This window comes from Euwallacea similis, chromosome 1, assembly GCF_039881205.1.
Source record: "Euwallacea similis isolate ESF13 chromosome 1, ESF131.1, whole genome shotgun sequence".
Classification (NCBI taxonomy): domain Eukaryota; kingdom Metazoa; phylum Arthropoda; class Insecta; order Coleoptera; family Curculionidae; genus Euwallacea; species Euwallacea similis.
The window spans coordinates 2,666,210-2,718,028 of record NC_089609.1 but is presented as its reverse complement, the minus strand read 5'-3'; the positions used below and the strand labels follow the sequence as shown (position 1 = coordinate 2,718,028).

Below are 51,819 nucleotides of genomic sequence, written 5' to 3'. Positions count from 1 at the left end.
GGGATTTTACTAGTTACTCTACGGAATTGGGTAGTCACACGGAGTTTTCAGATGTATTTGTTGGATTAGAATACAAGGAGATTGATGGTTTTAGAACTGGAAAGAGATCTTGCATGTAGAGAAGCAGCTGGAAGTTAAAACTAAAATATGCCTTAATTAATTGTGTGTCTACGAATTAATTTACAGAAAAAATGAGAATTCTTGATAGCATGGCGAAAGTAATTCGAACAATTTTGAAAGCTCTAGATTCTCGACAATATGATGAATGGTGTACTGGCCAACAAAACTGGTTGTTTCGTGAAGAAAATTTACTGGAAAATAATTCTGCCGTGGTGGTTGATTGACACTTACATATATTCGTAATTCAAGAACGAATAAAGTAAAAAATTCGTCTTGACTTTTATAGGACGGAGGTCAGTAACCTTTAGAGCAGCTGGAAATGAATTAATCTTAGAAGAGAGAAAAAGATGTCGCCTCTCGGACATATAAATATAAACTGACCGTTTCGCCAGGGGCCGAAAGTTTCTTTAACCTTTCACCGATCGTAAATGAAACAAACAACTGAAAGAAAAAGTTCATGGACCGAATATACAATTACCTTACTGATTAAATTGAGAAGATGGAAGTTGCTGGGTTGATAGAAATTCTTCATTGATGTTCAGTTTATATTGAAAAGAAGCGTCCCTATAATCAACCTAATGACTAACAAACATTACTAAAATTCGCAGCGCATAGTCAGCAAATTTTATATGTCCCCAGGGGCACAATTAATGACCTAATAAAGTGGTGTAATATTGGCTGTTTCTTGGGGTGATTAATCTATTATGGCGCGTGGGGTGACTGGATAAAGGGCGTACAACATATGCATAATGATAAGCGAGCAGAACGAGCTAGTTATAAATGCTGATTTGGTTGGATGGCTGAAAAGAGAGTTTGCTTTTAGTAAGGTCAAATATGACCTGAAAGGATAGTTAGTTCATGTCTCTGCTTATTTGAATTCCCTCCATTTGATTCTCGACTTTAAATAATATCCCCTGAATACCCAGCTTTAACTTTATAAAAGGAGTATTATAATAATAAATAAAACTTGATTTGTTACATCGTCAAGAGAATGTGATAATTAACTGTCTATTCACTATTCCATCAAGAATATCAATATTTGGTTTCCTAATTTTGTCCTCATTTATTTAAGAGACCCAAATCGACAACTTTCTATGCATTATTTTCAGTTGCTCTGGATTCTTAAGTGCGACTACGACCACCGGGAAAATCGGCTCAGTCGAGCCCACTAATGTCTCCTGGACGTTCTTAAAAGTTCCCCAATGATTGTTTTTTTAACCAATCTGCACGTTCCTGTTCCTTCCTAATTAAATATTTACGTTTCCCTAAAGCCTTTAATTGTAATTTACAACCCAAACTTAAAAACAACAATCCGACAATTACTTTGAATGCATTAGACACGCTTTTTTGTGCGGCCCTTGATTTACGAGACGTGTTTGCACAGAAGCCCTTCTTAATTATATCTCGGGCCCTATTCTTTTGTCACCTTATTGCTCTTTATTATTTTACTGTAAGGGGAAACCCTTGACTCGCCCGTTTCAATCGGGAATCAAATTCGTTTCAGGTAGCAATTAAATCTGACGTTTACATGTTAGTCTTATGCAAATTAGCCCTTTTCCATCCCATGAGTTAACCCTTCGTTCACTCGACGTTTATTGATGAATTTTGGATGTTCGGTGTGACTCGGCAAAATAATTTGTCAGGTTTTGTCACATCATCATTGGCAAATGCTTTGATACCTTGTTAATATATCTTTAGGGTGAAATTTGATTTTGGTGAATAAAAATAGCCCTCATGCAAGGTTTTCCATTTCCACCCTTAATAAATGGCCACCAATTTATCAAGGTTCTTCGCCACTTTTTGGGATTATTTTTCACCCAGAAAGGTAGTATCTAATTGACAAAAAGGTTGCAAATTGTAGTAATAAATTACTAGTTTTTTGTCGGCAATACATTACGAAAAAAATCAGTTGTTTAGGGGCGTTGAGTAATGAGATGCACATAAGAACAGCTGCGTCCAAAGTTTGACAATACAATAAGCATTAATGGACTTTCTTCCGTCAGATTGACTTCTGCGTAATTTAGCTGAAAATAACGGTGATTTCTGATATCTTCAGATATCAATCACGCATACATTTTCCCAATCAATGAAAGGGTGCAGATAAGGAAATGGCTCAAAGAAGGCCGCCTATTCTCCCTTTCATACACATTCAGCGAATCTTCGATCCATGAAAATTCTTTGAATAAAAGGTTTGCGATATTTATCAGAGAGGCATTGGGAATGTTTCACAGGAAATGCTTGAAACCCAGACTGATGATGCGGATTGTTAAGGTCCATCATTGAAAATGAACCCAGGCAAATTACATATAGGATTTTTTTCAATCTTTAATTCAAAAAGCGAAAATCATTAAACGAAGAGGGACATTTATCCAAATTTCTATGAACATTATTTGCGATCCTCAATATAGCACTTGAGATTAATATTTTAAGAATGTATGTAGTGAACGCGGTATATAACTCTTGAGTATTTTCTAGCGATTGTTCGCAAATTCCGTCTTTTCAAGTTAAGGATCAGTGATATCTGAATTAACCTGAAATTTTCATAAAAGAAATAATTTCTTGAAAGTATGATCAATATTATCTCAAAAATTGTGAATTCTTTAGGATATTTTCTTAAGTTCTTCATACAATTTAAAAGCCTTTTTCTATCGAAAATCTTTCTAGTCTTCCTGTGGCTCATTTCAACGTTTTAATCTCAAATTATTTAAAGCACATCTCTTAATAAGTATCCTTAACCAGAAGATTAAAGTCTCTCACTTAAACTTTTCGCTAGTATGATTAACGTGCCGTATGAACTACTAAATACGTTTGCAAAAGTTAAATTCGAGATAAAATCGATCTAAAACTTCGAATCTGGTCAGTGATCGAAGAAAAATAGCCAAGAGCAAAATATCAGGATAATCAACGTCGTTTCACTGGGATAGCTGTTAAGTTGTTTGACTTGAATTTTAATAACTCTAGAGGGAAAAACGGTTAAGCTTATTAACAAGCAGCTTAACGTTAATCAAGCTTTCGGATACGAAGTTCCAGGCTAACTGAGAAATTTAGAAAGTTTTAAATTATTCCACCAACGTTGATTTGATTACGGAAAAAATAGCAGAGGCACAAATACAACCCAATTAATCATGTTTTCGACAAACGATACACGTGTTGGGATTACGTGCGCCCGACTGATTTTTCCAAATTTATTACCTTCATAATTTGCTTTTTGTGGAAACTAAATAGACGAAATGAGTGGCCAGCGAGAGCAGGCAACAAAAACATACAAATGCCAGGCGGCCTGACGCTTCATCAGTTTCGGGTTCTTTTACAAAAATCCGATCAACTAATAAAAGGGCAACAATAACAGCGCGAGACTTTTGTACACGAAGAGGGTCCACCTGGTCCTCGAAATCAGTCAAACGTAAAATCACCGGAAAATTATTGAAAAAAATTTTCGGGGTGAATCCCAAAAAAGGCAATAAAATTTGTTTAACAACCGCCAATAAGAGCGAAAACCTCAGGACCGTACTGAGAAATAATCCTACTTCTTCCAGAACAACCAAATCAAACTCTAGAGAGAAATCCCCAAATAATATCAAGATGTAATATTATTTGAAGAATAAAGCAAAAAAATGGTAATTCGGTTATAAGACTTTGTTTTTAAGGGGCAATGATGATATTGGCAAAGATGAGTTGCATATTGAGAAGGACAGACGGGAGTATAAAATCTCAGATTATAAGTCCAACGTTAACAAGTTTATGCAAATGTCCAGAAATTTAAAAAAAAAATTGATATCTTGATGAAGCTCTAAGGAGGCAAATTCCCGAGTCCATCTCTGGCAAATCCCCTTCCAAATACACGGTGAGCACAATAAGATGGGCCCCTACTTGGTACTCCAAACTGCAACCTAGTGTTTCTAATTGCGGGTACAAATACAAGTAAGTGTGTCCAATCCGTTTATAGTTGAGTTATTGATACAATCCTCAATGGCGCGATGTGACAAAAGGTTGCGTTTTGGGCCTCGTTATATATCATACACTCTTGGAGTACTATACTATCCCTTTTATAGTCCTAAGGGCATGTTCGCATCATTTATTTTCTTGCCGACATTTCACGGATGTTAACGAAGGACTGATGGTCGGTTAGGAAATTTGCGGAAATGCAGAAATGTTCTTAAAATATCAAGGTGTACCATGCAGATCTCCTGCGACCTACCAACTTTAACCACAACCCATAGTGGCACATCTCCGCTTATTATATATTCAAACATATTTTTAAAGCACAATAGAATACAATTAAATCTTTTCAGAACATTATCTGTGCAAGCACAAAAGTAACGGGTCCAATATAAAATAATTTTATTGTCTACTAACCATACATTGGGGTTGTCACCCCTTGGGGTGGCTCCTTTTCAACAAGGCCGCTTAATAAGCGTTAATAAGGGTGGAGCTTCTTCAGTGACGTTTACAGTAGAGCACATTTTAGATCATACGAAAAAAAATGAAACTCTCCGCCAATGGAACGTAATGGAAACCATTTTAATCACAACATATGGGACATGCAGTGTAAAAGTGTAATAAAGGGCTTTAGCAGCATATGATGATAACAAGATAAAAATACAGGCTAGCATCTAATTTACGTTAATGAAGATCTATTTGATACCATGTTGTAAGGGGTGTATTAAAATTGCTGGAAACTTACCAATACAAACATCACTAACTGAAACATAATCTAGTCGAAACATGATAATTTATCATTTTTTAAGGCGAACGTACTCTTAAGTTACTTTTATCTTTATTTTACCTAGTTTTTTTCTATACATCCGAAGATTTATGTTCGTACGTATTTAGTTTAGTTAGAGCAGTAAATTGCGAAGTCAAGTTCACTCCGCCACGGCATATTTATTTTGTAAATAAAATTCAGGCAACTTGATTCTCGCTAAGTAGTAAAAACGCGATTTTTGTCGAATTTTTGTAGTTTTGAAAAAAAATGCGGTTCTTAACTTGGGAAAAATTAGAAAATCTCGCCATAGCCAGTATATGCTTCACTTTCACACGATACCACTCTGCTACTACGTGTACCCATCGTATATCCGCTTTTGGGGGATATACGCTTTTTCCCGCTTTCGAGTGTGTGAATCACACACTCCTTTGTAAACATCAACATAACATAACAACAACACAAAAACCGTTAACCGCTTAATCTTAAGTTAAGCATCTATGAGTACATATACATATAACAATCTCCCCTCACTCCTCAACAATTTCCAACACACTAATAATAATTTCTAACATTCTTTTCAAAAATACATGAGAAAACTTGAATCTTACCCAATACCCGTCAGCTTCGATGATTCTTCATCTAGTACTGAATACGCTTTGCCTGTATACTCAATATTGGCAACACTGCAGGTTTGTTTTTTTTTTTCATCCGCCATATTGGTCTTCAACCAATGTTACGGGAGTGACGTCATCTCATGACTCGTCAGCAGTGAAACCGTTGTTGCCAATTATCGCTAATTTTAGAGTAATTTTTTAATCTAATTTTTCATGTCATCCTCATTAAAGCGATTTCTTTTCTTTGCACAAAGACAACGGGTGGTACCTGCATCTTTTTCATTTTGCAAACGTGTTGAATTTTCGGATTTTCCTCAAAACCATAGAATACAAGTTCTTTCTTTATCTGGACAAATATGTAAACAATTCAAGCTCAAAACGATTTTTAAATAAAATACCAGAATTTTTGTCAAAATACGTTTATTTAATTTACAGAACAAGTTGTTATTTATTTCAAAATGTACAGCCAGTATTCGCTTCAATATACATAATACTTCATTATTCTCAAAAATAATTTACAGCGTTTGGGCAAGGAAATTCAGAGATGTAAATCTAAATAATATAATCTTCATTACAACTAGTATCACAGACAAGGTTCCTATAATACGTAAATACACTCAACCGTTCAAAATATCGATGTCATCACAACTCGAATTTGGCAACATACTGCAATTCCTGCAATTGGAACATCCAGACCCTTTCTTCCCTCCATAGTCCTCCATATCCTTCTTATGCTTCACTCTCCGATTCTGGAACCAAATTTTCACCTGCTTCTCTGACAATCGCAGACAATTCGCTATCTCTATCCTCCTAAGCCTGGACAGATACTTGTTGGCAGCAAACTCCCGCTCCAGATTCAACAGTTGGTCGGCAGTAAAGGCCGTCCTTATCCTTTTGCTCGATGACGACCCTTTGTCTGAAGATTCCTGCGAAGGAGATCTTTGAGGACTTGGAGTGGACTCCCTGCTGCTGTTTGGGGAAATATCTCTTGTAGGGGAGAAATGACTTCCTTCTGAGAAGCTGGAGCTTGTAGTTGAAGGCGCTGGAGGTGCTACTGGTGGCAGAACTTGAGGGAGAATTGGTACTGGCCGCACCGGTGGGGCTCCGGAATAGAACTGTTGCGCAGTAATCCAAGGAAAAAACGACATGTAATTATTCACATAATCCGCAGGATAGGGCAACATCATGGGAATACCACTCCTCGGTATTGGTGGCGGAGGTCTTCTGCGCAGGACAGGCTTATTGGAGTCACTTCCCTCCAACAAACTCTCCACGAAGAAGTTCCTAGAGGCAATATTGGTGGTTTTTTCCATATTACTGAGGTACGACGCACTGAACACTCTCTGCTAAACTGAAGAGTAACGACACAAAAATCCCTTTTAAAATCATCCCCTTCTTAATATCCTACCTCCCAACCACCGGTCGTGGCCCCGCCCTAAAAGAAGTGTAAAGGTGTATACTTATTGCCCTTGCACAATGCCGAAAGCAAATTAGGGCTTGGACTAGGCAAACATTGGCCTGTGATGGGATGATATGGTTTAGGTTTAGGGTTGCAAGAGATGGTAGTTGAAAAAGAATTATTTGTCTTCCATGGTTTTGGTCGTGGTATTAAAGGCTATTATAATTTTGAAAAGTGATTTTCAGGAAATGCAGTTAGTTTCTTTTTAATTTCATGCCTTAGGAAGAATTAGGGCTAAATTCTTGATATTTCACATGAAGGGCATTTAAAAAACCTTGTTTGTAAGATTCAAAACACAATATAAACTACAATATATCCGATGGACTCCTGTTTTCAAGCATTAAATTTTTTTACTAAGGGAAGTAATATAGTCACGAAAAAGGGTTAAAATTGTCAATAAACCATGTAAGTCTCAAAGGTGTGAAGGACCGACTGGGTTTTAGCAGTTCGAAAATACATTTAAAAAAATTTCTAAACGTCGAAAAAGCGATGTTTTTCTGAATTAATTTTTCAACTAAGGAGGGTAACACATTTTTAGAGGAGAGTTGCAATTTTCATATACATCGACCAAATGTCAGTATCGTATTCACTGAGGAAAACGCGAAAAACTAACTTGGTTCTTTAATCTTTAAAATCCAATTTAGAAATTGCCCCACGTCGATTAAAAGCAATTCTCAAGGGTTAATTTTTCTACTAAGGGTGTAAAAGACGCCTACAGCAGGGTTGAAATTTTTGTATAACTTAATCGCATCTCAAGAACGTAAGTTGTTCTGTTAATGGAAAAGAGTGGATCTGTATTTTGCCATTTCGAACTAGAAGGCATATGCTCGGGATTATCCGAATGTTGACAGTCAAATAGAAAATTTCTAAGGGCTCTTTTCTAAGAGACACATTTCCGAAAAATGGCTGAAATTTTTATATAAATAAAGATAACGCACAGAGTGGTACTTACAAGAAAGTGAGACAAAAAAACACGGCTGTTGATCGTCGAAAATTCTTCTCTCTCTGTTGACATACGAGGCTAAACCATCACTTAATCCTTCAAACGAATTAATTCAAAAACCACAAAAGAACTAGATTAAACTGCGGAAACCTTAGAACGGTCCTCACTAAGGGCAAACCATCAAATATGTGTCAACGAATTGTTAGTTAGGTTCCCTTTGTGATAAGCCGAACAATGTGCCTCTTTTGATGTCCCGGAAATACGTTTTAATTTCCACATTTTGCCCTTTTGAATGTTAAATGGAACTCCATATTCTGGGATGACTTGCTCTAGTAAATGTAGTTTAATAATCTAAAGCGGAAATGCATTTTAAGGGCGAATGACAATCAAAGAAATAGGCGGTTTTTTAACTGAAACGGTTTGATTTATGCCAAATGGTCAAAAACACTCACTTCAGTGAATCTTTACACCCCAGACAGTGTGTCTTCTAAAACCTCATGAATGAATGAAATAAATCTTCCTTCCTAAGAGGCAAGAAACCGAACACCTGAGTATAATAGTATACCATTATGCAAAGAATCATTCACAAATCTCCGAAGAGTCTAATGGTTACTTTGCTGGAGGATACAAAGCAAAAACAGAATTTAAAATATATTAGCGGATATTCTTATGAATGAAGCTGCAGGGGTATTCAAGGCAGGTATCAACTCATTCATTTCATTCATAAAAACGGTCTTTAAAAGGCAAAAATTTGTAAAAGGGCTCTTTTGGATTGGAGAGAAGTCAAGTACTTTCGCATTGAAATCGGCTGGCTTTATAGTAAATTTTGCTGCATTCTCCTGAATAAGTACCTACTACAGGTGATCGATGGGATTCTTTTACACGGTACTGGCCAAAGTGTGAGAAAGTTTCTGTGTATATCGACAAATTTTTGATTCCATCTTTCCCAGTGGAGAAATGCCTAGAGAGGAAAAATTCCAATAAAATTTGATCAAAATGGCCCTACGGTCGGAACACCGGATCCAAGACATTTTCGAAGTTTAAAAGGAAAACAACTGTAAGTCGAGGTCCCCCTGGACAAATTCCTGCAATCCCGAGTTCCCTGACAAATATTTTCCTTTTCTTGTTTGAACAAGTAGTGTTCTAAGACCTTGTTGTAAGACTGTAAGTTTGAATTGCATTATTAAAGCCCAAACAAACAAAACTTAGTGCTCTTAAGAGCCCTCTTCGACGACTTTTATTGTGATTGTTATATTCATAAATTCATGCCTAATTTCCCCCGAAGTCTCGTCATAAGCAACGTTTTTCCCGACATACCTGCTCGAAACACAATAAACGACTGACGTGAGTTGATAAATTATAATAGATCGCTCGCCAATTACTAAAGGACAAATACGTAATTTCATGAGCTAACAACTAAACGTTATTATCAATATAAACCCGCCCTTATGAATGGCTTTGTTAGGGCGCGACACTTCATTATTAACGCCTCAGCGACGGTACTTAACAAGAACTTTAGGCCCAAGCTACACCACGGTTTCCAGCAATTTCAGGCACATACACACATCCTTCAAATGCAATAGTTTAACATCACAATAGGGCCATAACCCACTTAAAATGTGAACTGAAACCATTACGAAAAGAGATTCCACTTCATTCCCGGCATCGATTTGATGTTTTACAAGGGAAAGACACCCCGGATCTACCACTTTTCTATACTCGAGTGGTTTGTGCTGCTCGATTTGAGTGACATTAAGTTGATGGTTGTGGAAAGGGGCAAATTCGGGGTTTGGACCTCAAACCACAGGGATATTTGTTGGTATTATAACGTGGAAACCAAAGACATCGTTTCCTAAAGGCGTACGTCTTCGGGTCTAAATTAGTCGAAAAAAATTTTTTTAATACTCAATATGTATTTTAAATTATTGACTGGCCTGAGCCAATGAAGGACTCAGAAAAGCCTATTTTCTATCGAGAAAATCTGCTTTTTGGGGGAAGGTGTACAGTACTTCTAGATGTTTTTGACGTGGGCAGCTTAATGGCAACGCTGCGTTTAGTGCTCTTTTTAAATCATAAATAAATATTCTGACCAGAACAACATTATTCGCCGCATGTATTACAAATTCCGAGAATTACAAGTATTTATTTTTCACTTAAATAGCTAGTTCTTGTACTAATCAGTAGTAAAAAAATATCTGTTACAGGACTAAAAACCACATTTTAATCTTATTTTTAGCAAACGTCTCGTGAAGACTTTGCCTTTAAGTCCAAGCAGAAAAAAGCAGACGTTATTCGGAAAAATTCGTCCCTCGGTGTCGACAGACTGGCAAGTAAAGCAAAGGGATACTTCATCTTTCAAGGAAGCGTAAGGCGAAAAAGAGGACTTGAAAATAATCGCTGTCGATAAAATTTTAATGAACCTAAGTAAGAGCAGAAAGGGTTCCTTGTTCCTAATAATTTAAGTATTCCTTAGGACAGCAGAAAATTCGAACATCTCTCTTCAGGACTAGAGGATCGATTGTCAGGGTTTCCCAAAGTTTTGCCAGCAGTTTCACAGCTTGACCTCGTGTGTGTGGCGTGTACATTAGGCATGCATCGTACAATTTCACTTAAGTGGCAGAAAAACTTTTGTAAAGTATGATTTCCGTGATGGGTTCAGCCATTTTACATGGGTGCACCGAATTTTCTTGCACAAAGCAACCTTTCCCATTTCCTCAGTATTCAGTAAGAATTGTGGCGCCACTGCAGGTCACGCAAATATCGCCCTTTAACACTTGAACTTGTTCATGCCAGAGTCTGTAATTCTACGATGAATGGTAATTTATAGCAGAGCACGCATGCGATCCTTATCTGACTTTAACAGTTTTTTCAGCACCCAATGATAAGGCCCTAATGACCTTTAAAGGGATATTACCCCATCGGCTTTGTTACAATGTTGCCTTAATGCTTATATTTAGCCATTCAAAAATCCCCCTTTCAAAGCTTTTTAGGAAGCAATTTGACATCAATGCAATTTGATTCTCAATCATTGAAACTTCCCGAGAGCAATAAGTGTCTGATTACAGGGTGGTAGCAAATCAGCTTTTGTTACGTTTTGGCAGCCTCCAATTACCCCATTTAAATCGGCATTTAATTATGAAATAATGGTTGAGATAGCAATCGATAAACTCATTGAAATGTTGTTTCATTGAAAGCATCAGTAGGGTTGAGAGTAATTGAGAGAGTTCACCTTAGTTTCGTGTATTTTGTCAACAAAACCTGTTCATTAACCCCTCACTTTATCCAGCCGGGTTTATGAATATTAATTAAGGGTTTCAGTTACAATTTTGCTATAATTAAGGAAAGTTGTCTTTGCATAATAGATTTAAGGATGAGTGATCCCTAACGACTAAGGAAATAGGATAAGGAAATCTGCTTGATTTTTGGCATTAATTTCCAGCTCTATCAGAAGAGAAGTTATATACTCCTAAGAAATAAAAATAGATGAAATCCTTTAAACCCTAAGGACTACTTTCCGGGAAAACTTCTCTCTTGCACTGTTCGCTTAACTCTAGGAATAAAACTGCTTCAGGAGTTTCAAGTTTTAAGTGCCAAGTGGCGCATTTCTAACATTTTAAAGTTGCTCTACATTCTACCTGAAAGCAACTGCATCTTATATGTAAACGGTCTTAAGTAAATATGTCATACAAATTTGCTTTCAAAGCAATTATTACGAATGGATGGGGCGAAAAATTAATACTTTGAGCAAACATATAAAACAAGATTTGGATTAAGCTGCAACAATAAGGTACGATGTTTGACCTAAAGGCATATATGCGGTAATATTTGTTCGGAATTCAATTGCGAAAAAGGGAGGATGTATGCGTTTATTTGTATATGGCAGTTGGGAAGGATATTAAATGTGAAATATTGCTAAACATAAATTGGGAGTTTATTGCTGTTGCGAGCATAGGATTTTTCCTTCTTTCAGTACCAAAACGCACACTCTTCGGTGCAAGGATCATTAATCGTAACGTTCAGGTTCCCGGGGTTACAGGGTTAAATCATTTTTTTAAATTCAATTCACTAGTCATTAAATAAACATTTATCCACTGACACCCCTGACAGTATGTACTCAAACCCGTTCCATTTTCGAGAATTAAATTTCATAAATATTTAATTATTATTTTCTATCTCAACCTGTTCCACGTTAAATGATCGTTTGTGTAAAACTCGTGATTTAAACTTCCAGGAACTCGCCACTCGTTACGCTCATGGATTGATTCTGATGAATAAATAATGGTTGCAGCCACTTACTGTATAAATAATAATTTCATGATGTATATGCATCGTAATCACCTTATTGTTATTATGATGCATGGGTCGTTATTAGGGAAATGATATTATGGATATTTCAGTTGCGGCATGTCTAAACACTTCCATAAATTCATAACGCTTCTTTATGCCTAAAAGCGTCCATTACTTGTGGTGTTGCTGCATTTATAATAAAAAATATTGTACAATCATGTATAAGAGCTTTCAAAGCTCTTGCGGCTTACAAAACACTCCGCTGCTTGCGGCCTGCTTCTACATTTATAATGTATTATTTAATGTTTTGGGGGAAAAGAGCCTGTTTTAATTTTTTTCAAGGTCCTTTGGGTTTAAGACCGAATTAGCAGGACTTTCGTAAAAAGGGGGTTAATGAGTTCACTGAGTTCCAGCTACTGTAATAGTTTTCTCATAAATTAAGTTTAATAATAATTTTGCACCGAAAACAGTGATTGCGCGCTAAAAATGGTCTTAAACTGCAATGTTGTGGAATTACCTCAGGAATATTAAGATTTGAATCCGCGTTAAAAGAAATAATCAAGAGACCATTTCGTTAAAATCCTCTTAACCGACTAGTCAGCAAACGGTTTTATAATAGTTTAAGGTGAGATTTTTGCCGGCACAAGGCGCGTGGATTTTTGGAATAGAGCGTCATGAGCCATTAAGGATGTTTGTTGTGGATATGGAGCCTCCTGGAGTACCTGGCGCCGTCGGTGCGTCGCTTTTACGAAATTTGGAAGTCGCCCCATCTCACGGGGCTCTAATCATTATGTTAAGAATAAATATAATTATTTGATTTACATGGGATTGCTTTTAGATATGAAAACGCATTCAGCTTCGTGGATTTACCTCTCCTGTGTCTCCTTTCAGCACGTTAAAAATGATCGATATGTCAACAGACGAGCACAGACGAGGCACTTTTGCACTGCCTCAATAGTACGTTTGAATTTGTTTCCTTTCCAGCTCATCCCTACGAGCACCACTATCAAAACTACCCCTCCCACAATAATAATAAAACGGGACAATCATTCCCAATTAATTAATTAATATGTGCATTGGGCTGCCGTTGACGGAATTTACCCCTGAGCTACTTTATTCCCCATTCGCAATATTTAGCATCCCACTGGGAGCCAGCACTTGAACGTGTGGGAAACATCAAACATACGCCGCGGGGTGCGCGGCGCACGTTGGGCATCAAGCCACCTATAATGGCCATTCAAAACAGAAAACTCTCTCTTCGGGGGTGAATCCACCCCTTAAGTTCCGATTATGTCTCGGCTAATTGGGGAGATATCTGCGAATAATACTAATTTGGGCTATGAGGCAGTATTGAATCACGTTGAAAGTATCGGCTTCAAACCCAATGGAAATGAGGTCATTAGTTATGGGTAATTTAAATCTCAACGGAGAGATCAAATGCGAGTCTTAAGGAAAAAAAGATTAAAGGCGGATGAAAATGGCAACTCTGCAAGTGCCTTGTTAGCTAGCGTGAAGTGCGAAGGAAAGTGTTAAATGCACAACTGTGTTGCCGGAATATAATCAACTTACTGAAGAGCCCACTTAGAGCCAAAGTATGGATGCGAAGTTAACTTTAATATCAAGCTATTGCCAATAAAAATGAAAAATCTTGCCAATATTTAAGATCTATTTTAAAGTTCTTGTGAAACTTCCATTAAGGTAACGGCACAAGGAAAACACTATCCCGATGAAAACTAATGCAAAAATGGCAACTATGTAACAGTAATTTATTCTGGAATGACATGCGAGTGAAATCTGTTAAAGCTGAAACCATGTTTCCAGGCTTTAATAAACGCACTCAGAAGCTCGGCGTAAGGGTATTATTGGCGTATAACTCGAAGTCTTAGATTTTTTTGAGGAAATAAATGAAGAAAAACGACCTTGTGAAGTAAAATTGCCAACTCCGCAGCAGCCATTTGATCTAACTCTAACATGACATGTGAACGAGGGTTTGGCAACACGGAACTAAATGTTGCCAAAGTTTAAAAGAATAATATTGAGAAGCTTATTTAGGCTACATACCTCAATCGTGAAATCCATCACTTTCAAGTAAATTCCTGATTAAATTTTAGCCTTTTCACTGCTGAATCCGACGAGTGGCCTCACATGGGAAAGAACCAATGGGACTCTGCAACACTTTGTTGTTTTTGTATTGACAATTGTCAAATGTGCGCCCATGTTGCCAGATTTTGGCAAATATTTGTGACAGAAGTTCGTTGATCCATAGGAAGGTCGTAGGAGTGCCCAACTGCGCAAGATCTCAACTAAAACTCGCAACACTCAAAATATAAATTCACCTCAAGAGTAAGGGTGACTCTTCATTATTCATCTTCAAGCCATTTAAGCGAGATATCCGACATTGTCCCTGCATCCAATCTTTCCACTTCGAACGTATAACGCAAGTCATCCGCGTGTGTTATTTAGTTGACAAATTCCCAAAAACAGCAAATTTGCCATTAAGTCCCCTATAATTGATGGCCGGACATTCTTCAAAAGGACCTTGACTTTTCTATGCTTCCTTAGTCCAGCTTGTATAACATTTCTCAATGAAAGAGCGGGACACAAAGCCAAATATGTTTTACTCGAGTGGAAAGGGCACAATGCCCTTTATACGAATAGAAGTCTCGAGATTTTCAAATTTGGTCTGGTCCATGATGAATAGGCGCCTCGAAGAAGGCGTGGTAATGTGTTTGGGGTATGTAGCAGATATTTGTCGCTTATAGACCTTTTCTTGAGGGTTCTCCGCCATGATCGATCTTACCCAATTAAAATAAAACAACACACAATTTCAACTCCAATTCCATGCATTACAACGGGACACAAAGACTCTATAGAGAATCATCGAGGCATTGTTCGAATGCGAGCCGACATTGATGATCTGATGTTTGGCGAAATCGAGCTAAAGGGGAACAAAAGTCCCTTTGAATCCCTTTTTGTAATATCATGGGCTACAGACAAAACATGCGAATTGAATAGGCTACACATCATAGATGATATCTGCGAGATTTGGTTCTGATGCATGCTTCGCTGCTTATTACCTGCCTCTGTTTTAATCCAAAAACCATTACCTCCGCCCTTTACAAAAACCATATTGTATATAAATGGAACAAGTTCAATATTTGTACTGGAAAGTATCCTTTCATTCCACTGTGTAGGTAAGTATTGTCGAGTTGTGGGAGCTACTTACCTTGTTTGCTTAGCATCGAAGCGATTCCACAATACACCTTTGACAGTGTTTGCTTTTATGGGTTGTTTTCCACCATTAATCCCCGATAAATCCCCTGTAGTTTAATGTAGCGGTTTCATTCAATTTCGCTTTAGAGCCTGGGAAAACTGTGATAATTTCAGTCGAGAAATTGATTATGATTCGACACCGGACAAACTCACCCCTGTAACAAGTATTTTCTGGATAAACAAGCGTAAAGCAAAGAACAGCTGCGCCAGTAACACCCCTTAGCAAGTGCTTTAAATTTAAATTGAAATTCGATGGTGCAATGCTACGTTTCGTTACACTTTGCTTATTACATTTAGCTCAATTTCAAGCCTTCTATTATTAACTTCGAATGCGATGGAAGTTAAAGGTGCACATCATTTACCCCTCTCGCCAACTTGCGAAGAAAGCTATTTTCTCCGCGTCAGACTCAAAAAATAACACGGGAAAATGTATCCTTCAACAAAGTCTTCCTTCATAGTTCTTGTGGCAATTCAGATCCGCGAACTGTAACATGCTCGAATCTCAACCTCTCTCCTTTGCAGCTTATCTTGCGTTATGGGGATTTAATTTAGGTTTAAAATCTTACGTAAATCCCTATCACAACTGCACTGCCTGCAGGAATTTCTGCCAACATACTGCTTACTCACTTAAGAATTTATATTAAAACAACAATGACAAAGACAGATAATAAGGGACATATTAAAATTTCACAATGGCCCGTGAAGGGGATTAAAAGGGCAATATTGCAGCCCTTTAAAAAGGGAATTTTGCACGCTAGTGACAACTTTCATTACTAAGAGGATTGTTATGTGCCGGCCCTTTATTTATGTATGGTGAATGAGATTTCTAGTTGAGATTGAAGGTGAGAGAATGCAAGCAGATTGCAAACATTAAGGGAAATATGGTGTTGATTTGCCGCCCCCTGTTGGCCCCTTGCTTCGAATTTTTAAATAAGCTCCTAAAGAGGTGGTCACGAGCAGAAACCTAAAGATACAAGACGAAGTAAAGAAATTTGCGGAAACTTCTACATAATGAGCCAAAGCGTTTTATACAAAAATAGAAAGCAAAAAATTAATCAAATTTAAGTTTTTCTCGGTCCACACAACTCTCTTGTTTTGAATTTTTCATTAAACTCATGAACAGATAATGTGAAGCAGAAAACAGGCTACAAAACCACGTGACGAAACGTGAAGAAATAATTTTATAAAGAAACGTAAATAAAAAATGCAGAAAATTAAAATTCTTCCCTCTTCCACCCTCGACAACTCCCGTGTTCTAAATGTTTAAATAGACTCCTGAAAAGGCATTTTGAAGCAGAAATATGCGCGGGTATGAAACGTTGAAGAACTTGGTAAAAAGTGTACAGAGCGAGCAGAATAATTGTATAAACAAATAGAATGCATATGAATTCGCGTGCTGTCCAAAAAATCGGTTCTTAAATGAGATTTCAGGGACGGACCCAGCCTCACCTCCTGACCCCATTTACATGTAAATTTCCCGTGTAATTAGAGTTTTAAGCTGATGTAATAGTTTCTGTCAGTCAAAGCAATTCACATTAGACTCCTAATAACTTTTTGGCTTTGGTGACTATCACCACCTAGTTAGCTCGCCCAGTCCGGCCCTGCCACTTCCCATTATGTACACATACATAACATGAAAACTTTGACCGATTTGAACAGTATTTCAACCATTATGCACAATATGAATACCTACCAGAGATACATATTATCATAGGCATTTTTAAATTTCCTTTCCCAGAACGGTTCCATTTCTAATTTAATGGAAACCCGTTTCATGACCGCGATAAAAACGCCAATACCAATGTGTCGTTCAGGCATGCTTTAACATGCAATTAAATGGTTTACGGTTTATTCTAACATCGGAAATAACGAGCCCATACCGAGGGATTATTTGCATTTAGCGTTTTTGGAATTTTGAGCTATTTTGCATAGAAAGCAGCTAAGTTGAAACGCAGACAAGGAACATAAATTCAACACAGATTTGAGACAATCTAGGCCGTAGTCTCTAAGCCCTTTGGACATTAATTCTGGACGTTTGGCATCTTTGCAGTGCTCCAGCTATCCTGTGATTTACAACATGGTATGAGGATAACTGTAATTAACGCCTTCTGGGTTGGAAAGGTGCTTTTTCCTTTTTGGCACATTAAATTGCTCTTTGTTCGACTTATTTAATGGTTGAAGGAATTTTTGAGGTCGCCCAGTAATAAACCAATTTATCTCGACACTATATTTAATGAGGAGAATTTTCTGTTCAAACTTCATCTACAGACTAAGACCGGACGTTCGGACACGTGCTGAATTTGCGGAACAATTAGTAAGTTTTACACCCTCGTGGAATACAATAGGGTAGTTAGGTAACTTTTAGATAATGTCCGAGGAGCGTGGTGGCGGGGGATTAAATGTATTGTTTGTTATTAGAACTGCACCGAGCACATCAGGCCGCAATAGAAGAGTTTTGTAAAAGTCTCTGCTTTGGGCTAAGAATGGGCCTAATTTATTGATTCGAGCTGCGCTCGCCAATATCTCGAAAACCTGTGGAGCAATTGCCTTTAAGTGTAGCTCTAACGATTCAGACTGAAATGAGGCTTCGCTAAGGAAAATCGTAATTCCGGAAAGACATTTTTCGTGGGAAGACCTGGCAGGAAATTGGAATTTCAGATTTCCACACGAAATATAAAGTTATTTCGAAATTAACGAAGCCTGAAAGCTTTTGCAAAACTATATTTCTACCATCGGAGAGTGCATTTAATTATGCATAGACCGAGACGTCTCTGAGAAAAATCGGTAATTGGGTCTTCTTGGATTTAATCACCATTTCCCATATTAAAAATAATATTGGGGATAAATAGAGGAAATCCCCGCTTGCAGGACGTCTAAAAGAACCCTTCACCAGATTAACCCAATATAATTACCAGCAGCTGAATTTACGGTCATTGAAAATCACTTTCGATGGCACTAATCTTGATCAAACTGGACGCGTAACGCGTGACACAAAACAACCTCAAAAAAAGGCCCAGATATTCCCATTTTCTGGATATTCGCTAATCCGGGATTAAAGCCGACAATACCTGGGGGTAATGTATTCAATATTAGTGTCATTTCCTACACATATTGGCCTTTTTTGATCGGATTACCCGGCCCATTGTGCTGAGAGTTTGCCCATATTGTGTTAGGTCCTATGATTGTATCCCATTACACATACACACACTGTTATTATCGTCTTAGTTCCTCGTATTAGAGATATAGGGTTACCTGGTGAAATACTTCGTTATGGACTAAAATAGTCCTGATAAAGGGAGATAATTATTGCGAACCTCCCTAGACAAACATGACTGGTAAGTTCAGACATTTGAAATGAAAGTCAGCGACATACGGTGCATGAATCGTCGATCTGTTTAATTAAATGGTTTCCCTTCAATTTAATTATTTGTCTGTGCAAGTTTAATGGAAACCACTCAGTCTAACGAGTCAATTCAACGACCTGGAATGGGAATTACCATACTTAATGAGAAGACATTGGAATTCAGTTTGTAGCTGACCTCAGTGGGCGCTTATATGCGCAATAAATCCTCATCAACAAGACAAAAATACCCATTTTCCCACTCGATATCGACGTCCGCACAGGAAATCCTAAAGGGTGGCAATTCGTTTCGAATTAAAGCGTGGCGGGGTGTCAAAAGTGTCCAGTCATAATAAACATTCGTTTTATTGACCAAACCTTCAATTGCCAATTAACGAGAAATAGTACTGAATTATTACATCCGGTTGCTTCGCAGGCACGTGACTTGTGGAAATGGAATTGCCATGGCGTTATGCAACCCCTTGAGAATGTTTTCAACCACAGAAGACTTAGTCATATAATATACAAGGTGTCTCTGAACACGGTGCCATAAATTCAACCACGTATTCTAAGTTCCAAAATATGACGAAAGCCTCATATAAATATAATATAACGAGAGGGGCTTCGTTTTCGATGTACAGGGTGTGAAAGTTGGTTCCTCAGGGTAGTTTTTTATTAATATTTCCGAAACGTTTCAAGATAAATTAATGAAATTTTGCACTTTACTATAACTTTTTGGGTGCTTTCTCTATAAAGTCTATGTAATATCTCTATAAAGAAATTGCTACATTTTTCCGGGGAAGGGTAATATAAGGGGAAGGTGCTTTACAAGCACCTAAACTTTTTGTACTTAACTTTATGGGCGATTTTATAAGGAAAATATGTCGAAATATGAAAATGAAATGAAATATAAGTAAAAATATAAGTCGAAATTTCCAACGGTTTTCGAGAAAATTGAGACTTAACAAATCGATGGATTCTAAGCTTTACTAAACATTTTTAAAATTTTTCTTCAAAAATTGAATCATGCGCATTTCTGGATAAGGCTAATCGTTATCCAGAAAGCAAACTTCCAGCTCAGCAAACATTTGTGCAAATTTCCCAAAAGCTTCTGGATACAGGTAGCGTAATTCCTATGTACCAAAATTGAGATCAACAGCGAGAATTCAGTCCTGAAGCCGAAGGACAAATTTTAAATCTTATTGAAGAGGATTCGACAAGAAGTTCCCGGAGTAGAGCGTGCATGGACGCAAATGGTTCAATGGAACATTTGATATAGTAAAAACACTAACAAATTTGTGTTTTTAACTGTGATGTGAGTGGTGTAAAATATATAACGTAACACGTTATGCTAATTAGAAATGACAACAACAATTTAAAGTTAAATGGCTTTTCAAAAGAATATTATAAACTAAAAATCGCGTGTTTAAATTTTGTGTATTTAGCCCATTTTGTTAATTCGGTACTGTAAAACCTATCAAAACCAAAAAAAAACATGCAAGAACGCATTCCTAGTTTTTGCGGCTATTTACATAGGTAGATATCGAAATGAAATAAACACGACACGAAATTGCTCATTTTCAAAAGATGTTTGTTTTCCGGGGAAATGGTTGTATTTACAACCCCCGCTGCAAGGGACATTTTTGCTCCAAATGATGTTCTTCATCACTAATTAAACGAAAATTATTTCCCTATCACCCTGTATATTTATATGGAGTTTTCGTCATTTTTTGGGACCTAGAAAACACGGTTGAATTTATGGCACTTCGTTCAGACACCTCGTAGACCTGTAATCCTGGGCTTGTATTGGGTTTCCCCGCGAAGTGTAGCCATCTAGTGGCCTTCTGGGACTTTTCCGGATAATCTTTGTATCGCGCATATTTTACTAATGAAATTGAAAAATTAAAAGCTTGTGAAGAGCCACTCTTTGGGGTGGCAGATGACACCACTAGTTCGAGAAGCGCCCTATTGTAATGCTAATATTTCCTTTTATGTTCTTGATATTGTGTGAATCCCTCTGCTTATGTACTAGCACTTCAATATGTCCTTAGTCATTCTGGTTTATTGCCAATTTCGATAATTTGGGGTAGACATAAAATTAGCATAGAATACCCACCGAATGTTAATTTTAATCTTCGGATCAACCGAAATAAATCTTTGGAGGATTAAACTCGCGATTAGTCCAGAAACATCGAGATTGAGGATAATTATGCCTCGGAATGTAAATTAAAATCTTACTTTAGTTTGAGCCTCTGCCTGCCCTCGTGCAGCTTAAAAGCGCACTCTTTGCATAAGATCTTCACACTCTTTATTGATCCAAAATAGGCCTTTAGAGCTTTATGCGGCGCTATATAGATGGCGCTGCGCTTATAAGCAACCAGATTTCTGTACAACACTTAACTGGGAAATCCCTGGAATATCGATCCTGCAATTTATGGTTTTGTTGTACAGGGATCTCAGACAGTTCAGCGTTTTACGAGAGGGTAATTTCATCTAAATATAATGAAATTTCATTGGAATCGATAATCGAGCTACACCACTGATTTCAATATCTAGATAACTGCTCGCTTGGGTATTGCGGAACTGATCTTGCTGAAGGTATAGATCAAGGCCGGTCTTAGGGAATCTGGCGCTCTGGGGGAAATTTTTAAGCACCGCCCCTCTTCCGCCAAGAAGAGCTGCCAACCAGGAAAGTCTGCCGCCCTGAGCAGGTACCGATATAAAATATACAGTGTATTCTAGCGATTTTTGGCCGATGTAGTCAAATATTGTAACGTTCTTAGACTAAACTTGAGGTCTGAAATTTGGGTTCAGGATCCCGGTTCTTTTGAATAAACTCAAGAAAAACTATTATTTCTGTCTTCCCGGGCGCTAATAAAACACCATTAAACCTAATTATACTATTTATTTACCAGTTTCATTTGTAAATATCGTTGAAATAAATATACAATAACTTACTTTCTAATAACAAAGCTTCATATGAGAACACGGACTAGAAAAGATAACATTTTCCTACTTTAAATGTCTACTTTTTTATTTTATTTATTACACCAGCTGCGCTAAAAGAGGATTCAATGAATGTTATTTCAATAACAAATTTTGCTTTTACAACACTAAATAACAAATGGAATATGCGTAAATAAATAATATTATGCATGAATCAAAATCATTATTTTGGTACTAGAAAAATTTGAGAAAAATAGACATTTTGATTTGCTGAGTTTAGGATTTTTACTACCGATTTATGGTCTTAGAAATTACTTGTTTACAGGCCTATGCTATGCAGCCTAATATAGATTTATACTTTTTAATATAGACACGGTAATAAGCTTACACAATAGATGTAGATAGGTTTGTTATGTTTATGAAGTTGCATGACTAGAGTTTATCACAAAAAATACTACCTATAGATATAACTGTAAAATGTAGGGTATCGTCAGATGCTAAGGCTGAACCTTGATAAGCCAACGCCTTAGAGACACGGTTTCGTTTAGAACTCTGTTATATGTTTATTTACAAGTTTTACAGTGAGACGGACAAAGGAAAACGTCGAGTTAGTCCTTAAATTGAGAGCCTCTTTAGGAACCAGCCAAAGCCATTAAAATCCTACAAAAAACCAAACACCTATTTTCTAAACAACATTTAGACACCTTCATTCTCATTAAGCAGTCAGTCTCAAATAGTCCGCAATTGTCGAATTCCCTCTAAAAATACCTGAGAAAATTTTGATCTTATCCCAATATATCTAACGTCAATAAATAATATTTAATGTCTTTGATTTTAAATCTCTTTTCTAGTCTTTTGTTATACCCTTACCTTACAATAAGATATTGCACGATACTTGAACAGGGTGTTCCTAAAAGGTTGTACCAAACTTAAGGAGGTTACAGGGACATTACGATGAACAACTTTCTGTTCAAAAACGTAATGGTAGCTAATTGGCACCAGAAGACTTCTCATATTTAATTCATTTTTATTAAAGACGATGCAAAAAAATAATACAAATTCAAAATGGCGACCTTCAACATGGTTACAGAAATTTGTTCTTTGAATCATTGAATAGCGCAGCCGTTATAAGATGTGCGAATCTGGTTCCACAAAACGAAGGCTGCCGTCACTCTTCCCAACAGATCCTCTTGGGTAGCTATAGGAGTTTCATACACCAACGATTTGATGTAACTTCAAAAGAAAAGCCTTAAATCGGGTCTTCGCACTGGCCACCTGATAGATCTGCGTCTTCCGATCCACCGTCCATGAAACGGTTTAGATGATCCTGCATAGTACAGGCAAAGTTTGCCGGTGCACCGTTATGGTGGGAATCATATTCTATTCCGTTATACCCACAAGAACGTGTGCATTGTATAATAGGTTAGTAAGTCAGGAGATAAAAAAGTGTTTATTTTGTTTGTTTTTATTCTATTCAGTTAAGTTGGCACAGTCGAATAAACATGACTATGGAACTAAAACGGCTCATTTTTGATTAGAGATTTCTATGTAAAATGTGTTCACCGCAATGTGCTCTATAACCTCCGTAAGTTTGACATAACATTTTTAAAACATCCTGTAAATTTCTTAAGGTATACCTACTACGTCTGTATCTACGTTCTATTCTTGGTCGTGATAAATAAAAAATATCAAAGCGTGCGATATTTTATGAACGATATGATCTAGTTCAACAACCTGTATGCGTCAGTTAGATAAATTAATTTATGAAAAAATCAATCTTCGAGGTAAGTTTAGTGTTTCTTGATATACCAGTGGACTTTCGGCAACTCTGCAGCGTTCGTTTGTTTTCTACCATATTGGTTTTCAACCAATCGTTATATAGGAGCGACGTCACATTGTGACTCCTCAGCAGTGATGCGGGGTTGCCAAATGTTGGTAATTTCCCAATTTTTTAATTACGAAGGAACTAAAATTATCCGTCAAGAACAGACGTCATTTCAGTGAAATTCATCTCCTCCACATCATCATCGGCAAAGCGAATTTCATCTAAAATACTACTGTTTACACTGCTAGGAGACTTTTCCACTTTGGTCTCCTTCTCCATGTCTTCAGGAGAAAATGACCTAATTTTCCTTGGATGCTCGTGCAATTGCACACTAGTCACTCGTTTATTGTCCAGCAATTGTTCGGATTCTGTTGCGTACTTGTTGTCCATCGAAGGAGACGATGTGTTAACACCTAGATTTAACAATTCTCAAGGAGAACTTCAATTACAACTGGAACTTACCGTGCACTAACGGATAAACTTTTTTAACTTTTCTCTTAATGACCGGAGATGGTGTGCCAGTGCTCTCACTCACAGATCTCCTCCGGGGCTTCGGCAGCAAAGTTTCCTCCTCTGGAGACTCTCCGTTGCTACCAGGGTCCACGTAGACTTTAGGCCTTATATCAGTCATTTCGTGACATTCCGGCAGAATTTCTCCAGTGTCATCTAAAGGGGGAATCCACACTAGGAAGGCAGGGTCCATGCCAAGATATGATCCAGGCGCAGCCCCCGCATTTACAACGTTGTAATCATAATAATCCATTTCAAAATCATTATCAGGGCCTGCAATGGAGAATTCCGATCCTCCAGGGCCGGCAAGAAGTTTCTCCCGGTTTCGCTTCTCTTTGGTGGCTTTGGCATTGGTGCTTCGGATGGTTGCAGTGCTAACCATGCTGGATACAGATGAGTAGCATCCCTGGAATGAAAATAAATTAGGGTTTTGAATATTTTTTTGTTAGTCCTTTGGAGTTATTTTAGGATGATAAAGTGGGAAAGTTTTGTGCACATTTAAAAGCGCTCCGGTGAAGTGGCTCTGCGGGAAAAATCTGTGTTTGGATGTGCCGAGATTTATAATATACAGGGTGTCTCTAAAAGGCCTGTACAAAATTCTACCACAGAAGAAACGAAAAAAGTCAAAACATTCAATTAATCTTTAATTGTTAACACTTTTTAAAAATCTTCATGTTTTTATTTGACTTTACCAATTTTTTTATTATTTATTTTGCTGTACTATACAGGGTGGTCCAATTGCTATGGGCCACTATTACTATCTTCTAAACCATGGACATTACAAGTTCGGTTAAATTAGACAAAAGTTGTCAAATTTGATGACAAGTTAAGATCTCGAGACACTGTTGCCAAAATTTGTTCGATTTCGGAAATATTGGAAAAAAATAGAATTTTGTCAAAAACGTGTTTTGTAAATAAACCGAAAACTAAGGGTTTCAGAAAAAAGTTTTTCTCATAACATTTTATTGTTTTTAAGCTTCTACACACTAATGATACATTTTAAAAAATAACACTTTTAGGTTCTGAGATATCGACATTAACTTCAATTTTTTAAATGCGGACCTGCATTTTTCATTTATTATTTTAAATGAATGTTTTATCCTAATTTCACTGATGAATTACATGTTTACATTTGCCGACGTTTCGTTAGAAAAATTCATCACCAGAGTTTATTCCCTAAAAAATACGAGTCCAACCCTGGATTTGAGTTATAAATTACATATAGGCACACTTGCTACAAATAATTACAAATGTTAAAAATGTTCCCCATTACTTTGAAGACATTTTCGAGCGTTTTTTATAACTCTTTTTTGTAAATTATTTAACATAATAGGGCTCAGTTTTTCACACGCAGCTCGAATTTTAAAAATAAGGTCGTCCAAATCTACGGGGGGTGTTTGATAGATCTGATCTTTAATAAAACCCCACACCGAAAAATCCATGGGCGTGATATCTGGTGATCGAGGTGGCCAGCTTATAGGACCATTGTTTCCAATCCAAGCATTGAGTTTCCAGGTATTTAGATATCTATTGCAGCGACGATGACGATGTGCTGGAGCACCGTCTTGTTGAAAATATTTAAAATTATTTTTAAAATTCGAGCCGCCTGTGAAAAACTGACGCCTATTATGTTAAATAATTTACAAAAAAGTTATAAAAAACGCTCGAAAATGTCTTCAAAGTAATGGGGAACATTTTTAACATTTGTAATTATTTGTAGCAAGTGTGCCTACATGTAATTTACAACTCAAATCCAGGGTTGGACTCGTATTTTTTAGGGAATAAACTCTGGTGATGAATTTTTATAACGAAACGTCGGCAAATGTAAACATGTAATTCATCAGTGAAATTAGGATAAAACATGCATTTAAAATAATAAATGAAAAATCCAGGTCCGCATTTAAAAAATTGAAGTTAGTGTCGATATTTCAGAAACTAAAAGTGCTATTTTTTAAAATGTATCATTAGTGTGTAGAAGCTTAAAAACAATAAAATGTTATGAGAAAAACTTTTTTCTGAAACCCTTAGTTTTCGGTTTATTTACAAAACACGTTTTTGGCAAAATTCTATTTTTTTCCAATATTTCCGAAACCGAACAAATTTTGGCAACAGTGTCTCGAGATCTTAACTTGTCATCAAATTTGACAACTTTTGTCTAATTTAACCGAACTTGTAATGTCCATGATTTAGAAGATAGCAATAGTGGCCCACAGCAATTGGACCACCCTGTATAAATGAAAATGTTTTTTTAAGTTATTTGTCAAGGCATGCACCGAATTTTAAATTTTAAATATCTCAAGAAGCAATGCCCGTAAAGACTTGTACCAAGATAATTTTTTCATGAAACATGTAGGAAAACGTACATTTAGTGATAAATAAATTTTATACCGGGTGATAAAAAAGTTGTGCCCCTTTAAAGAGAGTTCACCTAACGCTAACAGCGCCCTTTACAATATGTGTTGAAAAGGTAAGCGCATTTTGATTTCTCGTCCCTAAAAACCCCCCTATGCAGCATTTTGTTCAAATAGTAGTATAACAAACGAAGTAACATATTTTTTCCCTTTTTTTAACTTTACTTTGACGTCCTATACTTTTAAAACAGTCTAATTTTGGATTAAGGTCAGCTCGGTTAAATCGTCATGTTTTCGCCTCAAAAATCTGTGGTTTAATTTTGTATAGATCTTATAGACACCCTGTAGAGTGGCCAAAATGGAAGTTGCACGACTTAGGAAGTATGAAATACAAGGAAACTACTGTGAGTTTAACTTAAAATAAAACTGTAAATAAATACTTCACCGGATCACTCTTAGAGCACATTTCCTCATCGCTCACGTTAGTTAGAGTCCCGTTACTACTCCTTCTGGTTTTTGCTATGTCTGGAGATACTGCCTCCAACTCCTTAGACTTCTTCTTCTCTTCGCTCAATGATGACCCACTCCTGGCCCCCTCCTGTTGAGCCACACTCTGGGGAGATGTAGGCACGCTACTGATAGGGGTGACTTCGTCTGATTCGGGATCAGCCAAAGTTGGCATTGTTTCGTTTGGAGGTACTAAAGTGGTGGTACTGCCACTTGGGGATTTTTCCGCTTTTCTGTTATAATGAGCATCGATACAATGAGGGAGAAAAACATTAAATCGTTTATTTACGATAATGTGGCTTCTCCATTTGCGTCTCGATCGCACTCCACCGACTCCTTCAGACTCGTGTGCTTGTTTTGTCGCCCTTTGATATTCAAAGGGCGCATCCTAGTTAGGGAAATTACTTCCGATAAGAGCGTCGCGTTCGATTGAGCTCGAGTCGACATCATCGGGAGATTTGTACTCGAGGCTGCAACGCAAATTTTCCAGTCAATGAGCGGAAAATTGCGCTTTTCATTCCCATGAGAAGAAACACAAAATTAAAACTATTTACCAGCCAAAGAATCTTGATCCTCCAATTGGGCGACTTGGTATTTCCTATAGCGAAACACGTACTGCACCCCTAGGAGAATGGTGGCGATAATCAGCCCGCTGAGGAAGAATAAAGCAGCGATGTGCACAGCAGTCAGCTTTAGAACTACAGCTGGAATCGCTGAGCTCATGCTATGAGCCACTGCCACTTCGGTGATGTTCAGTTTTATCAATCCTGAGCAACAATATATATTGTATTATATGTGTATTATATAATAGTTCATAAAGTCCGTTTATTTAAAAGCAGACCGACGTCACAATTGAAATTAACTGTTGCCAACCCACAAATATAGCTTTATCTTTGTTTGTTGCAATGCGATTTGTGAGTCTAGTTACCCCATTTTGGGCCGCCCTGATGCAGCGTTGACACATATTTTCGGTAATTTCAAACATTAAATTGTCAAAATTTTGATAGCAAAATTTGCTTCTTGTGCATTTCTTGTTTTTCGGTTCATTTTGAGTATATTTTCATTCGATTTATTATTACTTTACGTTAAAATCTGTTCTCTTAAGAACAAATCTGCGAAATAACGTCGAAACACTTAAATAACCGGTGTAAACATCTAGTTGCCTCCTTAAATCAATGTTTTCAACAGGAGCGAGAGAACAACGGTCCTTTATTGCCTTCAACCGCTGTGTGAGAGGTGAGTTTATTCGATATTATTTAAATTGAAAAGTTAATTTAAAAAAAAATTAATGTTCTAACAGTGTGTAGCTGCAGCACTTATCTTGGAACATTCTACTGTTGTGGCAATTTCCAAAATAACGAAATCCGGCGAACCCCTCAGATCACCCAAGAAAAAACGTAGTAGGATAAAAAAAGTCATCCACGACCCAATTTTAAACTGCCGAAATTCGTAATACTACTTAGGACTTGTATAAAATCCGTAAGTTTAAGAAACTTATTACCTCTTGTGTCTCCGCCAATCTCCCTAGTTAAACCACTAAAGACACCCTAACTTTTGAACTCTGGACATATATATTTTACATTTAATTTAATAATAGAATATAAGTCTTAAAGGAAAACAAGTTACGTTAAATAGTCTTTTGGATGAAATTAAATGGAAAGAACTGTTCAAGGGCTGTCGTTCATCACTTCGCGCTTGATTTATACGGTCTTGAGACTTATCAACTCGAACCGTCCCATTGCATTTTTAATGCAATTGAAAAACTATGGACTATTGCCAAAAATTACTATAATCGACATGTTGGTCGAGATGGTAATACAGAAATTGATTGTCTTTATATGTGGCATGAAGCACTTGCCACAATAACTCCTGAAATCTAAAAAAACAGTCGTACCCACTGACAAAATTATTAATCAGTGGTATGAAAGGAAGTCCATTCTGGATCGAGACGAACTCTTACCCTTAATTATCAGTGTGAATGAAGACAGCGACAGCAGCGAAAATGCTTTTCAGTCAGGTTGTTAGAGAGAAATTAAATTAAAAATGTATTATTACCTTTTTAAGCTTATTTAACTCACTTTAAGCAAAAAATATTACATAAAGAAACTTCCAGGTACATTATTTATTGCATAATATTCGCATACTATTACTACGGCTATTACTATTAAAATTCAATTTAATCCGAGACTCTCCAAAATCCTGTCAGATTTGGCAACAATGCGTGTTATTTGTATGATGACGTCAGTCTACTTTTATAATAAACGGATTATAGTTTGAACCCTGGAAAATTACTTACTAATTTGATTAGCTTCGGCAAGAAATCCTCCATCGCAAATCTGCCCAGCCATGCTCAGATCATCAGTATAGAATTCCAGCAGTAGATTTGGGCCTGTAGAATTGAGCGCAGAGGGCACAGAGCCGGGCTGTCCCGTCAAATCCGCCAAAAGCAGAGAAGAAAGGGCGCTTCCATCCCTTATTTTAAGCCACTGGTTTCCGCAAGGAAAGTTGAATTGATCCACACGAAACTGGATAATGCAGTCTTCATCAGCCTAAAAGAGTGCTATGCAAGGAACTATGTGGGAAGTTAAATTTTTCGTAATAACCTGAACTAGCCAAAAAGTCCTTCCAGGGCAACTTTGACTGGATGTGGCCAGAAGTCGCTTGGGTTTGGTTTGGCCCAAGTGGACTACGCAGCCACATCTGCAGTATTGGCCCACCTCGGCCTGGATTTCTGGAATTTTCGCAGGCACGAAGCTGCTGGATGAAATGGCTCCATTGTAGATGCATTCCCAGCTTTTGCCTATTCCCACACCGCATTGCTCGGTTTCAACAGAAGGGCCCTAAAACACAGCATAGGAAAAGCTTCTTGAATTAAGATATTAAACCTTTAAGACTTTTGATCCACCTCGACACCTGCGGTAAAAAGTTTCAGTGTGCGGTAAAGTGTTGCTTTACTGCATAGTAAAAAGATGGCAATCTTTTTGTAGGAGGGAATAGTAGGAAAGCATATTTTAGTAGTAAAGCAAGTCAAATGGAGGAAAAACTATTCATATATTTAGTACTGATTTATACAGCGATTCTAGCCCCTGCTCTGCTCCTTTCAACCTTTAGAGTCTCCGTCCTGAGTTTCTATTTGCTTCTCATCACCTCTCTCAGTTGCTTCAGGTTTAGCAACTTCACTTTTTGCTGCATCATCTTTCGCTGCTTCATCTATCGATGATTCAGCATTATCATCCCCCCATGACCGCTCTAACTCCTCTTCCTCTTCTTCGGCAAATGGATCATATGCTCCACTCTCTTCTTCGGTCTCGTCTCTCGGAGATTCGCGTTTGTTAAACAAGAACTCACCCTTGTTGGCTTCTATAGTAGGACCATGAAGAAGAAATTCTTCAAAGCTCGCACCAACTTGTGAAGACATGTTTCTACAAGTTTGGGCTGTAGATCTAGGGTCTGCGGGTTTGGGGACAAAACCCAAATCTCCAAGGGCATATATAGAGTCAGCTGAAGATACAGTTTCCAAAGAGAGTTTTTTCATTCTTCTCTCGTGACCTTTGCTTAACAAGGAGAAGAGGGTGTTGAGCATGCTCTCCCTCCGGGAGGACCTAATGGACGTGGCACTGCCAGTAGGAATCATCAAAGTTTCTTTGATGCAACTGACTCCTTCCATCAAAATGTCATCTAGCCGCTCATTCTCAAACTTAAGGTGCGAAACCTCAGTCTCTAGCGCGTAATTATCGCATTTAATTTTGTGCAAGTTTTGTTCCAGAAGCCTCACTTTATATTCCAAATTAACAATAACATCCTGATCCTTCTTAATGCTCTCTCTGGCTTCCCCAATTTCAGCCTCATACTTCTTATACCTTCCAAGCTCCTTTATCAAACATTCGTTCTTCTTGGTGATTTCTTCGATGATTTTTACTTGGGCCAGGACTTTACTCAGACATTTATTTTTTTCTGCTTCGTGCAGCTTTGCCTCTTGCCTCAAGACAATTCCCTTGGTTTTGAGGCTACAAAAGTCTCTATAGAGTTTCTGATGTATTTGCAGCATGTTATCGAACTCGTTATTAACTGTAATATTCTCCCTAATGACTCGGTGAGTGGTGGCAGCAATGCGCAGCTCTGAGGCATCGTGGAACTCAGTTGAGAGCTGCAGAAGCCGGGCCTCCACATCTTTTTTTAGCTTATCTTTACTTATGATGAATTTCCTTTCAATTTTATACATCTCGCTTTGATGTCTTTTTTCTTGCGACTCCATTTTCTTTTCTTGATTATAGAATTTTCTCATGAGCTCATCTCTTTGAGACCTAAACTCTTCTAGGGAGCTAAGTTTGCCTTCTAAGAGTTTGTTTTCTGAGGTCAGCTGCTCGTGCATTTGCTTGAATTCCTGCTCCATCTTCGCGATTTTCATTTCAAACTGCTCAGTCTCAGTTTGCCGCGTTTCCTGCATCGCAGTGATTCTCTCCTCCAGCTCGCTGACTTCGCAAGTCTTCTCCTGCAGCATCCGCTTCAAGAAGGTGATAATGTCCGACTTATCCTCCTCGTTTTTGTCCAAGTCTTGATGCAGCTCCTCAGTTTTCAGCTCCAGTTCCTGGGTCAAAGACCGTAGTCTCGCGAGTTTTCGGTTTAAATCCGCGATAGTTAGCTCGTAGAAGGTCTTGTCCACTTCAGTCAAAGCATTCGGGTCTTCTTCTTTGACTTTTTTCTTTTTGCCTTTGCCTTTCTTCGCTTTAGCCATTTTTCAAACTAGTTTTTCGATGCGAAAATATATGCAGCTAATACCAAACTGACACGCCGGAAGGTTGGTTGCTATGGCCTCAAAGGGTGGTATTGATTATTTCCACTCTTATAGCTACAAGGGGTGGTAGAAGATTACTACAAGGGCTTACCTCGCAAAATTTAGCTCCGTATCTCGGAGGAGGAGAGTCGCAGAGTCGATATCTGCTGCGAATGCCTCCAATGCATGTGCTGGAGCATGTGGTCCATTCACTCCAATGGCTCCAGCCACCCCTTTCTTGCTCTGAAAAATGCAATAAAAACAAACTTCACGTAAAATTTCCCTAAACGACACTTCTAGCGGTTTTTGATTTGATTCCCAGCAAAGAAAAGCAATTGAAAATCCCAACTTTGAATATTCGGAATTTAAATTAACTGCTTAACAAGAACCCCTTGACAAACCCTGGTTGGAAAATATCGGCCACAGAAGCTCGTTTTAACATGACAAAGGATTTATTAAAATCAAGAAAGCTTTACGAATCCCGAGATATTAATTACATATTACTTCTTTAGCCTGGAATTTATTGTTTTATTTTCCAATAATATACGAGCACAAGTTTTCAGTTTAATTAAACGTACTGTAATTTCAGGGAGTAAGGGAAAGATCCTCCTGGAATTTAATCTGCATTTAGTGTCCCGTCTTTAATCTGAGAAATGCACTAAAGTTATCCCGATAATTTAGCATAATTTAGTCAAATATTCGGGAATGCATACGCGGGTCTGTAGCATAATCCTCACATTAATTCATTGCGGCATGATTTTTACCTGTTACAGGGAGGGTTGGAACGCAGTCTTCTCTGACGTCAGCAACTGCTCCTGATATGCTTTGGCTCACGTAAACGAAACAATATTCCACGTATTTGTCAGTAAATAAATCACAATCAAAATGGAGACTGTGCTGGCCCCTGGCAATCTGGAAAAATTCAAAATCATCTCTAAAAACTAGTTCTCAATTACTTAGGGAGAAGCCTCAGAAAAAATTTACGTGAAACGCAGATTTTGGGCCGCATCTGGCAACGCTGTTTAACATTAAAAATTGTGACAGTTTTGCTTTTTGTCTAACTTAATGTCCGTTTTTAGAAGCAGCTGTTAGGCGCAGCGATGTCTTTTCTAAAGCGCTAGTTTTTAGGGTAATGTAGATATTCAAGAAACCGCATTTCTTCACAAAGTATTTCGGATGTTATAGAGGGGCCAAGAAGGCAAATTTTTCGTAGAAATTTGTTGATCCGGAACCGAAAGTCTGCCTCTTAATCAGAATCTATCTCAATTGACTTTGGGGATGATATGCTCAAAAGACATTAGCTCCGAGGTGCAAAACACGAGATTTTTGCAATTTTGAAATATCATAGAGGGGTCGGAAAGGCAACTTTTCCTTCTAAAATGAAAAAGCTGGAAATTTTTGTTGACTTTCTGACGCCTGGGATATTTGTTACGTTGCCATGGAAAACCAGAGGAAACTCGAAACGTCCACCCTTTAATGGAAAACATTATCTCCAGTGGAGTGTACATGTAAACACACCGTATATCGCCCGTCAAAGCAGCAGAAAATGAATCTATTTAAAATGTAGAATTAATCTGGGGCTGATCAGTCCGCTCGGATATCCACAAAGCGGGAGCACAAAATGCTCGCGAGTTTTTATTCTCAGCGATTTCTCATCTCTTTATCTTACGAGCTTAAGAACTAGTCCGTTGGAGAAATTTTCCGGCGTATAACGCACTGATGGTGTCAGAACGGAGCTCGCAGCACCCCAAGAGGGGGGAAACATCGATAAAAAAATTAAAAATTCAAACGCGGTTATTTGTGGGGCCCCAAAAAATATAATAGTCCGGAGATTGACGTATTTAGGGCGATTTCCAAGAAACTCCGTAATTAAGTACATTGATTCAAACCAGGTACTTAGTGTTGCCACACTAATTTACGGGAACAAGCCGCATTAGCGAAAACAATGTTTTTTCGGGTCACATCTAGCAAAATACTACACCCTTAACGAGCGCTCTGCAACGTCTCATTAAAAACTTTGGTGCAATAATTAAGGAAAGGTTAGTGCCGAGAGGGAGGGGGTGTACTTTAATTGCTTAAACTCGGAGATAACAAACTCAGGAGACCTACCTTTTGTTCTGAAACGTATTCCAAACTTGTTGGAGGAGCCACAGATGCCACATTTGCGCGTAATCTACCGAATAACCGAACTCGATCCCGATTAGCCAATATACAGGATGGATACTCGAATAAGACAGTTACTCCACCGTGTATATCGCAGGGGATGATCGAGTGAGCGTGGACGTTGAAGACGAATTGGTCGCTCCAATACACCTGAAAAAGACAATGAGATCCTAATTCGATATTAAACGAGGTGCCCACGTTCTTTTGGCGGTTCTGGGAAGAAGTGGCAAGTCATCATCGAGAGATGTTAAACTTACCGAAAGTTCAACTGATTGTTGGAAATGTTTAACTTCAAAATTTGTGAATTTGCGATATTTGGACAACTGAATCATCAAATGGTGCCACACATGAAATAAAGTATCAGGAAATTTTGATAATGACTCTTAAAGCTCCGGGAAGAAGTGGCGGGCCATCTTCGAGAGATGGTAGACCTGCAGAATTTCGATCAAAATCTGAGTATTTTGAGCTTCAAACGGCAGGATTCCAGAATTTTTGAGTTTGTTTTAATTCAGTATATTCTAATAGATCAAAGGATTCCCACCTAATTTATTGCAGCACTAGAATGAATCTTCTCAAATCTGTATCAAAACAGATTTTCTGCAAAACGAAATTGAATCCATTAACGATAGCCGATGTGGCATTAATTAATTTTTAATGCGAAGGGCGAAGAAGCGCGAAAACGTAATGGTAAATTGCCTGATTCTGAAAGGAAATTCTACCGTGTTTGCTTAGTGTCCAGGGAGTTTTCGTATTTGGAACTTTTTTATTAAATTTAACGCAAAAAATTAATCATCTTACCTTTACATAGGCCGCGGTTCTAGGGAGAACTGGATCGGGGTTAATGGGACGTAAAAATATCGAATAGTGTCCAGACAAGCCAAAAAGCTCGCACCTCAATAAAAAAACCTGTCTTCCTGGCAATCCTCTCAGTTGCTTCGAATAAAGCACCTACAAACCCAATTTTTTGGCTCGCCAAAATATATTATTCTATAAGAATATACCTGATGATTGGAATTATTACTACTCCCTTCCCCGCAATTCAGCAGGGAATCGCCGCAATAGTGCAACTCAAGCCAAAATTCTGGCAATGCCGAAGTTGGTGTTCCCTTTATTGGAAGACACTCCACTTCCGGGAAAGTCAGGATCGAAGTTACCGAAGTTTCTGGATAAGTTTTCAAGTTTTCCGGGGTTACCGTGAGCTGAGGCATTGGCCATCGCACGTCGATCACTTTGGTAATTGTTTCTGAGTCACCAGACTCAGTTGAATTTACACCTAAACCAACGTTTCATTCAAACTCCAAGAAAAAATCAAAACTCACCCAAAATTGGTTGTTTCTTGACTTGCACATAATACTGCCCTCCCCTGGAGAAGTACCCGCATTGCACCTTAACCAGCGTCAGGTTCTTATTAAGTGCACTGGCTTCTGGATAGACGGGAAAAGTGGTAAGTGGACGAACGGTACTACCTTCTAAACGAGATAATTGGACCACGAGTGGAAGAAACGCTGAAGAGACGATTTTGATATGTAGGTCTCCGCTAAGGGCTACGTGTGATGGGGAGATGATGATTTCTAAGCCTGGAATTTCACCTGCAAAAATTGAAATCAGTAACGTACTGGAAATATGAGAGCTCTCAGGATTTACTTACGCCCCTGAGGTAAATGTTAGATTCAAAGAGAAAAATTCATGCATAAAAACTGAGATTTTCAAACCCGGTGGTAAAAAGTCAGGGGCGTACTGAAAGCTGTAAAGCAGTGCGAAATAAACTACTTAGCTAAACTTTAGTGACGAAAATTTAGCGCATTTCAAACATTTTGAATAGAGTAAATCGAGATTGTGAGTTAAGATAGAGGAGGTATTTTACGCAATATTGATCCTGGAATAAAGCCAAAGCTCTGGCCTAAATAATCTTCATTTCCTTGCAAATGGGAAGGTCAAAGGAAACAAACTGGAGAATCAAGATTCTTACTTCATCGTCTGTTAAAGTGAACTCACCTGTATCGGCGTCTACACTGAAAAACTGAAAAAGCAACAAAAATATGGGGAATATTATCGAGTCTTTCATGTCGCAGTGCTAATGTCTTAAGCATTTTCTGTGCTTCGGAGCCCTCCACGACCACCTGCCTTTCTCCAGCTCCAAATAAAGCATCTCAAAGAGCGACTGGTTAACATTAGGTCTGAAACGAAAGAAAAATCCATACACATGAAGGTTATTAGCCCTTTAAGTACATCGTATCATGCAAATTCCTGGCGAAAAAGATCCTTGCAGGAAGTCTTTATCAGATATGGCTTTCCGTGCCACATGCAATGCGGGGATTTTTCCAGCTTAAAAGAGATAAGAGATATGAAATATATCCCTTTGATCTTTCCTATTAGAGCACCTTCATATGGGATAAAGTTGGATTAAAAACAAATTCTAACTTTCCTTTTAAAGGAACAAGGAAAAATGAACTGAAAGCCAAAATGTAATAGCAGATAATGGAGCATAATATTTATAGGCCCAGCCCCATATATGAAAAAGTGCGAAAATATTTACGTAGGGATTTTTCTGGAAAGGGAATTTTTGCAGTTAAAAAAGACCTTCGATCCCTGGGCAATATTTAACAGTATCAGCACCCACCAGGCGCCATACACGTTTTCAAAAGCGGGATTTAACGCTGGTTAAATTCCCATAAAGGGTCCATTGCAGGGATAAATAATTATCACTGCAAAACAACTGCTGTTGACTACATAAACCACAAAACTGGCCATATTTAACTGAAATTTATGCGTCTCAGCTGGTCCAAACTTAGTATTAATTGATCGGGATAATCCACAACGTCCTCCATTCCAAAAAGCCTTTGCATGTTGAAACTTTTATGCTTCCTAAAACACCGTCTGGATTCCGCCTGGATACTCATGCACCTTTAGCTTGGCACAACGTGGAAATTTATTCGATTGGTTAGTTTCCAGACAATTTACATGTGAATTCATCTTAATGTCGTGTCAAGTTCACGCCTGGATGTGAGAGGGGTAAAGGCAAATTATGCGAAAGTAATGACTTAGCAAGGTAAAGTTGAGCACTAGAATATTATAGAGCCTTCTATTTATCATTTTGGCAAAGCTCAAATGCCCCAACACGCTTGGAATGACAATAAATTCAGACAAACTTGCCTACCTGTTTAATACTTAATAGGGAAAAGCACCCTCTAAACTTCTCCAAAGGGATTCATAGCTCGGGGTCCTCTAATTATCACCAATGGAGGTGAAACGGCCCTTTCCGCTGGATTACATGTCGCCCTGAAAAGTACAAGAGGGTTAGGGTAAGGAAACCTAAAAAAATCGTCTTTTAAGCCCATGTGTTAAGGAGATAACTTTGAAAATTGAGCTCAAAAGGTTTCAATTTACCACTGAAGTGATGGGAGGGAGTTTTTGCGTAATTGCGTAATAGACGTGCTGTCGGGACTTAAAAAGCAGGGCCGGAATAAGGAAGGAAAGAAGGCTAAAAATGTGGAAATAGTATTAAGCATCGAGATACATCACTGTGGCGCACCGACTATGAAAGCTCATTGAGTTTTCTGTAAAAGGGAGAGTTTGCAATGAAGATCAAAAGTCAAGAAAAACGTTGACCATTGACCTTTTCGATTTTTTAAATAGCTTTGAGAATCGAGGTGCATACTAGCTAACATATATAAGAGAAAGTTTATAAAAAATTTTTAAAAATTCATCATGTTTAAAGAAAAATCAAGAGGGTACAAAGGGATGAAGGCCAAAAACAGGAAGATACATCAGCATCCCGATTTTTGAAAATTCCTGGTGATTTTCACATCTCAGGTTCACCACTGTTTTTCATAGACTGCGAAAGCTCATAAAGTTCCCTATAAAATTTAACAAATTGTGAGACTATATTGCAGAAACTAAGATAGTTTTAAAGTAAGAACAAAATCAGGAAAAACGTTAACTATTCATTTTTCTGATTTTGCAAAATTCGTGATAGCTCTGACACTCGACGTACGCTACTGTCTTATAAAGATTATCGTAGTCTGTCGAGTGTTCACTAAAAATGTGCAAAATTTTAAACTATGTTACCACAAAAATCAGAGTCGTATCGAGGAAGGCGCGAAAATATGGATCACACGATATTTTTCAAGGCAATTGCTTGCACAGATTTTCGAAAAATCGATTTTTTGAGATATAGTTTTCGGTCCAATTTGGATCTTCCATTAAATCTGGAGTCCTCGATTATGGTTCCCGAGCTATGGAAATGCATTTCCAGGCGCCTCTAATTTTGAGGCGCCTCCAAAATCATGAGCTAAAGCGGATATTATACAGCCTCGTTCATGCAGGCTTACAGAGCTCATCCAGGTGATTAATTTGAAGCATTTCTTAGGTAATTTAATCCACAAATTCTGTGCCAAATGTCACGAACTTAAGAGTTTTGCACGAAGTTTAATTAAACATACACATTCAATTGCTCTGTAGTGCATTTTGGGGGTTGATAATTTTCCCTTATCCCTCTTTCTTTCTCGGCTTCCTAATACGATGGCGCGTCAGGGGCAAATTGCTGATTTTATGGTCTAAGCCGCGAGTATCCCCCTCTTGCATGCGCCCTCCAAGGTGAGAGACCTCTACCTTTGTTCCCTTTTCGTTTTTCCCTGATGTTTCGAAATTAGTTCCAAACAGTGGCGGAGCAATTTACAATAAAATGGCGAGGTATTATGGCCGGGAAACAATTAGTATTCCATTAGTAAGTTAAAGGGTCTGACCGCCTATTAATAACCCCCAGGGCCAAATCGCTGGAGTGCTGTTAGCTTCGACATCAACATAGACATTAAGCATTTCGATAGGAATTATCTTGCAGGATCCATCCGTTGGAGCATTAGGATGCCTTGCAGGCCAAGGAATCGGGGATTCTTATGCAATTTTCAGGCAAACGACTGACCATTAACAACAGCCAGATTGCGTCAGCGTTCGGGAAAACTTTGCCAAAAAAAGTTTCATATTCTCGGTCCACTATAAACTTTCAGGCGCTCTTAATTGTGTTTATTTTCCAACTTCTGAAACCTCCATTTTTCAGTTAAGCGTGGAAAGTGAAGGGCAACAGAGAGCACTTGTAAATGGTGAATAGAGAAAATTAAATTCCACTTTTTATGGAGAGGAGCTTATCCTTGTTGTCGGGGTTCAAATAACTCCGACATTTGTAATGCATGTGAAACCTAAAACCTTCGGCCAATTCTCTAATTTATACGAAAAGAATTAAATTCCCGTAAGTGTCGCAGTGATATTACAAACACACATGCGATATGGATACGTTCGCTGTTGCAACCCCTGTAATGGTTCTAAATTAGCTCTAATGGCCTCCACACCCGGAAGGCGGCAAAAAGCACATAAGATAATTACATTTCAACGAAAACAATTTTTTAATAATTAATCATATTTATTAGCGGTTCAATTGAGTAAAAACGTAAGTCTGGGGATCATAAGTGTAGATCGGCCCTTTGACCGGTTCAACATCCCTGTATTGAAGCCGGGCTGAAAACTCCATTTTCCTGTCATCATTTCTGGTCAAATAAGTCACTTTCTGCAGCCGCCCAGAGGGGTGGTAAATGTAATACGACCCTCTCGTGAGGTCCTCACTAGCACTCTCCAATCTCTCACTTTGAGTCGAATTTGCAGACGACAGAGTGCCGTTGTCAGGTGCAGGAGCGGATGTGGTAATGTCGATTGCAGTTGTAGATTCTTCAGGAGGGCTGAAGGCTCCCGGAGGGCCGTAGCTTGCCTGGGGTTGATCTCCGATCCAGGGGACTTCATAGACCTGGAGTGGCTTTATCCTGGTATTTGTTGGGGGTGTGAGTGCGTCATACGTACCTCGACTTTAATAACTTCAACCTCAGTTTCCTCTTTGGGCGGAGGGCCGTAATTGTAGCCCACGGGCTCGCAACTGAGCCGGCAAATCAAGAGAACAAGGAAAAAAGCGGTAATTTCTGCAGTGGCTGCCATGTTGGAATTAAAAATGTACACGCAACTTCTTCATCATTTATACATTAAATTGAGGTTCTAAATACATTCGAGTCTCGTATTAAATATGACTTTGCATTGTATAAGGTCGGGGGACGAATCGAATTTTAAACACAAAACCTTCGATGGAGAACAATTAATCGTAGATCGATAATGGTTTTTTGCTAGTGAAAATTTCTGTAGATTCTAGCGTTAGCTGCAGAAGCATAAAGGCAATTTCTTCTTTAAGAAGCTCCTTCCTTTTTGTTTGCCTTTGCACATGCAGTCGTACATATACGTTTTATATTGCAGCTACAAGGTCCCAAACTAAAGAGTTTCGCGATTTTATATGTGCACTTCCAGGAAAATATGAAATTCTCAAACGTGTGTTCTGGGAGCAAGAAGGGCTTTATTTGCCTCAAATAGGATGATCAAGGAGTGATTGAGCGATGCCCGAATTTAAACTTGAAATAATCTTTTTCAACGGTGAAATACTGTTCCAATCACGTTCTAAACGCTAATTGCTACAAATTAAATGCAGTTATTCGGAAATCCTGGAATCCTGCAATCCTGTCACTTTCATCTCCCGTTCAGGAATTAATTCTGGAAAAATTATTATTGAAATATTGCGCTGTATTTTCCAGCCTTCAATACATAACTTACCTCTTAGCTACCGAAGCTATTTCTAAGCAGTATTGACATGTAGGTATTGAACTTTCTTGTCACGTATTCAGAATTTTATGACACACATCATAACGCCCGAAGAGATATGTTCAATTTGCGATAGATGTCTTTGCCGAATGATGAAATTTATCCGGAAATCTGTATCACTAGAAGAGCGTTTATGGCCCATTTCTTGCTGAAAATGGTACACTTTCATTTATCGCAGAAACTGTTTTGATCGTCCAATTGTGTGCAGTACAATAACGACCTCTTAAGCAGTATGGAGCAGCTTAATAAAGTTGCCATTTTTAATAACGATTTCCACAAATTTTGCCTTACAATAAACTCGCTTTCCACCCCACAAAGAGACGACGAATCTAAACAAAGCAGCAGTAAATTGAGATCAGCAGTATAATAAAGAAGGTAAGGAATTAGGGTAATTGGAATTAGTGGAGGTTGAGGGGCGTTTTTAAGCCCCTTTACTGATATATTTGCTTTGTTTGTCTGCAGGAATTAGATTCCACACATTACAGAATAAGAAATTTTCAATTTTTTTGCATGAATAAACCCTCAACGTTTCACTCTACAGGGTGTCCCAAATCCGATAAGCTATCACTGCTATCCTTTAAACAGGGAAGAGTTACAGGGTCGGATGAATTTTAATAAATGAGCCAAATTTAATACGTTTTTTACAAGAACTGAAAACAATGTTACCAAATGCTTTTCGTTACCATGTTATTATGGAAAAACTAAAATTTAACCAAATATAATTTTCTAAATAAATCGGAAACTAAAGGTTTTATTAATATTTCATGATTTAATAATATAATATAATTTGATAATGAATAAAAATGATTATTGATACCTTTTCAGGTATTACTTTTCCGCTCTTCATAATCCATTGTACTTTCAAATTTGGAAACGTTCTAAATTAATAGTCTACTATTACTAATTTATTATTGATTACCTATGGCTTGATTGATAATTTATTTGCCGACATAACATTTTTGAGCAATATAATAATTGCATTTTTTATTTAAAGCTCCAGGATCGGTCTAGCTTATTGGAAAAAAATCAAAATGTCTTTTTTTAAACCAAAAATTAAAAAAGTTCTGTCGTGTGATACATCGTTGTAGAGAGTTTTTTTTTTTTAATTTGCCAAAAAATGTATAGGTCCGCATTTGAAAACTCAAGTTGTCGTTATCTCAAAAATTAAGCATTATTTAAAATTTTGAAATTTACTGGTTTGTAGACGAAGAAACTAAAAAAAAATTTGTATCAAAAATGTTACTGAAAACCTTCTAGTTTTCGATCCATTTAGAACATTATATTGGCACAATTTAAATTTTTCCATAATAATCTGGAAACTATAAATCATCGGACAACACTGTTTTCAATTCTTGAAAGAGTACTCAGTTTGACACCCGTTTTTCTAATTTAACCATCCCTGCAACTCTTACCGTTTAAGAGATAGCAATGATAGCACTAGGGATTTGAAACGTTCTGTATAACCCGCACCTCAAAGGCCCTTTAAAGAAGTTTTTAACTATGTGCAAGACCAAAGGACTAAAGTTTTGACCAAAGACTTCTTTTCACTACCAAGTAGTTTCTCCCATGTAATCTCGATTTTACCGCGTATTTGTCGCAGGCAAACTTAGAAACTTCACTTCTTTATCTGAAAAGTTTCCTGGCTATTAGTTGGCTCTAGCGGTTTATTAGAATTTAAGGTCTAGATTTCCGAAAACCAGCTTTTTGTTCGAGGTGTCGAAAAGAACAGCTCGAGGGGTTATTTAATAAGACATAAAAACTGGCAGTCTGCTCTTTGTCAGGCCCAAAAACAAAGTTCCTTGATTTGCATAAATGCCTAGCATGTCATGGGATTTTAACCGGATTTTCAGATTTTCCGCCCGAATGAATTTAAATTTCATTTCACCTAAGTTAGATAAATTTAATTATTATTTATATCCACTCAGTGGAAATTCACACAAGTTCTCTTAATTGTATAATAATAGCGGTAGTCGCAGTAACGTATGGCCGCTGAAGCCCTGCGGTTAGCCCCTTTTACTCCTCAATGACCTCTTATGAGGATCGCGAGGTCCTCCTGGTTGTTGTTGTGTCATCAGTCCTGTTTCGCCTGCAGTGACCTGTGAGGACCGCAAAGGCCTGATAACTCCTACCGTCTCACTGGTCCTCTTGGCTAACACCGAGTGGTGCTACATATCCTTACATTTCCTAACTTATTTTTAACAGAGCGACTCATCTTCAAAATCAGAAGGGCCGGAATGAAGGGATGTGAAGCTAAAAAATGTTATCCGCCTTAAATGGGATTTTCGAAAAGATTAATACCAGCCGTCTCGTTAAAAACGAACGAAGCTATAACTCAGTTATTTATTGGGAATTGTGTTTTGATGACCTAAAAACCCAAATAACTGATATTGTTCGGACTACTAAGTAACGTTAAATTTCATTTTTTTAATTCAACTTCAAAATTTTCAATAGAACTTAATGTTTTTTTTTAATTTTTTGATAGAAAGCATTTTTTTGAATTTGATGATACATGACAAGTTAACGTTAAAGCAATTTTTAACTGAACAAAAAATGGAAAAATTTGAACAATATGTCATAATAAGTGCCGACATAGATGCTGTTATTTTTGTTTACGATGCAGCACAGATGATTTGTTGTTATTATCGGCGACCGTTATTAACGTTTGTTATAGGCGATAAGTGGCAATATCAGTTGAAAATATTTAAAAGTGAACAGTGAATTTACAGATGCTCTTGAAGCATATTCCCAAAGCAATAAATAATAAGAACGCCGGTGCAACAGCACGTCATCTTTATTTTCTACCCATTTTCCTAATGGGAAAATACCACCTTTTCCTTTTTCTATCACGAGGAAAATCTTCGAAAGACACCACCCCCGGGCTTGGCGGTGATGTTCTGTCGGCCGGGTTGTGGGAACACCCATCCACTAAAAACCTCGGAAATGGAAGGAAAAAACCATTCTCCGACCCGGAAGTGTCCCCGAATGAATATATCGTCAAGTGTCGAAGAAGGTTTTTCTTTTTGCCTCCTTTTTTTCTGCCGTTTCGTCTTGAACCTCTCTTTTTATGGTCTCTTACGTGATATTTTCGCCGGAGCACCAGTTTTTTGTGGTCGATGTAGAGGCGTAAAAAAGCCCTTACTTTTACCTGCGCGGTCGCCCATCCATTTGTGAACCACGCCCGACGTCGCTCTACATCAGTGATCGCACGGGAACGCGCAGACCAACGAGGTACGAGGCTCGCTGTAGAGAAGTACCCGATCGTAATAAATTTAAAGGTTTAAAACACAACTTAAGACTCTAGAAATGTTTTCAAAGTCCAAAAAAAATTGCAACTCTTTTAACCAGCCATATTGATAATATAATAATAATAATAATAATAACATCCATTCTGAACACTTACTGCGACATTTTTTCAAATAAAAAAAAATTTTTCAGTTAAAAATTGTTTTAACATTAACTTATCCGACATCACCAAATTCAGAAAAATACTTTGCATGAAAAATTGCAAAAAAATACGGAGTTCTATTTAAAATTCTGAAGTTGGGGCCTGAAGCAGGAGTGGAGTTTCTGGTATGTGCCTAAACTCATACAAAGCCAGCTTTATCATCTCGAATTCCACTCTTAAGCATGGAATAAAAAGCGACAAGGAGCACACACCATTGACTAATCATCAATTACATAATCTCCCCTTTTTGCAAATACCGTCACACTTCGAGACAAAAGCTTGAATGAAGTAAACACTTCCGGATGACCCCAAACAGCAATCACGCTGACATTCCCCATTCAAATCAGAACGCAAATACCATAACGTAATGAAATAAGTGAACGTGAAGCCCTTTTGCCGGCCCTTCGTCCTCCGCTGTTTCCTTAGTAACCAAATCACGTATTGTTCTAAGGGCTTACCGCCCTTATATTTGAATTTGTCGCCGACGACGTTTCCTAGCTCGAGGGTGTTTTATATGATAGGGACTTATTAATTAGTATGTGAGGGCTGCTTTGTCGATGAATAGGAAAATGGTTTTAGGTCCGGAATCTCTAAATTGCCCATCATTCAAAATGTTACAACAGATAAAACTTTACGTCTCTTTAAGTGGGAACTTGAAACTTCACAAATTACAGCACGAAGGTCATTAGGTGGCAAACAAAGGGCAGCTCGATATTTCGTGGACACGGCGATTTTTAATAACGATCCCTTCGCAGGGTTTCGAATGTCGTCACGCGATTTATGCGGTCAGCAGTGGTCCCCTTCTTGTCATCAATTTGATTATTTGGCTTTATTTATGTACCTTGTGACCGCCCATTTCTGGATAATGAAGTTAGTATTAAAGGGCCGTCGTGAAGCCCCCGTTGTCCAGTAAAGACATTTTCCAGATCACTCCGATGTTGCAAGGAAAAAGTATCCCGAACAGCTTAGCAACTCTTAGTTGCATCCAGACTCGCTTAGATTCCTCTCCGACTATGTTTTTGCTGTTATTTCAGGAAATGCAAATTTACCTAGAACCTCAAGGACTTAGATTTTCACACATCTCTAATCCAACCTTTATTGTTGGAAGGTAGTAATTTCACAGTTCCAAACTTCTAAAGCCCTTATTGACATAATTAAGTTAAACAAGACACTTCTCAACACAATTTCAAACCACTCTCGTATAGTTAGAACCGTAACTGGGTACAATTACTGAAGGTGCTTTATATGGAGACACTTGATGTAAAACACAGTATGTTGTTACCTCAAAGTCATAAAAGCAATTACTAGTAGTTAGAAGCTAAAGCGAGCAGTGTCCGTTGTTTAAGGCATGATCAGAAACTTCGATTGGAACAAGTTAATTATAAATTTAGGGAGAGTATTAACAAGGAAATTGTGCATTTAGGGCCGAACTTCGGAGAGTTCAATAAAAAAACGTTAATGCATGTCAAATTTGCCAGAGACTTAATAACGTAGTCCTTAGTGTCCTGTCAACGTCCCCGATCCCTCCTGAACTCCCCTTTGCTATATTTTCCACCCTCCACTTTAGAAAATCGGTCCATTTGAGGGAATAATTCGGTTTCCGATGATTTGAACCTAAAAGTCGAATAATTTATTGCAGTTACTGCTGCAAATTAATTTGTGCTTAACATAGCCTACTGGAGACCTAAAACTTCCAGAGAATTTCAACGAAAACGGTCATGAATTTCCAGATTTTATTAACATTCCTGGAAAGAACGCGCCCAGAACCATGATGGCGTGATCTCATAAACCGATAGAATTTGCTTGGTTATTTCATTAACTCTTGGTACATCCAAACGTGTTGTTTTTCGAAAAATGGAAATATGGGAGTAATAAACAGCAAATAATATGAAGAGCGTTTCCAAGCTTACGTAAACTTGGAGGAAAAGTTCGGCCCTTTATACCTCCGGACAATTTTAAAATGTGATATTTCAGTATTCGACTAAAAGGGCTATTTTCCGCAAAACTGTGTTAAACCCCTGTCCCAAATCCGGTCAATATCAAACAATTTCACCCCTTTAATTGGCAATAAATCCTCGCCCTGCTAATGTAAAAAAAGGTCCATTCAAAGTTGTGCGTCCAATTTTGGTGGCCCTAAAAAAATGTCCTCAATCAACAGAGGACTGTTGGTTTTGCAGGGGATAATGTATATCGCAGGAAAAATCTGGACCAAAATTAACACCACGAGAGACTGAAAGTCCTCCATAGAGCCGAATATATTCTAAATAGGGCACACAATATAGAGCATCACAGAATTTACGAGGGTGAGAGACTGCACTGCAATCGGAGGGTGAGGGTGCACTAGTTTTGCCCTATAGAGGGGTGGATAAGGATTGATTTCTGTGGCGTGCAGTTTGACGATTTTCATCATTAGGAAAAAAAGCAGTTTTTACTGAGTAATTTACAGAGAAACATTCCGGGCAATATCTTTAAGTAGTCTTAAAATACGCAACTCTATCCTATTACGCGAGCTCGAAGCCTGGAAAAACTATTTTACCTAATGCTTCCCCTTTTTAATTCGAATTTCCTTCCATTGTTCCTCTCAAGAAATTCAGTACATAAGTCTGAAAAATGGATGAAATTAAGGCGTTCTAAATTTGTGCCGAGCACACAAAAGAGCGGGATTTTTCTGAGTATATATGGTCTGAAAAAGACCTTAAAGCTGAAGTAATAAGGGCGGCAAACAAAGTCTTTTTGATAGAAATAATCGATGATGAAATTAATAAAATTTTATAATGAGAAAGTCAAATTTCGAGACAGGTATATGCCTAAGCTGGCTCCGGCTGAGCAGCCCTTATTAAAATTGTATTAAAATTGTATGCAAAATCAGTAGTTTATCTTCGTACAGCGGAATTGATTATGGCGCTATTAAAACCTAACGATGTAAATTTAAATTTAATTAATGTTGTCCATTGTAATGTCCACACATAATATATCGTGATTATTCATGCAAATTGTTCAGTTTTATTGACAAAAACATAACCGGTATTTCACGTCTCCTAAAACAAACAGAAACAGGGAAAGTTCCCCCTCAGTGGAGCTGTGGAAACTTGCAGCAAAACCGAAAGTCCCGAACCAAAATATAGTTTTTTAACCGAAGGTATATGTAGTCGTATATTAGTCGGGTTTCCAAGAAATATATGGATCCCCAAGGGCTTTGTATGATTTATTTTAAAACGTCGAAGGGAGATCCTCGAAGGCGAGTTTCTTGTTATCTTTAAGTGACGTGGTGAGGCCAACAAAAATAACTTTACACTCTACACTCCCAATAAAAGTGTGTGCAAAAATTTCCCTTACAATAAATCTGAAACAAATTGGCAGAGATTGTACGTAGGTGTGCCTATTTCGTGTATTATCCCCATGGGGAATCGTCCTTTTTCTGGATCGTCCGTCTTGTGATTGAAGGAATATTTACGAGTGGCGTAGCACTGAAAGCTTCATTCGAAAAAGGGCGAATCCAGAGCAGACCATGATCATTTAAAATACAAGTAGAAATTGTGTCAGTTTGCTGGCAGTGCCCTTTTTCGTATTCCTGGTCACGTTCCTTCCAGGAATGTTAATAAAATCTGGAAATTCCAGACGGGGTATTATGCAGGTCCAGATTTGAAAATATACTAGTTTTATTGCATTCCTAGAAGTGTTACGAATTCCTTCAAAATGAAGTAAAGTGGTAGTTTATCAAACACCCTGAGGTTTCCGAGCAAATGTGTCGGTAGTGAACCTGCAAGATTGAGACTATCGCACGTCAAAAAAAGGAATATTTCGTGATTTGTCGGTCATTTGGAGGCCTAATAAATGTTTTAATAGTAATTCCCGAAAAAGTCCTAAAATTTGCACTAGATGTTGTTCCGAAGTTCTATGAAAGTTTCTAAAAATTCCCCGGCCAAGCACTACAGCAATTCCTGGAAAGATCTTCGATCAATTATTCATCAAAATTTCAAGAATTCCCAGAAATTCCGGCTCTAGAAAATGATTTTAAAGTTTCCAAAATTGTTAAAAAATTCATGAGGATTTATAGAAACTAGAGGTTTTTTTAATTAAACAATCAATAGTTCAACAATTCAGAAAAAATCTTTAGAATTTCCGAAATCGAAGTTTCCTTACATTCGAGGGTTTCCTGCGTATTTCCAGGTATACAAAGCAGTTTTAACCATACCGGAATTATTCCAGAATGCCTCGACATGCATGCAAATAGCAAGGTCTTCCTATTAATTCGTCAACAATTCTACTGATCTAGGAAATAATCCATAAGATCCAGAAATTGGGTCTGATTTCAATGAATGAATTTCCTGCGAATTGTCGGGTAAACAAAGAGGTTTTAAATGCTCCAAGATTATTTCAGAACTCGCAGGTATTTATGAAAATAGCGAGGTCTCTTAATGGATCCGTCAAAAATTCTATAAACCTCGGAAGCTCTTTGAAACATTAAAAAATTTTCATCGATTTAATTTCGAAGATCTGTTGCGAATTTCCGAATATAAGAAGAGGTTCTAAAAATTACTGAATTATTGAGAAGTCACGCAGTGTCATTAAAGGCCTAGAAACTTATGAACAGTGAATATGTGAAAAATAGAAGATTTGAAAAGTTCAAAAAATGGAAAAAGGGGTTAAATTTTCTGAAAAATGGAGCTTCACTAAAAACATTTAAAAACTGAAAAACAATGACACTTGCGTGAACTGACCAAGTTTTTTTAACTATAACAAATAATTTTCCACATTACTGTGTTAATTAAACTTGCTGGACTAAATGTGAATGGAATTCGAGCGACAGCCGTCGATTTTAATAAGCCTCAAGCTTCAATTATGCGTGCTGACCAATCAAACATCACTATTGATCGAAGTCTTATGATTGTTGGTATACGAACACTCGAACAACTATTTTTCATTGTTCCAAAAGAACAGTAACTTTGAGAAACCTTTTTCAAGTTCTACATTGAAAAATAAAGTTTTAAACGACATTTTTAGACAATTTCGTTAAGCAATAAACACAGGTTTAATTATCTTTGTAGCTAACTGCCTGTTAGGTCGTTTAAAGGGAGGAAACTAATAATAACCCTCGAAAACTACACTGTATACCATCTGGAATTCCTAGCCACTTCAAAAGAGCGTTACGAGAGAGGATTGAAAGGAAATATTCAAATTATACTCATACAATGGAACAACCAAATGTTAGATACCTTACTGAAGTTTCTGGAGAGTTCCTGGAAAGCTGTGAAACGTTGGAACTGTAACAGAACAATGTGTAAACTAATTACAATGGAGGATGGAATTGTATTACCAAGGTTTGCTGACTTCAAGAGTATTTATAATTAATTAAGTTCCAAGTACTGCTTAGCTCTCGACCAAAAAGCTGAAATAAAGAAGAGAGGAAGAATAATGAAGATGTTGAGGGAATCCCAGTTCAAGTCCATATTAGCGCGAGGAAATAAAATTATCTCCTCAAATAAATAGCGATTTTTCAATGGGAAGGGGTGTGAAATATGAGAGGGTGGCTGGCAGGGGCGTAGATGGTTCTTATGGGGCTTTCGAAGTTAGTATTAGCACTGTATTAATAACTTAGTAGAAACTCGCCTATTGGCTTTGTTTTGCTTGTCTTTAATCGATATTAGTCACAAGTCCTAGTTACAACTGTTTCCTTCAGTTACAACTACTTTTAAACAAGCAATGAGTTTGTTTGCCGAGTCTCGCAACGGAACAGAACTATCGAAAAAACTCACCTAAACTATCCCAATTGCGCTCCAACTCCAATGAAAACTTTTCTCACTTACAAGCACGATTGCTGAGGAACAAATTCTAACAAAATTAGAAGAATAATTGGCATAGAAACACGAAAGGAACTTTCGAAAGTTGCAGAGGACAACACGTTCTTTCGGTTCCGGTTGATATGACGCGTGTCGGACGAACACTGTGGCGACGCCGACCCAACGTTACCCTCTTTTGGACGCCGAGGAGCGTCCGTCTCGTCATGCACCCCCGTCCAGTGGCGCCGGGGTTGTTTAATTCACCCTTAAAGCTCTGTTTAAACCAACGTATAACCCCGAGGATATATGCAGAAACCTGTTGGTTTAAATTAGTTTTCAACTGGAGGACCAGAGAATGTGTTTGGCCATATTATAAGCATTGCCAATATTAGAAAGGTGCCTCCGAACATGGTACCATAAATTCAACCACGTATTCTAGGTCTTAAAGTATGAGGAAAACTTCATGTAAACATGTAGCGAAAGGCGCTTCGTTTGCGACGTACAGGGTGTTATAAAAGTGGTTCCTGAAGATGGTTGTGTTGTTAATATTTTCGAAACGTTTCGAAATGTATTAATGAAATCTTGCGCTTCATTACAGTTTTTTGGCCTCTTCCTGTATCCCTGTAAAGAAATTTCCGCATTTTTCCAGGGGCGAATAATACAGGGGAATAATACTTTAAAAGTACCTAAACTTTTCCTATTTAACTTTATGGACGATTTTATAGGAAAAATATGAAATTTGTAGGTTTTAACATAAAATGGTACTTTCGCTGAAAATCGAAATCCCCGTTTTCGAGAAAATTGAGATTTAACAACTCGATGGATACTGTGTATGTTTTATTAAATAAACATCAGATTTAAAACTCTTTTTTATTCATTTTCTTTTAAAACAATTGCAATTAAACACTGTTCCGGCCACAACGAAAAACCACCAGACTTTATTAACAAAATGCTGTTATGCACGGAAATGTCAAAAATATTTTTTGTTTTATTTTAAAGCCAACTGGATTTCAAATCTGATGTTTATTTAATAAAACATAGTATCCACCGATTTGTTAAATTTCAATTATCTCGAAAACTGTTGGAGATTTAGACTTTCGACAAGAGCACCTTTTTTATGTAAAAACCTTTAAATTTAATATTTTTTCTATAAAACTGTCTATAAAGTTAAGTACAAAAATATTTAGGTACCTTTTAAGCACTCTCCCCCAGTATTAACCGTCCCTGAAAAAGTGGGGGAATTTCTTTATAGAGATTCAGAAAGAGCACAAAAAGTTATAATACAGTACAAAATTTCATTAATTTATCTACAAACGTTTCGGAAATATTAACAAAAAACCATCCTCAGGAACCAACTTTTACTTGGACTACTTTAAGCAAAATATTATACTGAGTGTTACATTTTTTATAACTAAAAAGGAAACACGACACCCATATCTCCGCCACTGGTGAATGGTTGAAGTTGATAATTTTTCGAATTATAATTACCGATACGCTAAAGAAATATACGAAATTTAGTTAAAAAATTGTAAGCCATTTGGAAGTTAAAAAACAAAAACTTTTTTTTCCTTAAACTTTAACAGTCTGTATCTCGAAACTAAAGTCCAATTGGATATTTGTTTATATAAACTTTACACCTTATTTCGGTCACAGGAACCTACAGTAAGCAGTTGGCATAAAGACTCTTATACACCCTGTATATTTGCATGAAGTTTTCGTCATATTTTGGGACCTAGAATATGTGGTTAAATTTATGGTTGAATATATGATTGAATTATTCAGAGACACTTTGCATTATTAATATGGTGTGCAAACGTTGGCAAAATGTACAAAGGCTCGGCTGTTGAGTAGATTTAGTATTTGAGATTAATTTGAAGGTTTACAGCGCAGTAGCAGACTCGAGTTGTTGGTGACCTTTGAGAGGCTGCGCACCTTCTAGTGAGACCAACATACTGTAAAATTTTGTATCTTTAATACTTTGTACTAGAAAAATAACGTTTTTGGCTGAACAAGTCTCCTAGATGTATTCTTCAATATGAGAAAAAGAAGGGTCGCACAGAGGTACCTGGTACCAGTTGCAAGTCATCCCT

The 51,819-nt window shown here is 37.6% G+C and overlaps 4 protein-coding genes across 6 annotated transcripts; all 4 read right to left on the bottom strand.

The window, feature by feature from the left end:
- Positions 1-5,926: 5,926 nt before the first annotated feature.
- LOC136409404 (GS homeobox 1-like) lies at positions 5,927-6,771 on the bottom strand. The gene has a single exon (XM_066390883.1). The coding sequence runs from the start codon at positions 6,750-6,752 to the stop codon at positions 6,057-6,059; it is 696 nt and encodes a 231-aa protein (XP_066246980.1). The 5' UTR covers positions 6,753-6,771; the 3' UTR covers positions 5,927-6,056.
- A 14,855-nt stretch (positions 6,772-21,626) lies between these two features.
- Positions 21,627-49,909, bottom strand: gogo (golden goal). 3 transcript variants are annotated; one of them, XM_066405698.1, is made up of 16 exons: positions 49,706-49,909; positions 36,975-37,096; positions 35,813-35,994; positions 35,137-35,406; positions 34,819-35,090; positions 34,616-34,765; positions 33,764-33,967; positions 32,419-32,566; positions 31,767-31,897; positions 29,484-29,720; positions 29,177-29,429; positions 27,435-27,647; positions 27,170-27,350; positions 26,819-27,113; positions 23,975-24,428; positions 21,627-23,925 (listed from the first exon to the last, which is right to left on the bottom strand). In XM_066405698.1, exons 3-16 carry the CDS (start codon positions 35,880-35,882, stop codon positions 23,660-23,662), a joined length of 3,144 nt encoding a protein of 1,047 aa, XP_066261795.1. In that variant the 5' UTR covers positions 35,883-35,994; positions 36,975-37,096; positions 49,706-49,909; the 3' UTR covers positions 21,627-23,659. The 3 variants fall into 3 exon arrangements, with proteins under 3 accessions (XP_066261795.1, XP_066261809.1, XP_066261801.1); XM_066405712.1 differs by having other exon boundaries at positions 26,855-27,113; XM_066405704.1 differs by lacking the exon at positions 49,706-49,909 and adding an exon at positions 49,166-49,228.
- On the bottom strand, positions 29,981-31,744 carry LOC136412760 (cilia- and flagella-associated protein 157). Its single transcript, XM_066395954.1, has one exon. It carries the CDS (start codon positions 31,613-31,615, stop codon positions 29,981-29,983), a length of 1,635 nt encoding a protein of 544 aa, XP_066252051.1. The 5' UTR covers positions 31,616-31,744.
- Positions 39,218-39,822, bottom strand: LOC136409824 (uncharacterized). Its single transcript, XM_066391632.1, has 2 exons — positions 39,665-39,822; positions 39,218-39,611 (listed from the first exon to the last, which is right to left on the bottom strand). The coding sequence occupies exons 1-2, from the start codon at positions 39,794-39,796 to the stop codon at positions 39,237-39,239; spliced, it is 507 nt and encodes a 168-aa protein (XP_066247729.1). The 5' UTR covers positions 39,797-39,822; the 3' UTR covers positions 39,218-39,236.
- Positions 49,910-51,819: the final 1,910 nt, after the last annotated feature.

What these genes read in the sequence shown, in the direction of transcription:
- LOC136409404 (XM_066390883.1), bottom strand. Translation starts at nt 6,752, where the DNA reads ATGGAAAAAACCACCAATATTGCCTCTAGGAACTTCTTCGTGGAGAGT.
- LOC136412760 (XM_066395954.1), bottom strand. Translation starts at nt 31,615, where the DNA reads ATGGCTAAAGCGAAGAAAGGCAAAGGCAAAAAGAAAAAAGTCAAAGAA.
- gogo (XM_066405698.1), bottom strand. Translation starts at nt 35,882, where the DNA reads ATGAAAGACTCGATAATATTCCCCATATTTTTGTTGCTTTTTCAGTTT. An exon ending in GGACTTTTTGGCTAGTTCAG is followed by an intron (nt 29,430 to 29,483) that starts GTTATTACGAAA and finishes GCACTCTTTTAG; the next exon opens with GCTGATGAAGACTGCATTAT. An exon ending in AATGGAGAAGCCACATTATC is followed by an intron (nt 27,114 to 27,169) that starts GTAAATAAACGA and finishes TCATTATAACAG; the next exon opens with AAAAGCGGAAAAATCCCCAA.
- LOC136409824 (XM_066391632.1), bottom strand. Translation starts at nt 39,796, where the DNA reads ATGGCAGCCACTGCAGAAATTACCGCTTTTTTCCTTGTTCTCTTGATT. An exon ending in TTGAAGTTATTAAAGTCGAG is followed by an intron (nt 39,612 to 39,664) that starts GTACGTATGACG and finishes AAGCCACTCCAG; the next exon opens with GTCTATGAAGTCCCCTGGAT.